Source organism: Populus trichocarpa, chromosome 19 (genome assembly GCF_000002775.5).
Source record: "Populus trichocarpa isolate Nisqually-1 chromosome 19, P.trichocarpa_v4.1, whole genome shotgun sequence".
Classification (NCBI taxonomy): Eukaryota; Viridiplantae; Streptophyta; class Magnoliopsida; order Malpighiales; family Salicaceae; genus Populus; species Populus trichocarpa.
Genome location: NC_037303.2, coordinates 8336887 through 8408364, shown reverse-complemented (window position 1 = coordinate 8408364; position 71478 = coordinate 8336887). Strand labels below are relative to the sequence as shown.

Genomic DNA, 71478 nt, shown 5'->3' with positions numbered 1-71478 from the left:
TATCCGTCGGTAAATCGTCCCAATAAAAAGCCTGAATGCCTTTATTTCACAAGAGACAGAGCCGTTTCTTCTTGTTCTTCTACTTCTTCTTCTTCTTCTTCTTCACTATATGTAAAAAACATCATTAAGGTATGTCTTCTTCTTCTTCTTTACTTTATGTAAAAAACATCATTTCTTATCTATTTCTTTCTCTTCTTTTCTCTCCTCATCTCCTTCTCTTTTCCTCCATGCTTGGGTATGTCTTCTTCTTCTTTCTTCTTTTATCCTCTTAGTTTTTTTTTTTAATTAATATGCTTAATGAAATTTTTTTTCTCTCCTTAGCTTCACTTGCAACTACATTAAGGTAAGATTTTTCTTTTTTCTTCTTTTTTCATGATTTTTTTCACTATATTTGTTTTTTATTTTATTTTTAATTGTTTTTGTACTTAATAATTGTATAAATGTTGTTGTGAGATTTTTTTTTTCATATGAGATCAATTTAATTATTTTATAAATTTTATTTTTTTCATATGTTAATTTATGTTAATTTAATTATTTTATAATTTTATAAAATGAATTTTTTTTAAATGTTTTTCAATAATTACCGACGGAATTACCGACGGAAATTCCATCGGTAATACCGTCGGTAAAGCCGTCGGTGATTCCGTCGGTAAATTTGTTGGTAAATTGTGAACACTGTTCATCATGTTAATTACAAAGGGAATCACCGACGGAAAATTCCGTCGGTATTTTCCAGAGAGTAAATCACCGACAGATTGAAAAGTCGTCGGTATTATTTGGCGGTTTTCTGAAAAAATTCAATTAATTTAAAATTTTCATTTAAATATTACAGACGGAATCACCGACGGATTAAAAAATCGTCGGTAATTTTTTGGCGGTTTCTGAAAAAAAATTACGAAATTGAAAATTTAAATTAAATATTACCGATGGAATTACCGACGGAATAATTAAAAAATATTAATATTTAATTATCCGTCGGTAAATCTGTCGGTAAATCGTCCCAATAAAAAGCCTGGAACTTGCAGTGAATGTTTGAATATATTATTGTGTATAAAAATTTATAGAGCTATTCGAAAACAAAATAATATTGTAATTTTTTTTTAAAAAAAAATTAAGTTTGAAATATATATTTTTTGAAATTTTCTATTAAAATAAAATATTTCTTCATCTAAAGTTATTTTGAGAAAAACGTTGCGGATTCTCTACTATTAAATTGAAATTTTTTAATAGCAACTTTAAGAGAGTGATTTTGAGAAAAATTGTGAAGGTATATCTACTCCGTTAAAAAAGCATTTCTCATTGTTTATTGTTGATACTAGAGGTAATTATTTTTGGTTTGGTTTAAATTTTATAAAAAAAACAAAATCAGTCTTTTTTGAAAAAAAAACCGAAATCAGTTCAAACCAACTGGTTTCGGTTTGGTTAGGTTATTTTGGGGAAAAAACCGGTCCAAACCGGTTTCTTGTTTTTTTCCGGTTTGGCTCGGTTTTCCCGGTTCGAGTTTGGTTCGGTTTTTTTTATTTCAGGCTTATAAAACCAAACCGGTCGGTTTTTTCAAAATTCTAATCAGTTTTTTTTCGCAGTTCAGTTTTTTAAGTTATTTTTTTCCTGTTTTTCGGTTTTTTTGTCACCCCTAGTTGTTACACTTATTTTGTGTCATTTATTTTACTACAAAAGTAATTACAAAACTATTGAGATAGTAATGATATATTTTAACCAACTTTCAAACAATTTGCGCAAAATAATTATCTATTCTGGAAATTTATTGTGAAATTTGCTAAAGTTTAACCAGGTGACAATGTTTTCCCATCGAATTTTCTTTTTTAAAAAATGTTTTGGGTAGGAGCGAGCAATTAATTATACCGTTAACTAGATAAGTGATCTGTACTATGTTGTAGGCCAATCCAATTATTTTTCAATATAAAAAAAGATGCTAACACAATGCAAGTATTCATAAAAAAACAAAAACAAATCTAAGACTTGAGTTATTAACTCGATTGGGTTTAATAAGCTCAACTAATTTAATAACACGAATAAAAAAACTACGAAAATGGTAAATAAAGTGAAAAAAAAACTGACAACAAAAAAGTTTAAAAACACCCGACCCAAGTCCATCCGTGTTAGTACGTCAAATATACAACTTGGTTGTGACACTAGAGTAACCCTGTCAAAAACACATTGAATAAAGTCATGAATTTCAATTATCAAATAATTCAATGTTAAGTGGTGAAACTAAAAAAAAAAAGTCTGAGTTAAACCAAGTTAACCCACTAACCTCGCTATCATGGATATAAAATTGAGATAACCTTATAGAAAGGAAAAAACAAAAAACATAAAGACCAATTTCCAATCAATCCAATGACGAATGATAAAAGTAAAATAAAAAACTAGTTTTAAACAAATCAAATGTTGAAGAATCTTGATTGATAACAAAGAAAAAACTAAATGAGAATGTGATAACCCCATAAAAAGTGAAATGAAAAAAAAAACTCAAAGCTCAATTTCTAGCAACTAAAATATTGAAGGATAAAATTAAGAAAAAAACAAAAAAAAACCCAACTCGAGTCCACATGGGTCAGCATGCAAAATCCATAACCTGATTATGATACCGGGGTAACCCCGTCAAAAGCAAATTGAATAAGACTGTGAAACTTAATTATCAAATAACCTAATGTTAAAAAGCGAGACAACCTATATCATTTTTAAAATTAGTGAAAATTCCAATAGAAAACAAAGAAAAAAACGAAGCTTAATCTCCAATTTAATAAATGTTAAAGGATAAAACTAAAAAAATATGAGTTTAAGAAAAAAACAAATTTGGGTGAAACTCTTAGACTTGAGTTAATCTTTAAATTCACAACTCATAAAATCTTAAGCCTTGGCTAAATCAAAAGGCTCAATTCCTAACTAATTTAATGTTAAAAGATAAAACCAGAAAAATAATATCATTTGAAAACAATTATCAAGAATGGAGATCAAATTTGATAGGAAAGAAAATCAGAAGAAGAAATCGCAAAAATATTCAATTCTAAAATTTATGTCAAGTAAAACAAATAAAATCAAAAGAATGGAACCAAATATAATATATAAAAATAGTTAAAGGAGGATGAAATTGTAAAAAAAAACTAATTTTAGAAATTATTTCATATAAATAAATAATAATAATAAAAATAAAGATCAAATTTAAAATAAAAAAATTAAAAGACTTTTGAAATTTTAAAATATAAGCCGTTAAAATTAAAGATAGAGAAAAGAAAGTAAAAAAAAAAAATATAAAGCCACCGTGCCAAACTCTCCACTATGGAGTGGTTACTAAGACGATTTAAGAGAAATTAAATGTGCTTCTCATTGTTCTCCTCTTATTTGCTCCGTTGTCTTTCATCATCATTGTAGAAAATTCAGTTTTTACAACTTTAATTATTTTAAATAAACTAAATTATATTTTATCAATTTAAAAGAATTGTTTTTTTTTAATATCATGAGAATTCAATGTAAAATTAGCTGAAACAAATCATGAGGTTTAATTCTACATAAATTCAATTCAATCTAAATATCAAATTGTAAAAAAAAAGAGTAAAGTATCTGAAAAAAAAAACTATTGATCCATAATATTTTATGTGTTTAGGTACAATAAAACCTCAAAACATTTTAATTGCTTTTTAATAATTTAATTTAATTTATCCATGTTGTTGAGAACGGGCTGAGGACCTATCTAGACTTTATGGGGCAACCCCAAACAAAGGGATGGGCACGTGGAAAAACTTACACCTCTCATTTTTATTATTTTTTTAATAAAATAAAATAATCTCATTTTCTGTTATAGTTTTGAAACCAGTCCGGTCTGGTGGATCGATCAAGAACCTAGAACTGAAATCAGGTCGAGTTAATAAAAAAAGAAAAAATAAAACTTGAGGTGTTCGACAACCCGGCAAGACCCGGTCAAAATCCGGTTGCAACCCGTTAACTTTTGTTTTTTTTACTAAAACAATATTGTTTTGATTTTTTTTTAAAAAAAAATAATCCGGACAACCTAATGATCCGGTTGAAATCCAAACCTTGAACCGAACCGGGTTTAAAAACTATGCATTCTACAGTTGACCCCGCGCTTCTCTCTTCACGTCTCTGGTAAGAATTTCCTCCAAGTAAATTGGAGGATACGGAAGTACAATGGAACCTTATGTAATTTATTTGTTTAAAGATTCAGTGATATGAGTGGTGGGTGATAGAACAAGTGAAAGCAATGCTTGGAATCAGATTTTATTTACCACTAACAATACGACAAAACATTTTATGTACCATAGCAATCTGTTAAAGAAGAAGGAATAAAAGATATATGCTCTGCTTTTTCAAAAGAGTATACACTCGACATCTCACACAAATTCTGTGTTTTTAGTGCTTACTGATCTAAGCAACCAACCAATTCAGTGGAGAAAAATCTCCCTCTTGTACAACAGCAGCAATGTTGCTGCTAGTAGCTAAGCTGAAACCTGTGCCATGGATTCTGATGCAAGAACATCTCTGGTAATAAAGGTAGAGCCAGTAGTGCTAAGACTTTCTTCTGGATCATCTGACCAAGATGAGAGAGAAGAAACCTCCTCTTCTGAGGTGAAATTCCATTCTTTAGAACAGGACGAAGGACTGAATTCATCGTCTGCCACCCCTTCCGCATCTGAAAGGCCCGCCAATTCTTTGTTATCAATTCCTGACACAAAAGGAGGAATTTTCGGCAATCTTTCTCAGAAGTTCTTCTGTGGTGGTTTCAGGATTGAAATCCCAAACTGGATTCCCTGTAAGCATCCACATACAAAAAGCAGCCCCCCTGAGATAAGGAAGAAGATACTTGCTTTTTTTGTTGTTCTCCGCTTTCTTTGCCAAGCCAAAATCTCTAATCTTTGCCACAAATTCAACACTCCTAATGCCAGCAACACGAGCAAGATGTACTCAGAATTCAATTCACAATGAACATAACCCTGCCTATGAATATGATCAATGCCTTCAAGAATACACCGTGTAAGACTAGCTACTGTTCCTCCAGACGATACTCTAACAACAAATTGTAAATCATCATACCATTCTTGTTGATGGTAGTTTATTTACCAAAACACATGATAATAAAAGGGCAGCCATTCCTAAAGCATCTCCCAAATTAACTGTGCTTCTCATTGTTCTCCGTCTCCCTTCCTCATCAATGCATCACCATAGTCTATTTCTCCATCCTGCAACAAATTTCCATGAATACATGTTGTCAAAAACTCCCAAAACAAACAGAATAAGCTTCTGAATTATTTATCAGAGTGGAAAATATGGATTGAAATGACAGTAAAGAATGGGTTTACATTAAGCAAAGCTCTTCGTAGGCTTGTTGAAGCTCATCAATACTTATGTAACCACTACCATCTTTATCAGAGAATGAGAAAGCAGATGCTAAATTCTCCTCTCTCCAATTTATTCAAGTGAAATTCACCACAATCAATTGCTCCACTGTGGTCAATATCAGCCTGCCAAAAACACCCACAAAGCATGCAATTGTTCAATTTCAAATCAACTGAATGGTTGGAAAAAAAAAAAAAAAACTATAGAGGACTTGAGCAAGCTCTCTTACAGCATCCATCGTATCCTTTATCTCAGACTCCATTAGTTCAGAGCTACTCATTTTAAGTCGTCTTTTAATTCATCAAAATTATTGTTTCACTGTTGTCTGTGTCTATCATTTTGAACAAGCCTTTCCAACCACCCATCTCTTCTTCAGAAAGCCTCTCTGCTATGACCTAAAACTCATTACGAGAAACAGAATGCATCAATTCACTTGAGGTCAGCATTACAGCATATAAACTTAGCTACAGACATAGATACACCCACATGTGTGAGCAAGTTGGTCCACGTGCATCTGTACTCTATTAGCATGAACAGTCTCATCTATATCAAAATTAATAAAGATAACTGAGTTATCAAACAAATGAAAAATTAAAATCTCATCCAATATGATATGCAACTAGGATTTAAAACTCAAGCAAATAGAGTACTGTACTATATACCCAGTATCCATCTCTTTATATTTTATCTTCATGTTCATTTTGAGTCCATTACAAGTGAGATAATTAGTTTGATAAGTAATCTAGTGATCATTTGGAGAATGATTTCGATACCATGTTAAACCAAGATACAAGGATCGTACAAGAAGCATGCCTCCCAACCAAGAACAAAAACCATTAGAAAGAAAAACAAATTAGGGTGGAAAAAGTTGTTATTAAAAGAAGCAAGAACACAAACCAAGAACAAGCCATGCTTTTGGTATTTTCCTATAAAGGCAGCTTGTAAAATGCCCACGTCATGTTATTACAGGAAGCACAAAACTTACGAAAGGACTTTTAACATTAAGAATCTTATTTAGTCATCACATAAACAAGCAAAGAATATCGAAAAGCAAAGAATCTTATTAAGAATCTGATAAATAATTTATGGACATTTTGTTATTAAGGACTGATGACAGGCAAAGAAGTTACTAAAGGGAGCACCAGATAAAGCAGTTGGCATGCAAATAGCTGAATTAAGAGTTTATCGGCCCTGTTTTTTTAGAGGTAACACTATCAGATCATTCAACAATCAAACTAGTTCATATATATTCCATAATTTTTCCAAAGGAACCAATAATATAATCAAAGAAAACGACTACATATCTGCAAGAATCTTACATGCAAATCCATCTTCTTAAGCTTGTTCGTTTCAGAGAACTGCTTCAGGTGCGATAAAATAGCAGAATCAAGAGGTTTATCTAGGGAAATCCTGTCATCCACGATCCATGGGTGGCCTGCACAAAAGATCACATAGGCACTGTACTGGAACTTAATTAAGCCTAAGAATCTGAAATACCAACAAGGGGCTAAGATGTCCATGTATAGATGAGGTGAGAGAGATATATTAATAATCAGATTTGAGAAAACTTTAGATGAGATACTGAAAAAACATCGAGGCAATATAGCTACAGAAAGAAAAAAGAAAAAAAAAATCAACTTTGTGCAAACATGTTAAAGGATTGCAGAGATTAATTTCTAAGCAATTATCTCATCCTAGAGTAATATGGAATGGAGTCGTGGAAAAAGAAACAAAATATAATTACACTATAGGCTATAATAAACATCACGGTGACTACTGAATCTGAACATTTAGCATATCATCGCTGCGTTGAGGAGATTCTTGAGGAGGTTCGGAAATATCCACTCATTTGATCATGCTCACAAATGAACACATAAAGGGTTAGGAGTTCTTTTATTTTATTCTTTTTTAAAGATTTGCAATGAACTTGAGAAGGTGGGAATTCGTACGTGTTTTTTCTTTCTTGGGTTTACTTTTGGAAAGAAAGATCTGAATTTACTTAACGACAGGCCAAAGCCCACGGGCTGAACAAGCTTTAAGCCTTGGATAGAAGCTCGTATATCCTGAAGCCCGGCAATTTGTTACTGCCATAAAACCTAAAAGTCCATGAAGAAAATCCTAGACCTAAAATAGCAACCGGTGGCGAGCTTGCTGTTCGCCGCATAACAGGTTATTAGATTAACTTTGAAAGGTATAAATTAATTAGTTAGATTTTAGATTTAATTTTTTTTTTAAGATTATCAGTTTGAATCTTAGAAGTCCTAGAATTATTAGAAACTTATATGTTTTTTAATTTCAGAGTTTATAAAATTAGTCGAGTTGTAGATAAATTTATATTAATAAATGAAAAAACAATTCATTAGATCTTTGCAATGGAATCACCAACAATCTTTATATACTCCTTGTAAAATACCCCTGCCACCAACACATTGTTGCCGCACATTTCCACAATAAATCTAATGTGGTAATAGCCTTCCTCTCTTGTTATTTTCTCATATTTGGAACTCTTTGATTCAATCTGAACTAAGTGATGCTTTGAATGCAAGAAAATCAAGGTTCTCTCCACTTTACCTTTTCTTCTCTTCAATCCCTTTTCAAAACCCTAATTTTTAATATTTTTTTTCCCTTCAAAATAACCCACCAAAACACTCAATCTCCTTTTTTAATTAGTTATGTATCCTTTGTTCACTTTAATTTAGCCTCTCTTTGATGAATTTAGCAAGAAACAAGAAGAAAAATCAAACAATTCTCATCTGCTAGCTCTTTGGAAGCAAACCACCGGCCATAAGAGGGAAAAAAGGGTATTTATAGTTTAAAATTTCTATTATTTACACATTCACCCCATTTATCTCATATATTCCATTTTTTCCCACAACTTTTCCTTCTGAAATAATTTATACCATATCACTTTTTTCTTTATCCAATTTCACCCCTCTCATATTATCTAAATTTTTCTAATTTAATCTAACCCATTAATTTTATTTTTGGATTAAGCAATTAATTAATTTTTAGTTTCACCTTGGAAAAATTTTAACCGAGATTTTACAATGAAACTCTTCATAAAGATCAATGTCATGTCCATGTTAGCAATTATATTTACAAAACTCACCCAAATTTCTCATCATTGGTATCTTGAATGATGTCCTGAGTTTCTTGCTTGCATCATTGTTCTATATAGCTTTTCATGTTTACCTTCATGACTATCCTGCCTTTTTTCATTTCTTCAATATTATTTACTTCATTTCTAGAGACATGATTTGAAAGTTGGTTTGCGCTCATATTTTAGGCTTTTAGACTTAGTTAAAGGTGATTTATCCTTCCTTAATAAGTTGAAGGATTTTCTCTTAAAAGCTACATATATATTCATCAATGTTATGTCCAACAATATAAGCATGGTATTCATAAGTTTTATTTGGTTTGTACCATTTTAGGAATGGTGGCTGCAATGGGATCAACGGAGTAGGGGTAATTTGACCATTACTCAACAAGCTTCGATACATTTCACTTAATAATATTGACAATAGTTGACGATTGTTCTTTGTTTTTTTTTTTAAATAAAAAACTTCATAGGCAATTGTTATTTTGGTTATTTGGTGGGCTAGTTTGGGTATTGGATTGGTTTCAAGAAAAGATAAGGTAAAGTTCATGTTCGATATATATAGTAGGACTAGATTTTTGGAAATCATAATTTCTTTGATAAACTTTCTTCTTCCTTTTGTGACCACCTTCTTCAATATTATTCATTTCCATCTCATTCTTCTTTCCAGTGATAATTCTGCCAGCTTTCATGGCTTGTTCAATCTTTTAACTACACTCATAATATTAGTGAAGTGTTGAGTAGTGGTACCCATAAGATACTCAAAGTAAAGAGTTTTGAAAGTGTTAAATAGTAAATTAATCATCCCTTTCTGTAATAATGGAGGGTTTACTTGAGAAGCTTTGTTACACCATCTTTGGAGGCAGGCTCGTCCAGTGGACCCGATAGAAATCAAGTATACGGACTCTCTAACACTATGGCCGAGAACTTGTAGATGGTCATTAGTGTTTTGACTATTGGATGCTCGCAATCGATTCCAAGCATTTAAACTCCCGAGTTTAAGGCGATGTTAAACCAACGAGTATAGGATTGGACAACTAATCTCAATGAAAAATATGAACGATTCACTATGGATTATAAACAACTCCGACGAGTGGTGATGGAGATGAGATCACACATGGGTGATCCATGTGCTCCTCCTTATTGGCCCTATGGTCCCGGTGACTACCAGCTTCCTTTTCCTCCTCCAACATCGTCTCTGTTTTAGATTTATTGTATTTGAATGTAAAAATGTTTAAATTTGTAATAAATATTTAATTTTTATATTATTTTAATTTCATTTTATATATTTGATTTTAATTATTTTTCTACTTATGTTCAATATATATTTTTTAAAAAAATATTTTAAATTATTATTAGCAGGGTTACTGACAGAACACTTTCGTCAATATATTTCAGAGAACTAGAAAAAAAATCACTGCTACTGTTAACTTTCCAACAAAATTATAGATGATATTTCATCGATGATTTGTTATATTTACCGACGGAAAATTAAAAATACCGACCGAATTGCATACAATATTCCATAGGTTATATGGTAAGCATCCCAAGGGAAATATTAACAGAATGATGCAGGTAAATTTTTTTTTGCTCGCTTTATTCGTCTGGAAATTTATCAATATATTTATTACCAACAAATCAAAAATGACCAACCAAAGTTTTACTAACATATTGTTTTTATATGTAATTCCGTTGATAAAATACTTATCAATGGATCATGAATATAAATATCAACTGAATTTTTCATAAATAAAACTATAAAATCGGTAGTGTAATATTTTGCTAAGTAAGCATTATGAAGAAAAGTTTTGTCGGTAATAATATACAAAACTTAATCCATCAGTTGATGTAATTCTGTTGCAATCAGCGACGATTTATTTATGTTGGGAATTCTACAAGTGATTATTGGCGGAATTACTTTCTTCACGGATTCTAATGGTAATTACGAATTGGAAATATATATATATATATATATATATATATATTGATTGTTTTATCATATTAATTCGACTAATTATAGATGTTTTTAACTCTAATCATGATACCCTATAGTACTGTAACTTGCACGAGCCTCCATCACTCTAAACGCCCCGAAAGTCAAAGAACACACACACACACACGCATTTGTCTGTTTTAACTCAATATTTCAACTTGTGGATTTAGTTTTCCATCGCTGGGCGCAGTAAATCAATTTACTAATAATATGATGTTAATGATATGTGCCAATTACGTTCATGTATATATGGATTCAGGGTCCGTTTGGTCTTTACCAAAATATATATCTAATATTTTGATGATAAAAATAAAATAAAAATTATCCTGTCCCTTTTTCATACACAAGTACGTATCTATTTAGGTTGGAATCTGAGCTTAAATTTGGCATGGTTGGTAGGTTAGTTGTTCATTCAAGGTCAAAAAAGCACCTACCAAGAATTTATCACATGATCAAGTATACTCTCTTGTCGGATAATGTTATCTAGCTAGCTTGAAAACGTTGTGATTTCTCTCAAGCTGCATTTTAGTTAAATAACAATTTAGCCAAGTTTCATTTTTAATCTATCCTTGTATATATATATATATATATATATATCTTTGTACAATTCAATTTGAAATTTCTTCGCTTACATATACGTGGAAAGATTTTCAACGGGAAACAGCAGCCCTCCATTCCCGTTCCATGCACCCTAGCTAGCTAGTTCTTCTAGAAACTAACAAATAGGAAGGAGACTGTTAGGTTTGCAAGTTGAATTTCTTTAATCTTGCATCAATAGCTTCGATCAAAAGTAAATGATCTTACCTAATTAGCAACAAATTGTCTTGACTTCTTATCAAAAGGCAAATATATATAACTAGTTAACTCCACATTAGTTGCTTAACAAATGGACTATTTAAGATAACTTTTTTTTGTATAGTTTTGCAAAGTCCGAATCAGAGAGAGAATTAACGTAAAACAAAGTAGATAAAGGGTCCAGGCGTTATGTCTTTGGCTTTGCGTCCGCCCACGTTGTCTAGGTCGTTGACATGGGTTTCCACCTTCTCAAAGGTCAAGCCTCCTAATGGCAGAAGTGTAGTGGGTCTTCTGCAACCATCAATTTCGTGTTCCACGCTCTCTACAACTAATTCATTTTATATCCATCCACCCTTTGAAATCCTTGGATCCCTCACTCTCGATCATCAACTCTTATGGAAAATTAAGAGCCTAATATTTAACCTATAATTGTTATCATGAAACATTATAATCGGTGCTGCTGTTGATCAAGTGCAAACGAAATATGAGCAATAAGCTGCCATACAATATTTCTTTTCAAGATCACGAATCCATAACTGAAGAAGTTGATAACAACTCAATAAGATACAATATTGAAATCCAAAATAGTATGACCAATATTATGCAAGGGAAAAAAAAAGAGAGAGTATACAATGATCCCTTGTGTCGGGGTATTCTTTCTTCATACATTGGTAACATATGTGTGTGTATCTGTTGACGAGTTGTGAGAGTCTACAGTGGAAGAAACTCATAATTTACAGTCAAATACGTCTTCTTAATTCCTTTGAGCTTTTTCTTTTTAGTTTGGCCATGGCTGCGAAGATGCTTGGCTGCAAAAAAACATTACATTCATGAATCAATAAAAACTAAGACCTTAAAACCACAACATTGACACAAGCAAGTTTAAGATTTTAATTAAGTACGTATATATATATACCACTTAAGTTATTAATTAATTGTGAAAAGGATGTTTACTTACTCAATTATATCTATCCAATAATTGTCATTTGCCCCATCATCCATAAGATTCCTCCACGCTTCAAATGTGGTTGAAGTGGCATTAGAAGGGTTAGAAATAATATCATTTGGGTTGATTGTGTTTGCTGATGAACATTCAGGTGAGGCTGAAACCAACTGGGGCAGTGTGTTCGAAGTTGGAAAAGCATATGAAGAGACTAATTGGTCACTATTGTGGGTACGTGATTTTGAGTCCTTTATTGGATTGTGATCACTGAATGGTTGCTGAGGAGCATCAATATTTGGAAAGTTGGACTGAGCCTGAGCGTTGATACCTTGCGAAGAAAGACCATCCTCGCCGCATTTTAGTAGTCCCTCTAACTGAGAGTTCATTCTGAGGTATTCATATAGCTGATGGTCTCGTGATGCAAAGAGGTTATTAAGCGCTTCCATGTTTGGAGGTGGACTATTGCCTAGGACTTGCAGTATGTTATGCAGCAACTGGAGTTTGGTGGCATCTACCTGTGCTTTGATTGCGTTATCCCAGGGAATATTCATCAGATTGCTGAAATTTGCAGCAGCAGCAAGCAACTGTGGTAGGTTTGCAATTATGTTAAGGTCAGTTCTTGGCCTGTGGGTGACAGGATCAATCCCCATTTGGAGAAGCTTTTTCTTTAGATGAGTATTCCAAAAGTTCTTGATTTCGTTATCAGTTCTCCCTGGAAGATGCTGTGCTATTGCTGACCACCTGCAAACACAGCACATGTCAAGCTTTTAGGTTCGACGCAGTCCAGGTTGCATTAATGAAGGGAAAACGGTGTTTACTTGGCAAGATAGTATTATAGCTAGTGTATTTAAGACATAACGTAAGCAGAATGGAGCAAGAGAAATTTACTTATTTCCAAGGACTTGATGGAAGTCTATGATCATTTGCTGTTCCTCCTCAGAAAAATTTCCTCTTTTGATATCAGGCCTCAGATAATTAGTCCACCTTAGCCTACAACTCTTTCCACACCTGTTCAACCCAGCAAGCATTGGAAGCGCTCTCCAACTCCCATGGCCATGTTTCTGAACGTAATCAATGAGCTTTTGATCTTCTTCTGGCGTCCAAGGCCCTTTCTTTAGGGCACTTTCATCTTGGAATGGTGATTCCGCCATCATTCCTGAAATAAAATAAAATAAAACAAGAGAAACCGCATTAATTAGCTTACTAAAAAGTTGTTTTAAGTAGTTCGAGTGTTTGTTTTCTTCAGTATTCGTAATGCATTTCATTGATTAAAGATGTACATAGAAGCAAAGAAGAAAGTGAAGCAAGGCAAACCTAGCTGCAGGTGGGGAGAAGCTATACGTTTATGAAATATTGCTGGAAAAAATAGAGAGAATGCCCCCTATATATATATAGAGTGTGGATCACGTCTGGAAACAGACCAGCTTAGGGTAACATAGACAAACGTGCCTTTATAATAACTGGAAATTCCACATGCGTCCTTTACTTTCACGAATTAATTTATGGAAGCGATCGAGTTTTTGTCTATATGCATATAAAGGCACACACACTAGGGCTTCCGGTTCAATTTATAACAAGGAAAAGTCAAGTATGCCTTGTGACTTGAGGAATAATGTTTTCTATATATCTAGCACATAAAAGAAAATTGAGAAAAATTTAAATCTTATTACAGAGAAAATAATAATAAATAAATAAACTATCAAGAAAGTTAAAGCATACGGGACAACAAGCCAAATTAAGAACTACATGAGGGATCATACTCTCTCCTTAATTCTAAGACATAATTACCTTTCTTGTTAGAAAGGACAAAGAATCAATTGATCAAGAGTTCGTTTCTAACTAGAAAAATCCTTAAGGTTTCGATCCCTTTTACAAAGATTAAATAGCAAAAAACTTCATGCAATGTTTGAACATGAAGTTTCCAATGCGTCCCCATATAGGAAATTTCATATGCTTGACCATAAACACTGCCTATATATTCTTTTTTTTTTCCATTTTTTTTAATAAGTCGATATATTAAAAGGGCTAACCAGAAGGTAGTCAAAAATAAGATACACAAAAAAAAAATCATAAAAAAAATCATAAAAACAAAAAACAAATACAGAAGAAAAAAAAACAGATACATAATCGAAAAAAAACATCAAGATTTTGTGTAAGTATTATATATTTGTTTCTTTTCCATGTTTTTTCTTTTATATATATATATATATTCATATTCTTTTCTTTTCTTTTCTTTTCTTTTCCATGTTCTTTCTTTCTTTTGTCGTTTGCTTGTAAAAAATAGCTGCTCTCTCTACAGGTAATTTACAGTAATAGCAATGACCTATATTTTATGAAAATTAACTATATTAAATGCATAGCTTTTTTAGGGGTATTTTGGTGAACATGCTAAAATAAAGACGTAGGCTTGCTTGCTTGCTTGCTTTTTTCAAGGTTTTGTGCAATTCACGCTGAGCAGGGACAAGTCAGCAATTAAGTTATACCAATACAGAGGTTAGGTTTCCCACGTAGTACCCATCAAGGAGGTCAAATAGCTAATTTTCTTGAATCACTGGGACAAGAAACCTCATTCCCTTTCTAATTTCGTTTTGATTTCAAAGTTCATTCTAAGCACAAGTGTACACGCATAAGTATATAATATTCAGTGTTTGCGTGGGACCAAATAAGCCCTAACATTTTAACGACTTAATTTCCATATGAGATATATATTATGGTGATATTGATATTATTAATTTGGATTTTATTATTAGTAGCTCTCCAATTGGTTCACAACTCATAAGCTGGCAATAAGTCTTGATGGTTATAAATAATACCACTAACCATATACCTTACCTTGCAAAAATGATATAATTTAGCTATTGGATTTTTCATATATAATCAATTTGATGTGGATTAGCCTGCGAATACTAATAATTTATTACATGTTTTAAATGGGCCCATCACAAGACCCAAAGCGAAGGGGCATCGAAAGAAGTATTGAGTGAACTGGTTGTGCAAGTTTCTGTTAAATTAATTGAGATCAAATAGAGAAAAGGAGGCTAAAATTCTGAATAATCTGTATATTATGAATGCATAGTCTTAACCTAAATACAAATAAAGTATATATAGGTCAAACTGAAAGTACTATTATACCCTTAATAAATAAGACTACATAAATATTATTTAACATCTCCCCTCAAACTCACGATGCGGCAGCTACAAGCATCGAGAGTTTGCCAACCAGAAAACGAAAACGAGAGATGGAATGCGCCTTGGTAAAGAAATCTGCAATCTGCAAGGAAGAAGGAACAAAAGGCAAAGCAATGGTGCCATGTTTGAGATGATGACGAGTAAGATGACAATCGATCTCAATGTGCTTAGTGCGCTCATGAAAAACCGAGTTATGAGCAATCTGAATAGAACTCTAGTTGTCACAATACATAGGAGTAGGATGAGAAAAGGAAATTCCCATATCAGCAAGTAACCAACGTAACCAAACAATCTCTTTGGTAGTAGATGTTATGGCACGATATTCTGCTTCGGTGGATGATTGAGAAACAATAGATTGTTTCTTGCTCTTCCAAGAAATAAGAGAATCACCTAAAAAGATACAGAACCCGGTAACAGACTTGCGATCTGTGGGATCACTACCATGATCAGCATCAGAGTATGCACGCAACTCCAAAGAAGAGGTGGATGAAAGTAAAAGACTCTGAAAAATTGTACCCCGAAGATATCGCAAAATACGAAGAACAGCTGCCCAGTGAACAGTAGTAGGAGAAGCAACAAACTGACTAACAACATGAACAGCATATGCAATATCTGGACGAGTGATGGTGAGATATACCAAACTCCCAACAATAGTGCGGTATAAAGTAGGATCTATCAAAGGTAAACCATCAGAAGAAGAGTACCTTGCGTTAACCTCAATAGGAGTATCTACAGTCTTGTTATCAGTAAGTCTAGCTCGCTCAAGAATATCTGCAACATATTTCGACTGAGAAAGAAGGTAACCTCTAGGTGAGTATGCTACCTCAATACCCAGGAAATATCGAAGATAACCCAAATCCTTCATTTCAAATCGTCTAGCCAACTCTGTCTTCAAAACTGAAATACCATCAATATCATCACCAGTAATAATCATGTCATCAACATATAAAGACAGAATGATACGACCTGCATCAGTGCACTTAATAAAAAGAGCAGAATCATGACTGCTAGAAACAAAGCCAAGAGACGAGATCACAATAGAGAATTTCTCAAACCAAGCACGAAGTGCTTGTTTGAGACCATATAATGCTTTCTTAAGCTTACAAACATATCCAGAGTCATGTGAAATACCAGGAGGGGGTGCCATATAAACTTCTTCTTGAAGATCTCCATTCAAGAATGCATTTTTAACATGAAGTTGAGAAATATGCCACTGACGAATCGAAGCTACGGTAATAAGAGTACGAATAGTAGTCATTTTTGCAACCGGGGCAAATGTCTCCTCATAGTCCATACCATACTGTTGAGAGTATCCTTTTGCAACCAGCCTAGCTTTGTATCGCTCAATAGACCCATCAGAATTAGTCTTGATCTTATACACCCAACGACAACCAACAACACTCTTACCAGGAGGTAGAGGAACCAGATCCCAAGTATCTGTCTTATGCAAAGCAGAAAGTTCCTCATCCATAGCTTGCTGCCAAAGCGGATCAAGAATTGCCTCTTTATAGGAAGAGGGCTCAAAGAGACAATGAATAGAAGCTAAAAAGGAAGTAAATGATGAAGAATAACAAGAATAAGCGAAATCTGGTAGTTTTGTGGACTTACGAATGTGGATGGACTGACGTGGAGGTGGATCCACAATCTCAGATGAAGCTTGAGGGGCTGTAGATGAGAATGGAGCTTCAGGTGTGCCAGAGAGTAAAGTACCAGTACCTGCAGATTTATGAGTACAAATTGATCGAACATAGGGAGAGGTATCATTACCAGAATCCTCAGAAAAAGGATCTATATGAATAAGATCAGATTTTGTCAGGCTATGAGTAGTGGATGGAATAGAAAAGAAAGGTATATGCTCAAGGAAGACAACATGACGAGACACATAAAGTTTCTGAGTTATTGGATCAAAACAACGATACCCCTTTTTACCTTCACCATAACCCAGAAAGACACAAATAGCGGATCGAGGGGATAGCTTACTGCGTTCTACATGAGGACGAAGAACGAAACAAGTACAACCAAAGACTCTAAATGAGGAATAATCAGGGACATACCCATATAACTTTTCAAAAGGAGATAGACCCGAACTATGAGAAGATGGAATTGTATTAATCAAACTTACAGCAGTAAGAACAGCTTCTCCCCAAAACTCACTAGGAACAAAAGCAGACAACAAGAGAGAACGAGCAGTTTTGACAATGTGCCTATGTTTTCTTTCAGCTACACCATTTTGTTCAGGAGTATCTGTACATGAAGTTTGGTGGATGGTTCCATCTAAGGCAAGCATTTGACAAAATTTATTAGAGGTGTATTCCCCACCCAAATCACACCTAAAGCATTTGATCACAGCAGAATGTTGAGTTTTGATAAGAGCTCGAAAAGCTGCATATATCTCAAAGAATTCAGAATGATGTTTCATTAAATAAACCCAACAATAACGAGTATGATCATCAATAAAAGAGACATAATATCGAGACCCTCCTTTTGTGGAAACAGGAGAAGGTCCCCATACATCAGAATGAATCAAATCAAATGGTGAAGATGAAACAGAAATACTTCGATTAAAAGGTAAAGCAGAAAATTTTGCCAGTTTACATCCACTACAATCAGAAATATCACAAGTTTTCAAATTTCTTAAAGCTCCTGTGGATGCCAAAAATCTCAAACGAGATGATGAAACATGACCTAGACGGGAATGCCATAAATAAAAGCTAGAAGATGAAAGACTCAAACGAAAGGAAGACAAATCAGCAGTAGTAGTAGCAGCGGCAGCAGCAGCAACTGGCACTTTTAACTCATCCAAAATATATAGTCCATTCTCCCTACGGCCTGTCCCAATCAGCTTCTGAGACTGCAGATCCTGTACACAATAAAAAGAACCAGAAAACATGACTAAATAATCACCAGAATCACATATTTGACCAACAGACGCAAGATTTAATTTGAGTTTTGGAATAAGATAAACATTAGGGAGAGACAAGTGAGGTGTGACAACAGAACCAACACCTGCTAAGGGCATAGAAGTGCCATCAGCAGTCATAACAGGAATGGAGGACAAAGGGGACACTGAGGTAAAAGATGAGGAATCTGGAGACATATGATGGGAAGCACCAGAATCCAAGACCCATTTAGGGTGTGACATACCTGAGGAACTATGAGACAACTGACCTATGGAAGAAGCGGACATTGCTTGTGGCTGCAAGGAGAGAAACTTCTGAAATTGCTCAGCCAAAGAATTAGGATCGGTAATAGAGCCTGGGAAAGCTACTGCTGCAGTATTGTGGTGTGGTGGTTTATAACCCTGAGGTGGTCGATGAGCATTAGATTGTGATTGACTGCCAGACTTCCAAGCTTGATTCTGCTGTCTCAACTTAGGACACTGAGCCTTCCAATGACCTTTCTGCTTACAGAAACTGCACTCATCAAAGCCAACCCTTGTGTAGGGCTTGTTCTGATAATTAGAGAATGGCTTAGAAGGTACTGCTAGTACAGAAGGATTTGAAGCAGAAAGAATTCCCTTTTCAGAATAAGACTGAAGACGTATTTCTTCAGCCAATAACTCACTGACAACAGAGTCAACAGAAAGCAGTGGAGTACGATGCAGAATTGAACCTCTAAGTCCTTCGAAGTCACTGCGAAGTGCTGTTAAAAACTGTACCAATCGTTGCTGCTCTCTACGCTCAATATAGGCACCACATGCCTTTAATTCTGCTGATTCTGTAAGAGCCAATTGATCCCAAAGATCTGTCATAGCAGAATAAAACTCTTGAATACTCATATTCTTCTGATGAAGAGCTCGTATGTCATTCTCTAATTGATACTGTTTTGCAAAATTTGATTGCATGAATAACCTTTGCAGATGATCCCAAACCTCTTTTGTTGTCTCATACTTCGCCAACTGCATACCTATCGAATGCTCAACAGAATTGTTGATCCAAGTAATGATCTTTGCATTATTTGCTTCCCATGTATCTATCAAAACAGCATCCCCCTCCTCAACATTCTTAGGTATTATATAAGTTCCACTAACATACCCCCACATCTTCTTACCCTTAAGAAAATTTCGCATTACATAGCTCCAATACGAATAGTTCTTCCCATCCAACCTCACACTCACAGACTGAAGCGAATCATCTCTTTCAGTAGCCATAATTAACAATCACAGAGAACCAGAATGCAAAAGCAGCGGAAAACAAAATACCAAATTGCAGAAACTGAACAGAGATTGCAGAAACTAAACAAATATCTTCTCAAAATTGTACGATTACTCCAAAACACAAAACCAATTTGCAGAAACTGAACACAAATACCAAATTGTAAAAGCTGAAGGGTAGACGAAATACCAAAATAATTGCAGAAACTGACGAAATACCAAATTTTGCAGAAGCGGAAGACAAAATCTCACTCCAAAAAAGTTGGATCCGCGAACTTGTGCTTGGAATTAAGCCTCGTTTCATAAAACCAGCTCTGATACCATGTTAAATTAATTGAGATCAAATAGAGAAAAGGAGGCTAGAATTCTGAATAATCTGTATATTATGAATGCATAGTCTTAACCTAAATACAAATAAAGTATATATAGGTCAAACTGAAAGTACTATTCTACCCTTAATAAATAAGACTACATAAATATTATTTAACAGTTTCGACCAAGACTGAACTTGGGATCCTTTGAAGCATCAAGAGGAGGCCTTAGCACATTTAATTTATGTGCAAGAGTGGCTCGATCAACCCTTATTTGGGCCATGATGTTTCGACAACAAGGCTGCCAATTTTGTATCAGTTTCGGCGAGCCTTGTTATGTGATGTTTCCATGTGTTTTGTGGAGTCCTAACTAGTATTGGATTTCCTATTATATATGAGAACATTGATTATTTCTTTTAAATATTAGGATTTATTATTTTTATTTTATTGTCTTGTCAAGTCAAGAGAAAACACAATAGAGAAAATAAAGGAATCCAATCTAACTTAGAAAACACATGGCCGGTACAGTCTCCTTGTTGTGAAAGGATAATAATTCAACAACTTAATTGTGTTTTCTAAAAAAAGGATAAATACAAGTTTGTGATCAGAATCTTATTCTAACTTGGAAACGAAAGGGGTGGCAACTTCTCCTTTAGTTACTAGAATTTGTGGGCAACATTATAGGCTATAAATAAGTCTTGTATCAGACCTATAATGTTTTCTTTTCTTCTTCTCTTCTCATGGCAGATAAAGATTTAGGACTTATGGGCTTTATTTTTATTTTGTTAGCTACGGTTCAAGGCTTGTTTGAGCTTAATTAATACTTTGTTTTTAGCTGAGATCCAAGGTTTATTTGAGGTTAATTAATACTTTATTTTTATTTAGGATTCAAGACTTGTTTGGATCAGGGTATGGGCTTACTAGTAAAGATTTTGGATTAATTTTTGTATGTGGGTCAATTCAATCCACAAGGGTTGATCCATTAAGGTTAATTTTTCATAATTATTTAAGCACATGTAAGCTTAAATTTCAGCACTCATAGATGAATAATTCTTTTGAACTTTTCATTTTTGACGTGTGAGAGAGTTTTTTTCATTCTTTAGTTCTTCAACGAACTGAATTTGACTTATTGAAAATTAACTGGCTTCGTGACGTCATTCAACTTCATTCCAATAGTGTTGGTGCCTTGGGACAGGTTTCTATTGTATCACACTCCTATCAAATCTCTTTTGGTTTTCTGAGAACAGATCTCAATCTTGATTATGGATTGTATGACCATATGATCACGAAGTTTACATCAAAATTATTTAGTAATTTGATTATATTATAATAATAGTGTTATCATAATCAATAGAATTATACTTATTTAAAAACATATTAATAAATTTAGTATTTATAAAGATATTTTATTTAAATTTTGGTTTATAGCATTTTTCTTATATAAAAAAAAAACTTAGTACCATTCTTATATTTCTTTTTTTCTATGCTGAAATTTAATTTAGAAAATTTATATCCAGGAACTAATATAAAAAAGAAATAATTTTTTAAAAAAACTATATAATATATTTTATTTTCTCAATGCATATTGAATCTAATTATTCTTCATTTATTAAAAAAATGCTATGGTATCATTTGATTTTGTAATTTTATCAAGAAAGTAGGCTTAACGAAGAAATAAACGAAAAAATGAAATAATACATAAATGAACTCCTATAATATTATAAACTTTTAGAGCACTTGAAAGATCTTAATATCGGTTGATCTAGAATAAGGGATGGGTTTTTTATTGCTTGATTTTTTCTTGAAAGATCTTAATATCAATTCGGTTCACAAGGAAGAATAGAATGCGAGAAAGTAAAACTTCTTTGAAATTCTTGATTATGGTGTGGTGTTAATATTTTTATATATGGAAAGAAGTAAAAACGCAACCAGCTGGTGATAATTACAAGCCATGGATTTTGAAAACACGAAGAATTATGCAAAAATAAGGAGGAGAGAATTAAACCAAAGAGATTAACCTTAATTTACAGCAGAATAATAAGTTTCTTCTACTTAATGGTATACTTTGTTCCTCAATACATGTACACTAGTCAGCTGCCTTCTCTTAGTCCATCTCTTTTACAGTATATTTTGAATTGTGGTTGTGGTAGTGATTTAAAGTATTTTTTATTTAAAAATATATTAAAATAAAATTATTTTATTTTTTAAAAGTTAGTTTTACTTTCAGAAATGCTTGGGGTATTAATTTTTCTTTTCTAGCAGAAAAGTAGAGCACGGATGAAGCAATTTGCTAACTAATCCTATGTAGGTGTCGTCATTGCATACATAACAGTTCTAGTTCATCTCCCCCTTACCAAACAAGCCTTTTAATATTTCAGACCTGTTATTTTGTCCCTTTCTGGGCACCATCTTTCAGACCTGTTTTCTTCTTACAAGATAAAACATTTTTGTTTTTAAAAACAAATGATAAATGCTCATGAAATCAACCGACATTCAGTGTTGCTGCCAATGTAAACTCCTTTCTTTAAGCTAATGAAAGAATTTACTTGAATTAACTCTAGTGAATTTAAACCCATATATAATCAAGAAATGTCCACATCAAGCATCACGCTAGCTATAGTGTCCATTGTTAGCCATTTTGGAGCTCCATATAAATAAAAAATACAAAAAAAATATTGAAAGAAAAATAAAAAAATATATCAGTGCTAGAAAAAAAATACTTTGAAAGTTTTAATTTTTAGTTATATGTATAAATAAAAAAGGGTTTATATTGAGTAATTAATAAACCGTGAAGTTTAAATTGAATAGAAAGCTAACACAAACTAAAAGAAAATATTAGATTACATGATAAAAAGAGAAGTGAATAACATAAAAAATTGTGAAAAAAGGTATGTAAAAAACAATTAAAGAATATTTGAAAGATAAATTGTAGATAAATATTATAATGAACAAAGCTCTCATTAAATACATATTCTAAAGCCTTAGCCTTGAGCAACTTGTCTTTAACTAAAAGGAATTAAAATCAAAATAAAAGTCAATTCCTACATTAGCAATCCTACTTCTCATTAAATCACCTTAAGACTTCTGAAAAATACTAAATGATATCATAGCATATTAGATTTATTATTATTTGATGGATGCACCTTTGTTTATGAGACTAAAAGGCAATCTTGAGGATATGTTCTTCATCAATAATATCATTATTATAACCCAAATGACCTTTCATAAAACTAAACAAATATTCATTTCTAATAGAAAAATCGACCAGCATATTACCTACAGATGTTGGCTACATGTAACATCTCACATCGAGAGAAGAGTGTCCAAAGCCAGGACATATTAAATCAGTTGGTACCTAACCTTGTAGGACGCGTTTTGGGGTATGTGGGATGCCGGGAACAAAACCGTGAGGCGTGGAAGTCGGGTTGGGTTGAGCCATAGCGGACAATATTCTGCAAGGGGAAGTGGGTCGAGCCTTATATATGGTATCAGAGCCGAGGACGGCTCGTTCTTAAGGTGGGGGGATTGTAACATCTCACATCGAGAGAAGAGTGTTCAGAGCCAAGGTATATTAAGGCAATTGGTACCTAACCTTGTAAGACACGTTTTGGGGGGATTACATATGGTATCAAAGTCGAGGAAGGCTCGTTCTTAAGGCGGAGGGATTGTAACATCCCACATCAAGAGAAGAGTGTCCAAAGTCATGGTATATTAAAGCAGTTAGTACCTAACCTTGTAAGACGCGTTTTGGGGCATGTGGGCTGCCAGGAACAAAACTGTGAGGCGTGGAAACCGGGTTGGGCTAAGCCATAGTGGACAATATTCTACAAGGAGGAGTGGGTCGGGCCTTACACTACATATCCTTAGACAAGAAGTTAGTGTTTAGTTTACCAAAATCAATGCATAACATGAACTTACCATCATCTTTAATCACCGAAACAATGATTGAAAGTCATTCTACATACCTAGTCATTCTTATAAATCCCTCTTGAGGTAATCTTTTGATCTCTTCTTTGACTTGATCAACCATATTTGAAGTCATTCTTCTTACATGTTGTTTAAGAGGTTTAAAACCTGGTTTTATATAAACAATGAGTGTTCTTCCAATTCTAAAATTGTCAGACCTAAAAGTAAGGAATCTTTGAATTTGGACACTATAAAATTAAGGTATTCCTTATATACATGTTCTAGTAGAGTGTTATAAATATTGATTGATGGTGCTCTACCATTTTTAAGTTTATCTTCTCTAAATGATCATAGAATTCAGCATTTCTATCATCAATTTTTTTATAGATAATATAAAAAACATTAAATAGATGGAAGTGGTGGCATTAAATGACCTTCTTTCATGGAGAAACTCATCTAAATATTTTTCAAAAAGAAAAATCATTCACCTTTATAGTGGCCTATAAGCATGTTTGAACGCTTGATTGCTCTGTCCTTATTTTTTTAGTTGAAATTCTCTAAAGTAAGAGCTTTAAGCCTTATAGAGTGATGCACGAAATTGTTCATTCTATAAAGAGTTTTGGAAAAAAAATAAATTTTATTGACTATCCAAGTTATCCCTTCTAACAAACTAGATAGTTTTAGTATCTTTATAATACTACGTACATGCATGTTTCTTAAAAGAAGTCGCAACAAAATATTTATCATGTCTCCTTGCAATCTTTATGCTGCCATTTAGATTAAAAAAGATTAATAATTGATTGGTTTAGATTTTTTTAAAAAAATATTGATTAAGATCCTTTTTCTAAATCAAGCGGGATGATTATGATTATCATATTCATCTCTACTAGATTCTACCAAGAAAATATTGATTAAACCGTTTATGATGTTCAAAACAAATAAAAAATAATAATCTATAGTATATAAGAATTGAATCCTTTACAAAAACTAAATAAGAATATCTAATAATACACGTAGATGAATAAAAAATCGTCTAGAATTTTATTTTTTTTCACATCATCTTCTTATTAGTCGAACAAACTATAAATTTATTAATATATTAGTCGAGCAAGATTCTTATTAATCGAGTTCGACGACAGATTTCATTTATTAATTGTTAACATCCATAAAATCAAGGGTAACAACATTAGCCAAAGTTTAACTGGCTGCTAGCGACAAATAAATTCTCAAATTTAAATTCCGATATCTTCTTTCAAAAGATTAATAATCATCATAATCATAATACATATTTCAAACCATTATCATTAAACTATAATAATTAATAATAAAAAATCATGAGAGGTATAACTCAACTGATGAAACTTAAGATTTGCTCTCTAGAGATTATCAATTCTAGTCTCACAAACCTTAAAGTCACTAGACTAGAGATTTATATGATTGTTAACTTCAAGATCCGTGAGATTAGTCGAAATACATGCAAGCTAGCAGGACATCCACGTTAATTAAAAAAAAATTAATTAAAGGAAAAGAGTATATTTATTGGGAAGCGTCCATGGGTATTAAATAAGATGGTGCTTGAATTGGAATCGACAGTCAAGTGCAGACCAAACTCTAATTTATTTTATTTTTTTTCTTTTGGTTTTTAATTTGCATGGAGATAGAGAAAAAGACGTAAACAGAATCTCTTGTAGGTCATCATCATATCATCTCATTGATTTCCATTTGCATGAAGATATCCTAAGTGATTGACTGCAATTATCCTGCGCCCTTAGCTAATAAATAAATGGAATAAAAAAAGGAACACAGAAAAGGAACGACCATATATAGTGATTGTAGTTCTACCTTACAATTAATTGGCATTATACTACTGATCTGAAATTGAGTCATATATATATATATATATATATTATTGCTTTTTAAAGTGATTGACTCAGTTAATAAAATTCAACCTGAAGCTATTAAAATCGAGTTTGTCCATTAGCGTTTTGTAAATCTAATACATCGATCTATGTACGATTAGTTTTATTTATGAAAATAAATTTTGATATAATATAAATATAAATAAAGGTGCGAAACACAATATTTTATGTTGGATATGCAGTTGGACTATATGTACACTAGTTTGTTATTGTGTTTTTGCTGCGGGTTGAATTAAAAAATTTTGAAATGTAAAAATATTAATACATAGACTGTAAATTTATTTTTGTATTATTATTAAACTTGGTATAATGGTTTAATCTTGAAAATTTCTAACCTGAATATTTGCTTAGCCTGGATTTTAAATAAAATCGCGTGGAAATTGCCCTGACGTGACCTTGTTGGTTGGGCAGATCCAAAGAAAAAATCCCAAAGAAAAACAAAATAGATCGGATTAACCCTAGTAAAACTATCAAACTTGAGACTTGAGTTATGTAATTTATTAGATCGAATTAATTTTTTATTTTATTACATGATAAAAAATACAAAAACCGATTTACCATCAACTCAATACTAAATTATAAAATTAAATAAAAACTACATATTAAAGGATGGAATTGAAAAAAATATAGACGATAAAAAAAGAGAGTCAAAAAACCTAAAGAAAATAAAAGCCTCATATTAAAAGATGAAATTGAAAATATGAAAGATAAAACAAAATGTCAAAATGCTTTTATTAATTGATAAAAAAAATACAAGAATCGATTAACCATAAATACAATATTAAAATATAAAATTACATAAAAACTTCATATTAAAGGATATAATTAAAAAAAAATTAAAAAAAAACCTAAAAAAAATTCATATTACAAAATGAAATTGAAAAGATAAAATAATTTTTTAAAAGCTCAAATGATAAAAAAAATATAAAAATACTTAAAAGATTTAATAATAAAATCTAGGCGTGTGGGCTGAGACAGGCCCAAGCAACATGATATTATCCCTTCATTTTTTTTTTTTTTAAGGAAAATAAATAACAAGTTGTCTATAGTTTAAAAGAAAATAAAGTGCCCCTAGATTTTGAACTCACGACACAAAGTTATTAACTATTTATATTAAGAGTTAAACTTAACAATGCCTTGTAGTTATTTTCTATATATATATAACTGATTATACTTTTAATAGTTGAAAACAATAAACTCAATTAATTATCTACATTCCCTTCATACGTTATTGGTGAAGTAAACCTAATTAGTTGCAAACTAGTTTAAAACAGGATTTGTCGGTTCGTGCTATGCCTTGGACTATAATATTTTTCTTATTGGTAAAAGAAAAGTTACTCGAGAGATGCAACCATATTTTAAAAAAGTTTTAAAAAATGAGACGCGAGGCATAAACCCAATCAATAAAAAAGATGGGGAATCTACAAAAAAAAAAAAAAAAAAAATTAAGATAATTCAGCTCATTTTAAAAATTAACAAAAATCATATAAAAAACAGATAAAATTAAGATAATTCAGCTCATTTTTGACGTGTGAGAGAGCTTTTTGCATTCTTTAGTTCTTGAACGAACTGAATTTGACTTATCGGAGATTAACTGGCTTCGTAACGTCATTCAACTTCATTCCAATAGTGTTGGTGCCTTAGGGCAGGTTTCTATAGTGTCACGCTCCTATCAAATCTCTTTTGGCTTTCTGAGATCAGATCTCAATCTTGATTATGGGTTATAGACCACGTGATCACGAGGTTTACATCAAAATTGTTTAGTAATTTGATTATATTATAATAATAGTGTTATCATAATCAATATAATTATACTTATTTAAAAACATATTAATAAATTTAGTATTTATAAAGATATTTTATTTAAATTTTGGTTTTTATAGCATTTTACTTATATAAAAAAAAAAAAAAACTTAGTATCCATTCTTATATTTCTTTTTTTCTATGCTGAAATTTAATTTAGAAAATTTATATCCAGAAACTAGCATAAAAAAAGAAATAATTTAAAAAAAAACAATATAATATATTTTATTTTCTCAATGCATATTGAATTTAATTATTCTTAATTTCTTAAAGAAATGCTATGGTATCATTTGATTTTGTAATTTTATTAAGAAAGTAGGCTTAACGAAGAAATAAACAAAAAATTGAAATAATACATAAGTGAACTCCTATAATATTATAAACTTTTAAAGCACCTGAAAGATCTTAATATCGGTTGTTCTAGAATAAGGGATGGGTTTTTTGCTTGATTTTTTCTTGAAAGATCTTAATATCAATTAGGGTTCACAAGGAAGAATAGAATGCGAGAAAGTAAAACTTCTTCGAAATTCTTGATTATGGTGTGGTGTTAATATTTGTATATATGGAAAGAAGTAAAAACGCAACCAGCTGGTGATAATTACAAGCCATGGATTTTGAAAACACGAAGAATTATGCAAAAATAAGGAGGAGAGAATTAAACCAAAGAGATTAACCTTAATTTATAGCAGAATAATAAGTTTATTCTACTTAGACCCCGTTTGTTTGCTGGAAAGTAGTTTTTTTTTGGAAAATAAATTCCGAAAAAATAAATTACTTTCTGATATTTGGTAGTGTAATGAAAAATAAGTTGGAAAACAGTTTCCAGTGTTTGGTTATGTCATGGAAAATGAGCTGGAAAATAACTTATTAATATTTTATTTTTCTCAAGTTTATTAAAATAATAAGGAACAAATCTTACAAATTAAATAGTTGATTGAGAATGAAATTGAAAAAAAATATAATTTCATAAATTATCTCAAATAAAATAAATAATAATAAAAATAATAGAGATCAAATCTAAAAAATTAAAAAAAAAGATAAAGAAATTAAAATAATAATAATCAACATTTCATAAATTATTTCAAATAAAATAAGTAACAATCAAAAGAATGAGGACCAAATTTGATAGATAAAAAATTTCAATAAAAAAATGATAAGAAAAAAGCAAATAGCAATTATAAAAATAAGGACCAAAGTTAATATAAAAATTAAATTTTAAGAGATGAAATTGAAAAATAAATATTCAAAACAAAATATATATAGCAATCAAAAGTTTAAGGATCAAATTTGATATAATCAGCAAATAATGACATTTTTAAATTTTTCACAACTTCCGAAAAGTGTTTTCCTCCCAAATTTTTCAGGAAAACACTTTCCTGAAAACCAAGCCAAATTTTCATTTGACTGGAAAGTGTTTTCCGTTGACCAACTTTCCTAACTACAAACAAACACAGGAAAGTTTGGAAATTGATTTTCCGGAAACCACTTTCCAGAAAATAAACACAACCAAAAAGGAAAACACTTTCCTGAAAACCAAACCAAATTTTTCTTTGACTGGAAAGTATTTTCCGTTGACCAGAAAGTGTTTTCCGTTGACCGGAAAGTATTTTCCATTGACCAACTTTTCTAATGGCAAACAAACACGGGAAAGTTTGGAAAGTGGTTTCCCGGAAACTACTTTTCAGGAAACAAACATGGCCTTAATGGTATACTTTGTTCCTCAATACATGTACACTAGTCAGCCGCCTCTTCTTAAACCAATTGTTTTACATAATATTTTGGATTGTAATAGTGGTGGCGGTTTAAAGTTTTTTTTATTTAAAAATATATTAAAATAAAATTATTTTATTTTTTAAAAATTAGTTTTACTTTCAGAAATGCTTGGGGTATTAATTTTTCTTTTCTAGCATAAAAGTAGAGTACGGATGAAGCAATTTGCTAACTAATCCTATGTAGGTGTCGTCATTGCATACATAACAGTTCTAGTTCATCTCCCCCTTACCAAACAAGCCTTTTAATATTTCAGACCTGTTCTTTTGTCCGTTTCTGGGCACCATCTTTCAGACCTGTTTTCTTCTTACAAGATAAAACATTTTTATTTTTAAAAACAAATGATAAATGCTCATGAAATCAACCGACATTCAGTGTTGCTGCCAATGTAAACTCCTTTCTTTAAGCTAATTAAAGAATTTACTTAAATTAACTCTAGTGAATGTGAATTTAAACCCAAATCTAAAACCCATATATAATCAAGAAATGTCCACATCAAGCATCACGCTAGCTATAGTGTCCATTGTTAGCCATTTTGGAGCTCCGTATAAATAAAAAATACAAAAAAAATATTAAAAGAAAAATAAAAAAAATATATCAGTGCTAGAAAAAAAATACTTTGAAAGTTTTAGTTGAAAGTTTTAATTTTTAGTTATATGTATAAATAAAAAAGGGTTTATATTGAGTAATTAATAAACCGTGAAATTTAAATTGAATAGAAAGCTAACACAAACTAAAAGAAAATATTAGATTACATGATAAAAAGAGAAGTGAATAACATAAAAAATTGTGAAAAAAGGTATGTAAAAAACAAGTAAAGAATATATGAAAGATAAATTGTAGATAAATATTATAATGAACAAAGCTCTCATTAAATACATATTCTAAAGCCTTAGCCTTGAGCAACTTGTCTTAACTAAAAGGAATTAAAATCAAAATAAAAGTCAATTCCTACATTAGCAATCCTACTTCTCATTAAATCACCTTAAGACTTCTAAAAAATACTAAATGATATCATAGCATATTAGATTTATTATTCTTTGATGAATGCACATGTGTTCTTGAGACTAAAAGGCAATCTTGAGGATATATTCTTCATCAATAATATCATTATTATAACCCAAATGACCTTTCATAAAACTAAACAAATATTCATTTCTAATAGAAAAATCAACCAGCATATTACCTACAGATGTTGGCTACATGTAACATCTCACATCGAGAGAAGAGTGTCCAAAGCCAGGACATGTTAAATCAGTTGGTACCTAACCTTGTAGGACGTGTTTCGGGGTATGTGGGCTGCCGGGAACAAAACCGTGAGGCGTGGAAGTCGGGTTGGGTTGAGCCATAGCAGACAATATTCTGCAAGGGGGAGTGGGTCGAGCCTTATATATGGTATCAAAGCCGAGGACGGCTCGTTCTTAAGGTGAGGGGATTGTAACATCTCACATCAAGAGAAGAGTGTTCAGAGCCAAGGTATATTAAGGCAATTGGTACCTAACCTTGTAAGACACGTTTTGGGAGGATTACATATGGTATCAAAGTCGAGGAAGGCTCGTTCTTAAGGCGGAGGGATTGTAACATCCCACATCGAGAGAAGAGTGTCCAAAACCAGAGTATATTAAAGCAGTTGATACCTAACCTTGTAAGACGCGTTTTGGGGCATGTGGGCTGCCAGGAACAAAACCGTGAGGTGTGGAAACTGAATTGGGCTGAGCCATAGTGGACAATATTCTACAAGGAGGAGTGGGTCGGACCTTACACTACATATCCTTAGACAAGAAGTTAGTGTTTAGTTTACCAAAATCAATGCATAACATGAACTTACCATCATCTTTAATCACCGAAACAATGATTGAAAGTCATTCTACATACCTAGTCATTCTTATAAATTCTTCTTGAGGTAGTCTTTTGATCTCTTATTTGACTTGATCGATCATATTTGAAGCCATTCTTCTTACATGTTGTTTAAGAGGTTTAAAACCTGGTATTATATAAACAATGAGTGTTCTTCTAATTCTAAAATTGTCAAACCTAAAAGTAAGGAATCTTTGAATTTGGACACTATAAAATTAAGGTATTCCTTATATACATGTTCTAGTAGAGTGTTATGAATATTTATTGATGGTGCTCTACCATTTTTAAGTTTATCTTCTCTAAATGATCATAGAATTCAGCATTTCTATCGTCAATTTTTTTATAGATAATATAAAAAACATTAAATAGATGGAAGTGGTGGCATTAAATGACCTTCTTTCATGGAGAAACTCATCTAAACATTTTTCAAAAAAAAAAAATCATTCATCTTTATAGTGGCCCATAAGCATGTTTGAACACTTGATTGCTCTGTCCTTAGTCTTTTAGTTGAAATTCTCTAAAGTAAGAGCTTTAAGCCTTATAGAGTGATGTACGAAATTGTTCATTCTATAAAGAGTTTTGGAAAAAAAAAATATTTATTGACTATCCAAGTTATCCCTTCTAACAAACTAGATAATTTTAGTATATATCTTTATAATACTACAATGCATGTTTCTTAAAAGAAGTCACAACAAAATATTTATCATGTCTCCTTACAATCTTTATGTTGCCATCTAGACTAAAAAAAGATTAATAATTGATTGGTTTAGATTTTAAAAAAAATATTGATTAAAATTCTTTTTCTAAATCAAGCGGGATGATTATAATTATCATATTCATCTCTACTAGATTCTACCTGGATTGGCTATAAGACATATGTGTGTGTCTTATAGCCAATCCAGCGGTTATATGTTGCACTAACTTTATTCATAAAATAGATTTATTTTATTTATAATTTTATAAAGGCATCTTTCATTTAAGTACGATTAATAAGTCCAGGGCAAAAATAAAGTTCTTAGGATAAAAACATTTTACAAATACAATTATAAAGTGATTATAATTGTAAGGATTCTTATTACATTAAAGCATTGTTTTTAAATACTTCTGGTCAATGTTCTACAAATGTATGTGAAAGATTAAGAAAGAATTGACCACCCTAGATAAATTAAAAAAAATGTTCCATGTATTCTTAAATTGTTTTGATTATAAAATCCTTGTATAATTAGTAATCTATAAAGTTCAAATTGAGTGATACATCATAGATGTTTTTATTAAATATTGAATTATAAAGCTAAAATTAGAGTAGAGCAATAAACAACAACCAAAAAAAAAACTAACATGGAGTAATTAATTACGAAGTTTGTATTTAGCAGAGATCTAACACAAATACTAAAATTTAATATAAGAATGCATGCTAAGAAATACAATAAATAAATAAAATCTTTTTAAGAAAAGCATTTAAAGAAAGCCGTATATAAAGTTATAACGAAAGCAGTAAATAAAACTTCTAAATAAGGATAATTAAGCATAAAGTTAAAATTATAAAGTTACTAAAAATAAATTGCAAGAATTGAAAATAATTCTTAAAATATAAAACTTGTATTTAATTGTTGATACGAGATAATTAAGCAAATTAATTAAAATGAACAAGACTCTATTTAAATAGTACTTATTATCAAACCTAGAGCTATTTTTCTTTACAACAAAAAAAAAAAGGAATTAAAATGGATCCAAAAGTCATTTCCTAATTAAGAAATCCTTATTTTGAACCGTTTATGATGTTAAAAACAAATAAAAAATAATAATCTATAGTATATAAGAATTGAATCCTTTACAAAAACTAAATAAGAATATCTAATAATACTCGTAGATGAATAAAAAGTCATCTAGAATATTTTTTTTATCACATAATCTTCTTATTAGTCGAACAAACTATAAATTTATTAATATATTAGTCGAGCAAGATTCTTATTAATCAAGTTCGACGACAGATTTCATTTATTAATTGTTAACATCCATAAAATCAAGGGTAACAACATTAGGCAAAGTTTAACTGGCTGCTAGCTACAAATAAATTCTCAAATTTAAATTATGATATCTTCTTTCAAAAGATTAATAATTATTATTATCATAATCATAATCATAATACATAGTTCAAACCATTATCATTAAACTATAATAATTAATAATAAAAAATCATGAGAGGTATAACTCAACTGATCAAACTTAAGATTTGTTATCTAGAGATTATCAATTCTAGTCTCACAAACCTTAAAGTCACTAGACTAGATATTTATATGATTGTTAATTTCAGGATCCATGAGATTAGTCGAAATACATGCACGCTAGCAGGACATCCACGTTAATAAAAAAAAATATTAATTAAAGGAAAAGAGTATATTTATTGGGAAGCGTCCATGGGTATTAAATAAGATGGTGCTTGAATTGGAATCGACAGTCAAGTGCAGACCAAACTCTAATTTATTTTATTTTTTTTCTTTTGGTTTTTAATTTGCATGGAGATAGAGAAAAAGACGTAAACAGAATCTCTTGTAGGTCATCATCATATCGTATCATTGATTTCCATTTGCATGAAGATATCCTAAGTGATTGACTGCAATTATCCTGCGCCCTTAGCTAATAAATAAATGGAATAAAAAAAAGGAACACAGAAAAGGAACGACCATATATAGTGATTGTAGTTCTACCTTACAATTAATTGGCATTATACTACTGATCTGAAATTGAGTCATATATATATATATATATATATATATATATATATATTAAAGTGATTGACTCAGTTAATAAAATTCAACCTGAAGCTATTAAAATCGAGTTTGTCCATTAGCGTTTTGTAAATCTAATACATCGATCTATGTACGATTAGTTTTATTTATGAAAATAAATTTTGATATAATATAAATATAAATAAAGGTGTGAAACACAATATTTTATGTTGGATATGCAGTCGGATTATATGTACACTAGTTTGTTATTGTGTTTTTGCTGCGGGTTGAATTAAAATTTTTTGAAATGTAAAAAATTTAATACATAGACTGTAAATTTATTTTTGTATTATTATTAAACTTGGTATAATGGTTCAATCTTGAAAACTTCTAACCTGACTATTTGCTTAGCCTGGATTTTAAATAAAATCGCGTGGAAATTGCCCTGACGTGACCTTGTTGGTTGGGCAGATCCAAAGAAAAAATCCCAAAGAAAAACAAAATAGATCGGATTAACCCTAGTAAAACTATCAAACTTGAGACTTGAGTTATGTAATTTATTAGATCGAATTAATTTTTTATTTTATTACATGATAAAAATACAAAAACCGATTTACCATCAACTCAATACTAAATTATAAAATTAAATAAAAACTACATATTAAAGGATGGAATTGAAAAAAATATAGACGATAAAAAAAGAGAGTCAAAAAACCTAAAGAAAATAAAAGCCTCATATTAAAAGATGAAATTGAAAATATGAAAGATAAAACAAAATGTCAAAATGCTTTTATTAATTGATAAAAAAAATACAAGAATCGATTAACCATAAATACAATATTAAAATATAAAATTACATAAAAACTTCATATTAAAGGATATAATTAAAAAAAAATTAAAAAAAAACCTAAAAAAAATTCATATTACAAAATGAAATTGAAAAGATAAAATAATTTTTTAAAAGCTCAAATGATAAAAAAAATATAAAAATACTTAAAAGATTTAATAATAAAATCTAGGCGTGTGGGCTGAGACAGACCCAAGCAACATGATATTATCCCTTCATTTTTTTTTTTTTTAAGGAAAATAAATAACAAGTTGTCTATAGTTTAAAAGAAAATAAAGTGCCCCTAGATTTTGAACTCACGACACAAAGTTATTAACTATTTATATTAAGAGTTAAACTTAACAATGCCTTGTAGTTATTTTCTATATATATATAACTGATTATACTTTTAATAGTTGAAAACAATAAACTCAATTAATTATCTACATTCCCTTCATACGTTATTGGTGAAGTAAACCTAATTAGTTGCAAACTAGTTTAAAACAGGATTTGTCGGTTCGTGCTATGCCTTGGACTATAATATTTTTCTTATTGGTAAAAGAAAAGTTACTCGAGAGATGCAACCATATTTTAAAAAAGTTTTAAAAAATGAGACGCGAGGCATAAACCCAATCAATAAAAAAGATGGGGAATCTACAAAAAAAAAAAAAAAAATTAAGATAATTCAGCTCATTTTAAAAATTAACAAAAATCATATAAAAAACAGATAAAAAAAATCTAATTGCTAATGATATAAATATTAAATAATAAAATTTAAAACATACAAGTGTAAAAAAAAGAAAAAAAAATAAACAAAGTAAACATAGGTAAACCTTCTAAATTTGGGCTAAGGTTTCAAATTTACAACACATTATTAAATCCTAAACTCGGGTTGGATCAAGAAACTTAATTATCAACCAATTTAATATTGATTAGCTAAAATATATCCAATAAAAAACAACAAATAAAAAGACCCAAAAAAGCCTCGCTCATTTTTAAAATTAGTAAAAAAATCCTACAAAAAAACAAATAAATAAAAATAACAGAACCTAGTCTTTAATTAAATAAGTGTTGAGGGATAAAACTAAAAAAAACATAACTTATAGAAAGGGAAAAAAGAACAAAGTAAACCCAGGAGAACCTCTCAATGTTGGGTTAATCTCTAAGACCCAAAACCTATGAAATCATAGACCCCGCTCAATATCAAATCTCAATTCTCAATCAATCTAATGTCAAATGATGGAATGGAAAAAAAAATATCAATTTAAAAAAATTTCCAAACAAAAAAATGGCGATCAAATTTGATATAAAAAAATTTGAGGATGAAATTAAAAAAAAAACTAAAATTTATCTCAAATAAAATAAATAGTAATAAAAAATAAGGACTAAATTCAAAAGATTAAAAAATTAAAGGGGGACGAAATTGATTTTTATTATTTTATGAATTATTTTTAAAAACATTATTCATCAATTTAAATAATTATCCAAAAAAACCCAATAAAAAATGACAAATAAAAAGACTCGAGATAATTAAGGTCATTTTCAAGAGCAACAAAAATTTGTATGAAAAGCAAATTAATAGAAAGAATAAAACTCAATCTCCAATTGAATAAATGCTAAATGATGAAAACAAAAAACAATCAGCTTAAACAAAGGAAAACAAAAACCAAGCGAACTTGGAGTGAACCTTCTAAACCTGGTCTAATCACCAAACTCATAACCCATAAAATTATAGATCCGGGTTCAATAAAAAAACTTAATTCTCAACTAATTTAATTCTGAATGATGAAATTGAAAAAAAAATATTAATTAAAAAAACACTTGCCAAGATAAAAATAAAATCAAAAGAATAGAGATCAAATTTGATAGAAAAAAAAACCCAAGGATGATAAAATTATAGATATAAAAATAAATAAAATAGTAATCAAAAGGGCAGGGGCTAATTGTTAAGGAAAAAATTGAAGGGGTTAGTCTAAAATTTTTAAGGAGTTGGCTTAGAATTCGAGGTGGATAGAGAGAAGGAAAAAAATAAATGGTTGTCGATGCTAAATTGAAGGTGTGTTTGGCAAACGCACCACCTCATCGTGGAGGAGGCGCCAACACCTTTCAAACATCACAAGAAAATACAGCATTTGGTGACTAGACAACTTCACACATGTCGCTTGAAGGGCATGGGAGACGCTCTTGCGTGTGCTTGGCACACACCAACAAATGTTTTTTTCTTAAACATTTATTAAAATACAAAAATGCCCATGAGTTAACTTGATGTTAACCAAAAAAAACCATGATGAAAAGACCTAAACACCCCTAGAGGATAGTTTTGTTAATTTTGAACTCAGGAGTAGCTAAGTAACTTCATTTGAATATAAGAAAAAGACATAAATACCCTTGGGTTAAAGCCATCATTTTTTTTGTTCAAAAGATATTTAAGTAATTTAATTGTTCTAAAAAATTAAAATGACTAATCTACCCTCAAACAATTTAAAAATGACATTGAATCATGATAAAAAGATCATTCTACCTCTAAATCCTAGCTCCATGGTTTTTTTAGTCATGGAAAAATTTTACAGACAACTATTCCATTGAATATTATTTAATGGTATGCACTACATTGCGAGTTAGACAAAAGCTTTTTTAACATAAAGAAATATCGAGGCATTGCTAATGTTTTTTCTAGTATAAAATAATTTTAAATCATTTAGGGATTGATCTAATGTGACCAAGTCGACTTACCATGTTCAAAAGCAACCCAGACAATCGATAAAACATATTTTGACTCAAAATAAATATTGAATATGATATTTTTTATAAATATTGAAAGGACAATATATTGTATTGATTTGGATAAATCCGGGCTAACCTGTCAATCAACATGTTAGGTCATGAGATTATAATAACCTCATGGAAAGAAAATAAAAATTATGAAACCTAATTTCCAAAATACCCAATATTGAATAATAAAATTAAAAAAATTAAAAAAATGACTAGAAAAAATGACTCAAGTCAACCTACCAAACCCGCAACCCGGATCATGAGACCGAGATAACCCATCATAAACTGAAATAAATTATGAAGTTCAATTTATAATCAACCTAGTGTTAAAAGATGAAATTAAAAAAAAATGATAAAAAAGAGCATAAAAAACCGACTTGATTCAACCAAGTTAATCCGTCAAACTCGTATCCCAGAGTTATGAGATGAAGACAACCTCATAGAAAGTAAAATGAAATAAATCAAGAAGTTTAATTAATTATCAATCAATTAAATGATGAACTTGAGAAAAAAAATCAATTAGAAAAAAAAAACTTGAGTTAATCAAGTTAAACCGTCAAACTTGTGGTTTAGGTAATGAGATTGAGATAACCTCATAAAAAATAAATTAAAAAAAATCATTAAATTTAATTCTCAATAGTTTAATGTCAAGTGATGGAATTAAAACTGAAAAAAAAAACATAGATTAATAAAAAAAATACCAAAGGAGAAAAAAATACTATTATAATAATTATTGTTTTGCGAGGAGAAGCATAATAAAACCCCTCCTCTTTTAATTTTTTTATTTTTAATATCACTTTTGGGATATAATAAATAGAAATTAGTACAATAAAATTTACCACTAACATTTGATTATTTCTGCGGAATCAACCCAATTGCTCGACCATTAATGTTCATTGTGTTGTCCAAGTGCTTTCCTTCGAGAGACTCTATTAACTACTCGATAATTAAAAAAGAAAAAAAGAAAAATTGATTTGAAGCATCATTCAATTTCTATCTGGCTTCAAATTTTTAATAATATTTAAAGTTATTTATTTGAGATTATAGTTGCGATTATTTTTTAAAGTATTTTTTATTCATATAAAAAAATAAAAAAATAAAATTTATTTTTAAAATATTTTTAAAATATAAAAATAAATCGGGATAAGAAGAGAACTCCAATTCTCTGCGGCAGTCAAAAAGTTGTATACAGCACATGATTGATTACATACATCATGTGCAGAACTAGTCAAAGTGGGGTGGTGGAGCTTCCCGGAGTTTTCCTCCAAACCTTACATCATTATCTACTCTCACAAGTCACAGACCATTTTCATTTTATGCTAATTGCTACCTACTCCTACTCCTACTCTTCATGAGAAAGAAACCAGACCACAGTTGCATATTAAAATCAATAAATATTCCTTGAATATCTTTTTATTTTTTGTGTGTACTTTTTCATATTATTCAACTTGAACCGGGAGGTTATCTTGTTCGGGTAAATATTATAAAATAAATAAATAAAATAAAAAGAGTTGTGCTTTCACGGGTGCATCATCCCACAAAACATTATTCAGACTATTGTTTTTATCTTGATTTCTGTGGATTTAAATGGGCTTTGTTCGGCTTTTTTTTTATTTCAGGGCCCAATAACTGGAGTAATTGAGTATTTCAGGGCCCAATAGATGTGCAATGGTCTCAAATTTCAACCGGCGAAAACTATATGTGAATACATACATGTACACTTTATATACAATTAGTCAAGTCGATCAGGGTTATTATAATTATTATATAATTCAATTTTTTCATTTTAAAAATTTCTGCAATTAAACATATTATATCTATTTCCACAAAATACCTCGATAATTCCTGCTTGTTTATACTTAGAGCCCAATAAACATGTTTTGAGTTGGTATGAAAATGAAATCTTAATAGCTAGAGACAAGGGATTCGTATAAAAAAAACATAAATAAATATACGTATTTGATAATCTGGTGTAAAATGTTTTTAATTTTTTTTATTTTTTACATTAAAATTATATTAAAAAAAAACACACATAAAAAAGCAGCAGTTTAATGCCTTTTCAAATAATAAATAATTTAAAAAACACTAACCATATCACCGAATATGAATCTCAACTATATTTAAAGATAAATAATACCTTCATTATGTCCATTTATTTAACCTGGCACTCTCTCTATGCGTGGGATTATATATTTGGAGTTTCTGCCTATTTTGCAAGTAAGACATGATAATTGTGGTAAGATATTAGTGAAAGAAACCATGAAAAACAGTCTTTTCGTGTAAGTGTAAATATATGCAGGTGAAAAGTGAAAAGTAGTGCTTATACAAAGTGAAAAGTGCACGGACAGATCACATGCAAGCATGTAAACAGAGATAATGAACTTCGAGTTTTTTTCCTTTCTTGAAAAAAAAAAAAATTCAATCAGGATTATGTCAAAATAATAAAAGCTAGCTGAAAACTATGAAGAACAAAACAAGAGTTTTGCTTTTAAAAAAAAAATACAACCAAGACATATATTTAGGATTATTATAGATAAAGCTAAAATGTGGTGTTTTTATTGTTTACAAAAACATTGTTCACCCTCTCATATTTTATTATGAATTGCAATAATATAATTTTTTAAAATTTTTATTTTGATCGTCAATTTTGTTTTTACACAATTAACTTTTTTCAGGCCAAATTAGAGCTTAATTGCATGTTTATATATATATATATATATATAAGAGGGTTGAATTAAAAGAAAGGGGAATGAAGTGAAGAAAGCGGATAACACTAGTGACAGATTTAAAATTTTGGTCAACAATTTATTTGAGTATCCCATCTTTTTTAACTATTAGGTGATTAGTCCCTTGAATTTTACAAAATACAATTTTGATATCAAACTTTATTTTACTTGTTTTTCTAGTTTTTTTTTTGTTGGAGGAGAGAGAGGATGTCGGGTTCTAGTAGAGAGAGATAGTGTCCGATAGTGAGGAATTTGGCCACTAAAATGGTCACTTTTGTATCAAATGGTTCCATATGATAATGGGAGTTAAGATTATATGTTTTTTTTTTACCTTCAAACACCTAAAAAATCATATCTGAACTCGAGAAGTTTTTTTGTTTTGTTTTGGGTGAATTTCAGGTTTTAGGATGGGTTTAAATGTTTTCTGTGACCATGGATTGGTTTAACAAGGTTTCTAAGGTGTTTCCTAGGTGTTTTGAGGGGAGGGGGAATAGATTTTTGGGTAAAAAACAAAAGATCATGTTTTTGTGGCCACCACAGTGGCTAAATTTTAAGGATGAACAAACTATGCATCATTTTTTTTCTTGTAGCCAATCAATTGGTTACATGTGGCATTGACTTTGTTCATGTAAATATATTTAATTTATTAATAAAGGTTTATTTATCTTTAATATTCATCAAATATTTTATTAATAAATTAATATTTGATTAATGAATTTAGAGTAAAGATAAAGTTCTTGGACAAAAATGCTTTGCAAAAGAAATTATAAAGTTATTATAATTATGAGATTTCTATTACATCAAAGCATTGTTCCTAAATGTTCTAGTTAATGCTTCATTAAAATTGAACATTAATTAGAGTTGTTGAAACTGGTATATATTATGTTCTTTTCTTTATGAAAGAAAATAGTTGTTCTCATAAGTTAAGGTATGAGGGTTACCTAAAACTAATATGTAGATGTTTGTCAGATGACATGTATATTAAACTGACCCACGTGAGAATCTCATATAGAGTGATCTCTTGTGTCTATGGAAAGTCTCACATAAAGGTTGTGTCAGTGATATTTAAACTTGAGATCACTAAGTTATCTTATATAGGGAGTGTTATATTTTGATCATACTACACATTGTTCTAATTAAGGATAAAAATAGACAGATGTAACATCCAACCTTACCGCAGATATTGAGTATGACATGAACTATATAGATATATTTAAGTAATCAAGAAATAATTCATTACCTAGGTGAATTAGGAAAAATGTTCAATCTATTCTCAAATAGTATTAATTGTAAATCCTTGCAAAAGATGGAATGAGATCTGAAAAAAAATTTAAATTTTATTCAAATAATCAATAATTATAGTGTTGAGAACAAATATGGTTTGACATAATAGATACACTTTATGTTATAATATTTAAATCAAAATATTGTTGATGAATAAATAATTACATTGAGAAATTAATATAATTATCATAATATTTGAAAGATCATGATAAATTTCTATACATTATATATAATCTTTAAATATAAATCAACTAATCATTAAATTAATTATAAATTAATTTATTTGATTTATTCCACCATCTCTGTCTGTAAAAAGAACAGAGATGGCGTTAGAGTCTCCATCGGTCACCTTCTGCAAAAGTTGCTGAATAAAATCGCTGGTAATAACTTTCCCTGCTGAATATTTTGGATCAGTCACTTGCTTCACAACTTTTACGTTGATAGGGCAACTTCCCTTCCCGGCAACCACTTTGTAGCTCTCAATAATATCCCACCATGATGAGACTTGAGCTTGAAAGCTGGGCCCCGCATTGTAATGTAAGGATTCAACAAAGGCTCTAATGGCATTTTTTTGGGCACGCCCGAATTGACCGTACCAAATAAGAGTGAGGTTTAGGTTTCCTGTCAGAAGAGGGGCCCCATGGTAGGTTATGGGAGTGTTATCGGTGCTTAGACACGCAGGGAAGAAGAGGAGGAGCAAGCAGAGAGAAAGATCAAGAGGGCGACTTGGGAGAGACGACGCTATTGCCAGATTTTCTGCCTATCTACTCCCTCGGTCACCATTTATCACACGTTAAAACTTTTGGTGGCTTTGCATGCATGTAAAGGCTGTTAGTGCTCTAAAAATAGGTTACCACCAGACAGCTCTTCTTACGTAAATTGTTGAAGACTAAATTTCACGGAGATTATTGCCTCAGTCCTTGGAATTTTTGCAGACAATTTGGTTGAGGCAGAGGAAAGGCTTTTTATTCATTTAAGTTTTGGATGGATAGGGATAGGAGAGACAACTCATTCCTGTCGTCCGGAGAACTGTGAGAAATTTATCACAGCCTCGTAACCCGCCGGACCAACCATTCTTACCCTTCATTCTTACAGAAAAAGAAAAATCTAGGAAACAAACTCATCTACTGCAATACATGATGGAGATGCAAAATGACTTGTTACATCCATTCATTGAGTTAGCAAGGTAATCAAAATCATAAGGTGTTATAATATTTGCAACACTGATTACAAACAGTCAGCCACCAGGCATAGACGTCCCAGCACATATCCTGCAATGGAAAAATTAGTAAATCATACATGGAACATGTATATTGACCAATGACTTTTCGCAGCAAAACAATGAAAGAAGTAAAAATAGATCAAGTCCTTAATGAAGAAGCCAAAAATTGCAACAGCCAACAAGAGGGAGTGGATAATAAAAATAGAAACCCCAAGGCGCAGGGAAGGGGAGAACATTGCATGTAAATCAATTTATTTCCTCGTTTTCTTTCAATCCCAGTTTATCATGCAACAAAGTGAACACAGATTACACACATTCATAACCAGTGCATTCAGTTGTGAGGTTTCTCTTGGCTTGCATTGATATAAGAAAATTGGTTTCTTTACATTTGGGCAATTTTGGTGACTCCTCTTCATTTTTCCTTAGCCTCGCAGCTACGGTCTTGAGACTGCTTGTCATGTAACTCACTGCAGCTACAAGAAGCTCTCTGCACGCAAATTAAACATTTTGCTCGACATTAAGAAATCTGGATATTTTCCTGGCCATATCAAACAGGACATGTGCATGCTGCAAGAATCTGATTCTTACAAATAGAAAATAAGGCAATCAACATGACATGAAGATATAAGTGCATCATGGAATCTGGCATCATTACATGCTTACAATGCACGTGGCCAAAGAAATAAATATGGAATGTTGTTCGATATTGTCAGATTCCAAACAAATTTTCAGCCTCATGCCCCCATGATAGAACCCAGAAATTTCTTAAGTTATGAGCATTACAATTCATATCATCGTTCTAGAAACACAGAATTTGTAAAAAGAAAGTAACAAATGCAATGCAATTTATAGTTCAATACCTCTAGTTTCTGTTTTACAAGAGTTCTGTATGCTCATCAGTATACATAAACAAAAACCACTCTTCACTAGTAAATTTATTTCATTGAACTGTTGTTTTGTCTTAAAAGAGGTATTCACAATTTTTCCTTTTCCGGTTATACTTAAAGAAGTCAAATAGCAAATTTTATTTCCTGTCACTATGGTGCCTTCTTTTATTTATATGGTGATCATTAAATTAACAGTGAAAAAGCAAAACAGCAATCCATGGATGAAAAAACAATATACAAGATATTCATGCAAAAAGAAAAAGAAATACAAGGACATAAGAAATTAGAATCATGTACCCAGTCAGAGTGAAACAAACAATATTACTCCATCTTCGAAAATTTATGAGCAGGTGAAACAACCTCAACTACCAAGGTGAGTTAAAGAATATGAACCAATCATGTTCTGCAAAGTAAGGGTGCCCAAGATGGAAGATTTGTAGACAGTCCTACCTTTTAAATAATTTATGATTCCCTCAAAACAGCACACACCACCAAAAAAGAGGCAATTTTCTTACAGAAAAACACAAATGCAAATTATGAAATAAAAGGATATCTATCATAAATGATAAAAACTAATTTATACTTACAATGGTGAGCAAGGAGAACAACCACCATTTACATAGTAAACAAACAAGAATGAATCATAATGCTGGCCGTTGATTAGATAAAAGCCTTGCAACCTTCGTATACACTTGAATGACATTTTTTTGTACAAATGAATAGCAGGAATGTTGTAAGAGATCACATGCAGGTAAACTGCATGACATGTCGGAAAACTTGAAGCATATTTAATGACCTGACGAATAAGAGACCTTGCTGCAAATTAAACAACCAAGTAATCAATTATAAAGCAAGACAAATTTCAGCAGGCATTTCAAAGTAAAGTCCTTTGTGGTGCAGATCCCACCTATTCCAAGATTTCTGTAAGTTTCTACTACTCCAAGTGTCATGATGTAAACTAGTGTTTGATCTGGTTTCAAGGGGTCGTATATGAGCAAATCTCCTATCTACAAAGCAGGTGTAGGTTCACATGAATTAGTAGAAAGAGAGACATAATTTATGGAATGAAATAATGATTTCAAAATTACACATATTCGATAATGAAAAATGAACAAAGCTTGAATGAAGAATCCAGCTGCATCCTACATCTGATGAATGTGATGGGTTGCAATTACCTTGTTAGAAAACATTTATAGCCCAATCTCACTCAGATGCAACATTAAAATAACCTGGACATTTAAATAAGGAAATTTGTTTGCCCATATTTGTCACAGGAGTTGTGTAGAGATGTGAGCTTCGGTTATCCAGTCATAATCGGCTCAATGGTTCTTGGGAATATCTTTTATTTGTTGCTGCATCACACAGGGGTATGCCTAATATGCCAGTGTGAGGCACAGATACAAGTAATGCCCCTTGGAAAAGTAGAAAACTCACCTCAGTTTCTTTTGCCAGTACAATCCGTGCAGTAACAAATCCAATAAGTTCATCACTGTGACCATTAGGTCGACTGCGGTCGACTGCAGCCCAGGAAACAATATCACGTGCATGAACAACACTTTGGAAAAACTCTTCCTCGTACCTGAAAGGAGGAAATCATTTCAATATAGAAGCAAGAAAAGCATGTTACAAATTATAACAAAGAGAAAAATCAGAAGAAAAAGAAAAGGAGCATTAGATGAAGCAATCAACCTGATAGGGAATATATCAGCATGTAATCGCTCTAATACCTCCAAATCAGAAGGTTGTATAGGTCTGTAGCATATGGTTGGACGATGAGAAATTTTTTGGTTCACCATTGATGGCTTTTCTGTTAATCCCCTACAAAGATATGGTAAATTTGTAGAACTTGCAGCTGGACTTCTTCCATTTATACCACATTAGTCATGCCTCTGTATATCAGGTGCTTGAACACAGAAAATTACACTGTCCTCAGTTTGTTACAGTAGAAAAAACAAAGAAAGCACTACAACGCAAGAGTACAGTAAAGAAACAAAAGTCAGGAGATGACAAAGCATAAAAGAATAGATATTGTTTTCTTTTGTTTTGTTATCTTTTTACCCTATCAAAGGCACATAAACCCCAGATCCATTAGAATCATGCTAGCCCATGAAAAGCTGGATCATGAGTAGGTTGCCAAAACACAAGCTTGTTCATCCTCAAAAACATGGGGGGATGAACCATGAGCGTGTGCCTTCCACGCATCTTAAGCTCAATCACTTTGCCACTTGATGAACCCGCAGGGTTAAAGCAAAAATAAAAAGAACATGGACCCCCCACTGATCATGTTTTGCATCCCATGTGTAGCCAACTTCGTATAACTTTCATAATTAACATCTTGCCTTGAGATAATAAATTCTTCGAACTTATGCTGTGTCCATAGGCAGTAAGGATTACAGAGTCTTAATACAAAAATGCTTTCCTCGAGAATAGAGATTCTTCAAATTTGTTGCTGCGTTCCCATGTGCTAGTCATCGTGGTACAAATCATGTAATTCATAAGAAGATTCAGAGACAAAAGGATTACAATTGATTGCTAAGACATCACTCACCCCCCCCCCCCCCCAGGAGAGGGGGATATGCTACGTACAGATAATTAAGCGAATAGAAATAGAAGAGATTGCACCATTTCACCACAAACCCACATCTTGAAAATAACAACAGAATATTATTCTATTCAATTCTTAAGCAACAAAACCAGGGTTGAGAGAGAGACAAAGAGAGGAAGTCATGTTATTTCCCAATCCCAAAGAAAGACAGTCTCAAGAAATCAACCATGCATAACCATTAACAAATTCAAACGAATATTAATAAACAAAGCGAAGTTGAAGTGAGAAGTTCGATAACAAAAGGTTGTCAAATTTGGAAGAAAAAACAAAGACCCAGATGAGATCTAATGTTGAAAAACAGAATAAAAGGACTACCTAGCTGATTTTGCAGGGCTGCTTCGGAGGCTGATAATATTATCTTGAAAGCATAAAGAACGTGTACAGAGATGAGAAGGAAGGAAGTTGAGGGTCTGAGAAAGGAATCAGAGACTTTGTTTTCTTTTGCCTTGCTTTTGATGGGGAAAAAAAAATGGTTCTTGATTTGATTTCTGCTGATCTTTTTCTTTCTATTTTACCTTTTTCTCACTATCACCAAAATGTCACTTTTTTTTCGTGATTTTTTTATATATTAAAAAAAAATAAAGTTGTGTACCAAGAAAAAAAAAAACTGTATAAATATGGTGTCTAACTTTTTTATTATTTTTATGTCTCAATTTTAATTTTATCTATTTAAGTTATTATTTTTTTCTATTTTAATGCTTATAAGTAATTCAATTCAATAAAGCCAAATATTCATTTTTCATTATTTTATTCTCTATAACCCATTTTTTTATAAAAAAAAAATAGATACAAATAGAAAAGAAATTATATATAAAGATATTTTTATTAATTTTTATAGGTCAAGGGTTTTATATTTTCTCTTATTTTTGTGTCCGTTATTTTTTTAAAATGAATCATTAATTACTATTTAAACACTAAAATTTCTCTTGAATTATTATTAGAATTATAAATCTTGTATCAAATAAATAAATATTAATAGAGCAATGCATAAATTAGCTTGAATTTTATTTTATTTTATTTTTTACAAAACACAAATTCAATTACCAAATTCAATATGTTAATAGTGTCATTATGCTTCAACATTCAAGTAAAGACTCTACAATTCAAAGTAGTTGACAAACTTAAAAATGAGTTGCAAGTGAAAAGGGTTATCAAAACCACTAACCTCACATGGAAGAAATAATCAATGCATAATTAATGCACAAAGTTGACAATGGAAAATTGGATAGAAATCAAACTTAATTATTAAATTTAATATTTTATTACTTTTTTTTTCTATTTGAGTGTATACTTGTGATTCAACTTATTAGATATTGATGTGTTAGTTATCATGTGACATGTAAAAAGTAGGTCTTCAATGAAAATATTGTAAAAAATACTTAAATTTAAATTAAATAATCAGAAAAGGAAAGGAAATGAAAAATTGAAAAGGAAAAAGGATTGCATAAATTGAAGTTAAAGTGTGTGGATATTAGGAAATCACATCTGAAAAATAAAATTAAATTAACATTATTGTCAATCTACATGTAATAACAAAATCCATTATTATCAACCACCTGAACCATTGTTGCTAATATTGGGTTTTTTTACTTCAATGGTTCATGATAATTCAAAAAAGTGAGAAGCATTAATTTAATTTAATTTAATTTTTAAAATATAGGTGCTTGAAGCCAGTTTCAATTTCTACTTTCCTTTCCTTTTCCTTTTTTTTTATGTTTCATTTTCTTTTTTTCTTTTTTGATAATTTTTGAAAAAATTTATTTTAAGGCTCATTTGTTATTGTGTATCACGAAATAACATATGTATCAATAATGCCTAAGAAATTGAATTAATAGTAAACACTCAAATATATAAAAAAAAAAAAAGTTGGTATCTCAAACAAGTAAAATTGATTACAAGATACTCAAATGGAAAAAATAATAAAATATTAGGCAACAAATATATATTTTTATCTTTCATAATTTTTTTTATTATGACCCATTTTTCCTACATATTAGGAGATAATGATGAAGAACATTTCAATCATAGTTTTTAAACCTGATCAAGTGATCAACCCAGTACAACGATCGGGTCACGAGTCAGATGGGTTGACCCAGATCAACAAAAAAAATAAATTGTTTAGATTGGTTCTGGAAAGCAAGCATTCCTCTTAAATTAGAGTCAAAACCACATAGCAACACAAACACTTTGATTAATAGACTGTTTAATATATATTTTTTCAAATAATTTAAAGCTAAAAATATTTAATAAACCACAGTCCTTAAGCAAATTGTTCCTGAACATCTCTAAAATCATACATATCAATAGGTTATTGGATCCAACAATCCCTTGCGTTGAAAAGCTACAGAAGTTATCTTGAATCACAACAAAATTTATTAAACCTCTTGCCTGCTCCCTTCACTCTTTCCTCCTTTTCCCCCCTTTTAATCCACTCCTGCAATCAACAGAAATTGTTCATGTTCAATGTTTTCCCAAAAAAAAATTTGTTTCAAAGAAGGAATCCTAATTATCGATTTCTCTGTTTTTACTAGAAAAAAAAAGTTTGCCCAAAACTGATGAAGGAACCCCAGATCTCTTTGTTTCCACTTCAAGTGACACAAAAGAAGTTGTGTCAAAGATTGAAGAAGCGTGCAAGAATTAATTAATACTAGAGATAGAGAACTAACTAGAAAAGCTAGAAACCACAAAAGCTTAAAAGCCACAATAGAGATCCATTTGTAATTTAATAACCAAAAGAGACATGGGAACAAAACTTGGTATGACTTGCCTTGAAGTTTTTTTCGTGTGGATTAAATTCCTCTGCTCTTCTTCTTAACTTATATGGCTTTGAAGATTGAAGAGATTAGGTTTTTTGTCTTCATTGTTTTAGCCTTTTACTGTCAAAACGTTTGACAGTAAAAGGATAAAACGGTGACGTTTTATATATATATATATATATATATATATATATATATATATATATATATATATATATATATATATATTATAGTCGGGTCTCATCTAGGTTTACCAAGGTTGATCGAGTTTGGTCGGGCCAAATCCCTGGCCGATTTTTTCATCAACCCGGCCCGGTTCCAGACTCGGGTCCCGAATCGACCCGTCGGGCCAGTCGGGTTTTAAAACATTGATTTCAATACTTAACAAATTAAATAAACCACATAAATTAAATAAAAAAAATAAAAGGTTGGTAACCCAAATAGATAAAATTAAAGGTAATATACTCAAATATAAAGATAATTAAAGGTTGAATATAAAATTATATAGCTTTCTCAAAAGAGAAAATAGCATATTGAAAAGGAAAATAAATATTTTCCCATGTCATGTTAATTTCATCAATGAAATAATACTTTAATTTCTTATTATTAAATTGATAATTATTCCTTTTTTTTTAATTGTAGCTGTTAAGGTATCTTTAATTCAACTTTTTCACATCATGATCAAGCCTGTTTGGGATTGTGGTAGTGGTTGCGGTTTAAAGTGTTTTTCGTTTAGAAATGCATCAAAATAATATTTTTGAAATCAACACATCAAACGATCTGAAAACATAAAAAAAAATTATTTTTAACAAAATCAAAATCAAAATTTTTTGGAACGCGATTTTGCACCGTGTTCCTAAACAGGCTCTAAATCATTTCTAACAAAATCAAAGTTAAGGTGTTGTATGGTATCACAATACTTTTTGTTTGCTATTTCTTTTTCTATAAAAAAAAACATATTTGGTCATACATTTGCATTTAGTTTTTTCTATGAAAGATTATGAAAATTAAAATGAATTTCTAAAAATAACAAAAAAATAATTTTTTGTTTTATAATTTTTTATTTATATAACATCATGTTACTAACATTACTATCATGTCCTCATTATCACTTAGACATCACCAACATCACCTCATTATTATCTTCACAACCTCATTATTGTTATAGTCACAACAACCACCATTTTAATTATCACTTCTTCATCACCACCCTCTCTTTTAACATTGTCCATATCACTAACTCCAACAACACTATAACCACTATCTCTATAACCTTCGCAAACATATAATAATTATTTTTTTCTCCCAATAAATTATTACGACCACCTCTATCATATTATTATTGTAATAAGTTTGGTATTATTATAATCTTTATCATCATTTTTATTATAATTTTATATAGATTGAGTTCTATATAAATTATAAATTATAGTCCTATAAAAATTATCTATAGCAAATAAGCATTTTATAATTTGAATTCTAATTCAATTAATACTTTTTATTCGCACCTCTTGTTCTAGCAGTTGTGTGTGTTAAAACATTAATTATACTACAAAATTCATTACTGTTAACTGTTTAAGAATAGGACTTGATTGTCAATCAATTACATAAATCTTCATCTTCTTGATTGATGGTCAATCTTAGAAATCTACACTAGTTTACTCAAAAACACAAAGCAAGAAAATACTACTCCTAATCAAATGACAAATGATTGTTTATTTTAGGTATAAACAATGCCCTTTATTTTATTTAGAATAAATAAAGGAATATCAACTTGCCTTCTTATTAAATCGACTAATAGATCATTCATCGATGTGTGAAAAATCAAGCATTGTTCTTTTAAAATATTGATCATGTGTTAGCTTCTTGATGTTTTAGCTAGCTAAACAATTTCAAAACTAAACACTGTTTGGCTCTGGGATGATACTTAAGATTATAAGAATTGTCATGCTAAGTCTTTGTTTATCAATCAATATCAAGCTCTTTAGTTTCTTCTAAGAAATCCATAATTTATTTCTAAAAAAAATCAAGAATTCTTAGAAACCCTAAGTTTTCTTTTTAAAAATGGCATCTTTTAGCAGCTCTTTGTCAATAAAAACCTTCTATAATTACTTGTTTCTAGAACATCATTAATTGTGTCTCTAATATTAATTAGGCAATTATAAGTAACGCATAGAGGTATAATTAGGAAATGCCTAGGGCCCTACCTAGAAGAAATTGTCCCTAAAGGGACTTGTCTCTTCCTTCTGAACATTGAAAGAGAAAGGCTTTCACTTCAAGATGACCATGTCAACCTCAATATTTGGAAGAATTCAATTAGAATATGGCTCAACATTGTCTTTTTTTTATTACATCAACTAACTCAACTAAATACAACAACATTTTAGTGATGAGTGGAAATGCTAAAAGATTTTTGACATCATTCAATTGTTTATGATCAATACCAAGCTAGATAAAAAGATGTCAATTGTTCTCTCTCTTACTTTTCTTAATAATTTTCAGTAACATCTTTATCTTTAGGTATGAGATATAAATTGTAACTCGTTTTGATGTGGTCATGTTTGAAAGCCTTTATTCAGGTGTTAATAGATTATGTGCTCTTTACGAGTCCTTCCTAGTTAATTTAAAGACTTGTTAGTAAGCACCCATAAGTATGACACTCTTCTAAAATCAAAGGATAGAAAGAAACTTCCTAACCTAATGCGAGCATGGTACTTTTTTCATATACTAGGTATCTCGATACCTAATATATTTCAGGTCCAAGAAGCCTGTTAAGGCCTACTTGAAGATAATTATGATGATTAAAAAAATATTGTTCGTCGTGTCATTGAATTCCTCACAATATCCTTTTCCTCAGGCGATGACACATATAGATTGTTTCTTGGAAGATTTTCACTGATAATATTTTCTTTTGTCTCTCCTCCTTTGAAATTCATGTTGGCCACTTTAAATTTTAAGGTAGTCGAAACTATTTGGTATTGTGGTAACTTCTATTTTTTGCGTAACCGCAGATAAGAAATCATTTGGCTAGCCAAATAACTTCTTTGTTTTTTTGCATTGAGACCCATAAATAATTGTGTTTCAAACATTGATTTTGTAGAAACTAAAATAACATGTTTTTCGTGTGTGCTTGACATTATGATTGCTTTTGCAATTATGATTTAAAAAAATACGTTTACAAAAATATGTTTTTGATTAAAACTGTTGTAAGATTGATTATTGCATGCAAAATAAATGAAAAATCGATCTCCATGAATGAAGAACAAGTTATTTTAGTTTATACAAAACTAAAGTTTGAAACACACTTATACATGGGGCCTACTACAAAACGTAGAAGTTATTTGATTAACCAAATAATTTTTTATTTATGGTTGGACAAAAAGTAGAAGCTACCATAATACCAAATGATCTCGAAGAGTGTTTTATCCATGGACACCTGTTTTTTCATTTATTTTGTATGCAGAAATCCATTTCACAAAAGTTTTAACTAAACAAATATTTTTTTAAATCGCAATTAAATTATTATTTTTTAAACTGCAATCGTAAAACATATCATAAAGAGTCTGTTTGTTTCCATGGTTGCTTCTGCGTTTGAAGCAAACCACAGAAAATATATGTTTGGTAAAAGATGAAATGTTGTTTACTGTTTGTGGGCCCTAGTTAATTTTGCGTTGAAAACGTAGGTAAATTAAAAGCAACTCCAAGCTGCTTCATGGGAAGTGCAGAGTGAAATTCACTATGCATTTCTCGTGAACAGTCTCCACTGTTCATGGTCGGACCAGGTCCGGTCCGAACCTAAATGTATTGGACCGGGTCCGACCCAGTAAAAAAAATCTAATTTTTTAATTGTGTTTTATTCAAAAAATTAGTGTTTAACATTATTCAATGACACTACATAAATTAAAAGGAGATGACATGATGGTATAGCATTTGTAGAATTTGATCGTAATCTCAATTTTGTTCCTGATGATATTTTACTTGATTTTGTTGCACGTTCAAAAAACCATGAAAATTGTAGTCCTTGTCGGATGAATTTCGTACGTGATAGAATTGTAGATAGTTTAATGGAACAATAAAAAATATTTTATATAAAGTATTATTTATTTCAAGATGTAACAGCAGTAGTTCAATCTACAATATTTAAATTAAAAATCATCAATATTAATATATATTTTTTTTAGTTATTTTATAACCTCAATTTGAAAAGCATTATTAACCAAACACAGTAAACTACTTTTTGTTTAACCTCAATTTTAACTACAGTTTTAACCAAACATATATAAATATCAAACCAACCTGAACTAAAAATATTTTTTATAAAACAACTATTTTCAAATCACAATCATAGAAGCTACCACAATACCAAACAAAATCAAACATACACTCAATGACTAATTTAGGTGTGGCTTGATGTTGTATTAGCGGTAGAGGTTGCAAATATGGTTCAATTGGGCTATAGTTTAACCAAATGGTCGAAGATATGGTTGTTGCTGGTCATTTAGGAAGGTTGTTGTCACGATCAGAGAGGGAGGGCAAATTAGCAGTCGTTGTTTATATGGTGGTGCTTTGCTTCAATGAACTATTATTAGCTAGTTGATGCCTATAATTGAAAATATATTGAAATGTTTTATTATTATTATTATTATTATTATTATTTTTAATGTGAATACATAAAAATATTTAAATATATTAATTTAATATTTTTAAAATAAAAAATAATTAAAAAAATATTTTTAAAAGCATAAGCTATCACCGTAGTAACAGAAGAGCACTTAGATGTTAGATACTTGAGGCAAAGCATATGTTGTAGAATTGGCCACGTCACCATGAAGAAAGCAAATTGCTAATTAAAGTCTGACTTTATTGAATGCACTTCAAGCTGGTGATTGTGCTGGCGACAGGCGGTGGGTTTGCACTTCGCAGGATTCCATAAGAACATAGTTTTTTTTTCTTCTTGTTTTTGTTTTTCTTCTTTTATTCTTTTTTTATTTTATGGTGAGAGGGAGATCTTGCTTCTTCTTCTTCTTCTTCTTCTTCTTCTTCTTCTTCTTCTTTTTTGGAAAGAGAATGTTTTATAAAAACAAATTATAGCCCCTCAAATGAAAAGAGAAAGAAAGAAATGTACATACAAGCCATCAACCACTTAAAAAAAAAAAAATCTCTCTAATAACAATTTCTTCATTGCTTCACTTATCTCGGCAGATTTCGAAACTCAATGATAGGAAAAAAAAAAAAAAAAAAACAACCACTACCTTCTAAAATATATAAAATTATTTTTTATAAGTTTTTTAAAATTATTTTAATATATTAATATTAATAATAATTTTAAAAATTATTATTTTCATACATTTTAAAATAAAAAAACAACCACTAACTTCTAAATATTACACTTGTAAATAGTTAATTTTACCCGGCGAATAAGTCAGTGTCATTTTATTAGTGTAGGTTTCCTAGGTTTCTTGTCATTAACAGTGTAGTACCTAGGTCTATTAAGTTAGGTGCTGTTTGGTATTGTGGCTGCGGGTGAGGTTCATCCACAACCACAGCTATTATTGTTTGATAAAGCAGGAAAAGCATTTTTTGATTGGTGGGACCCACTACCAATTGTGGCACAACCACCGGTTTGCAAGAAGCAACTCCTTGCTGCTTCTTGTGCTGAGTAAACTGTTTATAAGTTTACTTCCATGAACACTGTTTACGTTTCAAAGCTATGCATTGAACCGGGTCCGACTCAACAAAATAATAAAAAATTATTTTTAATTGTGTTTTATTCAAAAAACTAGTGTTAATAATTATTCAATGACACTACATAACTTGGACGAAGATCACTTGATGACATAACATTTGCAGAATTTGATTGCAATCCCAATTTTGTTCCTGATTATATTTTACCTGATGTTGTTGCGCTCTTAAGAAATTTGTGAAAACTATAGTCCTTGTCGGATGTATTTCATACTTGATGGAATTGTAGATAGTTTAATGGAACAATAAAAAATATTTTATATAAAGTATTATTTATTTCATGATGTAATAACAATAGATGATGTAATAGCAATAGTTAAATCTACAATATTTAAATTAAAAACCATCAATATTAATATATATATTTTTAAAATTATTATATAACCTCAATTTCAAAAACATTCTTAACCAAACAAATTAAATTACTTTTTGGCTATCCTCAATTTCAACCACAGTTTTAACCAAACATATATTTTTCCAAACTAACCTCAACTAAAAATACTTTTTATAAAACAACTTTTTTCAAACCATAACCACAACAATAACCACAATACCAAACACACATATCTATCTGTGTCCACAAAAGTAGAAGAATAAAGCTTGGATTTGTGTTGTACTGAATGGGTATAGCTGTGGTTTTCATTGTAGTGAAGGGTAGTAATTTTTTTTAAAATGTTTTTTATTTTAAAATATATTAAAATAATAATTTTTTATTTTTCAAAAATTATTTTTAATATCAACACATCAACATATCTAAAATCTTAAAAACCATATTAATTTAAAACAAAAAAAATTTTAATTTTTTTAAAAACACTTCCAAAACACAATATCAAAAAAAAAAAAAACTTTTATAATAGTATTTTTTTATTTAAAATTATTGTCGTAAATTAGAGTATCTTCCTTCTAATTTATTTTTGCTTATTTTTTATAATTTAAATTCCATTCGGAATTCAAATCAATACTCTAAAAAAATATATTCCAAACATAAAAATTAACTTATCCTTAGAAGAGAATTCAATTCCAAGATTCCAAACAGTCAATTAAAGAAAAGCACGGTTCTAGGGTATTCCTACCATGCTTGTAAAAAAAATAAAAAGAGATTTCTCCTGGCTGCGAAAAGTGGACAACAATCAGAGCATTGGCGAGGATGAAACACTTCTATGTTCTGATGCTAATTCAAAGAGGACTTTTGCATCTACAGAAATTCAAGTTTGCATTTCTAATCGCAGCAAAGGAATAACAACTTCCGGGGGTGGTGCAAAGTCACATTATTATGCATAACTGAAATTACTGCAAACAATAACCTGAAGCCATTCACCTCTACATGGAAATCTAGGATCCAAAGAGCAACTTACTTGAACCCACCAGAGAAAAAAGCAGAAACCAACTACATCAGATGCTTTAATGCTGCATACCATGTCAGCAGAGGTTGTGTGAGACCATGTTTTCCAGAGAAATTGTAGTTTCAACACTACTCGAAGAAGCAACAGTGGGAAATGATAGATCACAGAGAATCAAGGATGGGGACAACAGTATAAACAGCTTCCCCTTGCCAGTTAGCAGAAATTTCAAACGTGGTAATTTTAAACGTGGCAAATGGAACACAATCTTTGTTGCAGAAGGATGCACTCAAAGGTGTCGCAGACAACCAAGTTTCTGAACACTGCAATTTCAACATGATCGAGGCTGAAAAACATGTAGAATGACGAGTAGATAACGTGCAGAGAAGCAGAGATGGAGAAAACCGTGCACTATGATGCAGTTAAGTGGCGAAAGGATGCCATTTTGGCCGAAAACCACACCTCAAAAACAAAACATATAAATCTTTTAGAAACAACCACATCAAACATAATAATTATAACATGAATAGTCAATATTAAACTTAGGAACAAAAAGGTTGCAGTTTAAGTTTTAAAAGTATGGAAGAGACCTACATATTTCAGTAAGTTGTAGACAGCAAGCCGACATAAAACAGTGTCCAAGCACCTGTTTCGCAGTTGAAACACTTCGATGAAGCCACCCGAAACCAAGTTTCTAACAAACCTCATTGTCATGAGACGAACATAACTTAACATGACCTTCTATGCTCAAATGGTCCTATTAGAACTAAAGTATAACAGATTATTTTCTTCAATAGCCTGCTGGTTCTCAGTTTGGCTTCCAGCCTCAGTCGCTGCAGGGAGAAACAAGCAAATAAGTCTGTCCTCATCTTATTAAACTTTGAAGAAAATAAATAATCAACTGTTCTGTAAATTACATGTACATTTTTTCTTTTGAGAAGGTTGTGCAATGGTTCTAATACTCAGCTGTTCAGACCAACAAGCACTCAGATGCAACAGATGAAATTTGTACTTCAGAATTTTGTTATGCTCTGATAATTGTTTTCTTTTGTTTTTCCAAGTAGTCAAAGTGTCAGCTCACAGTATCATTGACCCAACAACACTGTACCATAAGACTAGCTGGATAGTATATAGCAGAATAACAACTAAATTATTTTCCCCAAATATGCATAAGCATAACATACCCAATAGCATAAGGTGAATCACGGCGGCCATGACGATATGGAGGGGACCTGCTATAGCTGCGACCTCGGCGAGGTGAAAGGCTCCGGCGTCTTGGAGATCTTCTCTCACGGGGGCTATAACTCCTGCCAAAGACAAAGTAAAAATAGCAACAGTAAATAATCTAGCGTGTCAACTGTGAGCATATTCTCCTAATCAGCAAACACAAGATAGCCCAGGATAAGAAATTGCATTGAATCTCATTACTGGTCAATGGTGTTGCCCAGCTCCTATTGCACAGCATATTCATTTTGATTCCTTTATTATAGCTAAAGCAGCTAACAGAGACTCAAAAGTCATCTGTTATAAATATATTGATTCTATCACCTCTCATCTGGAAAAATTATCCTGCAATTTCAAGGCTTTCAGTAGCAGTTGCAGTTATCCTTCCAATTCCATTCCTTTTTGAAAATAGTAGTTGCCCTGCCCAGAACCAGTTTTGGTCCTATATATATGGTAGGGGAAAAGAAGCACGCCATGGAATATGATAATAAAGTATATGGAAGGCCATACAATCATCAAAAGGAAACGTAAAAGTCAATTAATAGAGAGAGAGTGCTTTGATTTCATAATGCTTCGACATTGTTCTTCCTCATGCAAAATCATAAGGTTATTCTGTATGAAAAAAAAAAAAAAAACCACAAGATCATGTTTCTAATTCAAGCCTATTACTTGACTTGTAAGCATTGTGTTTGTGACTATGCAAATGTAAACAAAGAAGGAAAATAAGAGAGCAAACCAGAAAATTTCTAACAAGTGTTCTATCCAGAAAATAAATATAACCCCAAAGAGGGGTAAACACATTAGACGCACCTGCGCCCATACCCATAACTTGGACTTCCACGGCGGCGAGGACTGGGGCTTCGACGACGACTACTTCCCAAGCCTCGTGAGCCAATGCGCAGGCGACACTCTCGTGCAAAATGACCAGGTTCACCACACTCATAACATTTTGAGTCCTCACCTCCACCACGTCCATGTCCATCGCCACTACGGCCTCCACCACCCTTAGAATTATGGGAAAGCTCCACACGCCAGCCATTCTTTCCTGTAAAATGAGTCAGAATCTTAACAGAACTCTCTAAAATATAATACAGCTTGCAACCCTATAGTTCTAAAACAATTTAATTTCCATGTTCGGTAATACAGTTCACTAAACATGAACAGAAAATAATAGAAGTTATAGCAGCCAACACTGAACATAAGAAGAGCCAACTTATAGCATAAGAAATATAAATCATAAATAAAAAGCAGGAATCATTTTAAACAAGAGATGGCAAACATCATAATAAATTAAAATTTTCATAAAAGAAAAAGGGTCTGCATTCGTAACAAATGACAGGAAACAAAAATATACAAACCATCCAATGCGCGAATTGCATCTATAGCATCCCTGCGATCATCAAACTCAACAAATGCATATCCTGGTGGCCTTCGAGCAACCCAGACACTGCATGAATTTTTATTTAGAAATTAGAATTGGAAAAATCTTGTTATCAATGAAAAATGCAACAACAAACATGCACAAAGACATATCCCAACGTCCACCCCTGCCACCAGTCCCTAAGCCTTTGTTCTACAGAGTTTTCATATCAGCACCTTTTAGTTCAAAAAATAAAACAACCCTTGTCCTTCTCAAGCAATGACAAAAAATGATTACTGACTTAAAACCAAATGGCAATTTGCAAAGATTATCTTCAGCAAAGAATACTTATGCCTGGTCTAGTTTATAAAAATTGAAAAAATCAGCATGCACCTACTGAAAAAAAGAAAAGGAGATTGAATTACACAAAAATGCTATAGAACTTACTGATTAGTATATTGTAAATGCATGTTAGCAACTTATGGTCTTATGCTGGATCTGAAGTATCAGCAGAGTTTTACATGTTCAAATCTCCTAAAATGACATCCTACCATGAATTTATCAAACCTGTCATGTATCCATGTCATGCCATATCAAGTATGGATACTTCACTCTTCCCTGTTACATGTGAAATACTTCCCCTAGGCATACAATTCAGTTCCATACACTCACATACTCTTGCGATACACAGATGACACCTCATGACTTCTATTCAGATAATATACAATCCAAATGACACCTCATAACTACTATTCAGATCGCTATATACAATCCAAACACAAGTTAAATGCAGGACTTAAAATCTTAAAAGTTCTCAAACAATGAAAATCAATAGATATGGTTAGTATAAATAAAAATAATATTGATGTCCCTGTCATTTGTTGATGACCATGCATTTAATACAAGTGTCAAGAATACCTTAAATAAACTATAAATTAAACCAACTGAAAACTTAGGATGACTCCATTAATCGATGTAAAATGCTTTTAAGAAATTGGCTGACTGGACCTGCGTGTTTGGTGTGGAAATGTTCTCATCTAAAGAACCCAGTTTGTTGACATTTTTACAACTGGCTCTTACAGGGGTAGTATGTAAGATAAAAATTAAGAATCAAGGAAGAATGAACAATCATTTAAAGAAAGAAATTGTCACAGAGAAAAACTATGAAGAGAAGAGAAAAAGGAAGCCAAGAAGGAACACAAAAAGAGAGATGCAGAGAGAATAGAGGATTTCATGAACACTTCAAACACCCTGTTGCATGGTTTCCTGTTAGGTTAAATAGCACAAGCTAGTAATAGCATCCAACCCACCTAATGACATTAGCTAGTGTTGTGGGTTGTAAGTGCCTGCCTCAACTAAGAGGAATTTGGTCAATTAAAGTTGAATGTAAGTTGAGTAGAAGCCAATAAAGCCATCTAGTTACTGTTCTTTTTATCTTCTCGAGTCCAAATAAAATAAGCACTTTTCAAATATATATTTTATGTACCTAATGACATTAGCTAGTGTTCAAATATATATTTTATGTACCTAATGACATTAGCTAGTGTTCAAATATATATTTTATGTACCTAATGACATTAGCTAGTGTTGAGGGTTCTAAGTGCCTTCCTCAACTGAGAGGACTTTGGTCAATTAAAGTTAAATGTACATTCAGTAGAAGCCTGTAGAGAAGTTTTGCTACCGTTCTTTCTATCTTTTCAAGTCCAAATAAGCACTTTTCTAATAATTCATGTACAGATAGAGTTTCCACTGTCAGTTTGTAAACTACTAAATTAGGATGGCTAATATTAATCCTATAGACCTCCCCTTGACCAAAGTCAGAGCGGTGCAGCCTTTAGGTTGCAAAGTTTTTTAAACTAAAATTCTATTATTCACAACTGGGCTAATTCAATTCAAAGCAATTCTAAACTACTTTTAACAGTAATTGAAATGGCAAATAACAAATAACAAATGGAACTGAGGCTGCAAACTTTAATTCATTAAGTACAAAGCAACATGGAAATAACAGTATGAACTTACATCCATGGCACTAGGTTTATGTACATGGATTGGAACCTTGCGTTAATTGCTTTGAACAGTTTGATTGCACACAGACATGAACCAAATAAGACAATAAAGCAACTCTACAGCCTACTAGTTGCTTATATGCCCCAGAGCTATAGTCTATAAGATTCAACCTCCGAGATTACAGCCTTAAGTTTCAGGATACCTGAACCTTGAAAGAATTGCATTGGGTGCAGTTGCAATTTGCAGTTGTGTTGATTGTTCTACTGTTATCCTCCTTTGCTGTAACTTTTATAGACCCATACTTGAAAACTAACTTCAATAACTGCACGTAGTGGTTACTTCTTCCATGAACTAGTTGTTTGCCCATTAATGCATGACATCCCACTATCCACTAATCCATCAATTTAGAGTTAATGCCCACTACATGGAAAATAATCCTAACTAACAAAAAGAAATACAGGCATTTTGGAATAGGTAGTAGGATATTTAAATTTCTAGAAAGATTTCTTTGAAAATTCTAGAAACTTACGAGTCAACAGCTAGCAACCCACTTAACATACTAGCCAAAACTTTAAAGTCCATTCATCTCTTAAAAATTCTATTTTTTCTCCAAATAGTAAGATTAATGAAAACTCTAAGGGCAACTTTCATCATCCTAACGTACCCAACTCTCAGAATTTAACAATTGAAACTCTCCATGATAAGTTAGATAAAGCTTAAAAAAGGGTAGTAATGTAAAAATAGAAATAAAAATGACCTAAGCGAGAGTCCAAGCACCTAAAGATTTAAACACCTTGCCATCAGGCATTTCAGGCACCAAAGTAGCCCCTTGCTCAGCTTAGGGGCCCAAGAGAGTGCCTTGGCAACTTTTGATAATACTAGTAGCTGCATATCCATATGCAGATTCGTGACGCACAAATATACTCCTGAATTTTAAAATAATTGCAAAAGTCAACTAGCAGGTTTGGATACTGAGAAAAATTAAATGCTAACAATAATAACAATGACTAACACGGAAGAAACAACAAAGATCCAGCACTCCTAAAACACTCAAATCAGCCAAACAATGCAAGGTGCCAAAGAAATTACCTACGAAGAACACCATACATCCGGAATTCATCTTCGAGATCCCTCTCGGAGACGCGCGGATCCAAATTCCCAACATAAACGCGAGACATTATTTTGAGCAAAACAAGCACCAATCTAAAGAACAACAAGCGCATTTGTGGTTAAATAGCAAATTGTAGCTCAAAAAGAAATTCCAAGTTGTTTATCTATGATCATTTGAGCAACAAACCGAAAAATCACTTGTTTTATGCCAACAGGAAAACGTTGAAGTCCAAAGCAGCGTGGATTTTAATACATAAATGGGTTCTTCTTTGGAAGATCTCTTTTATGGATTTATAAGCCACGTGGCGGCTAACAGCACTATCATTTTGTAATTATACGATTTTATGCTGTGTTCCATGCTGAAATCATGGCAGTCCAAATCTTCGTAACTCATAATTCCCTAAATTGAGTGGGGGAGGAGGGACCAAATCATGTTATGAGTTATTGTTATATCAAACTTGCAATTCCCACAGAAAGAAACAAACCAACACATATAATTCTCTTTAAACTAGATTATAACCATAATTCTTCATAGAATCATGATTCATATGAAAAGAGAAGGAAAAAAAAACTATTAATACAGCAAAATAGTCACGCAAAGCTACGTTCCAGTGAGATTTAAGAAAGACCCAAATGAAATCTAATGTTGAAAAACATAATAAAAGGGATTACCTGCTTGATTCTGCAGGCAGTTTTGGATTCTGATTATTACTATGTTGAAAGCAAGAACGTGGAAGAGCCTAGATAGAGGAGAAATTCGTAAGATTCTTTTAGCAAGCTCAGTAAGTAGACTTATATTTGTAATGGGCTTTAGGCCAGCATGTCTGTACTGGGCTCTTTTGCCGTAGGCCTGTTTAGACCTGATTATTTACTGGTTTTGCACATTTGCATATGGCGTGACTGAGTAATATTTTGTTTTTGTTTTTTAAAGTGGTTTTAAAAATTTTAAAATGTTTTTAATTTTTTGATATTTTTAAATTATTTTGATGCATTAATATAAAAATAATTTTAAAAAATAAAAAATATTATTTTAATATATTTCTAAATAAAAATACTTTAAAAAACTATTAGAGGGACTGTGAAATTTGAAAAATTTGAAGTATAAATGCCGACTGACCAAAAACCCGTCATCTCAATCTGCGTTAGACAACAATTTGAAAATACTGCGTGAGACTAGAAGATTTTGCATTTCCTTGTGTGGATCTTGAATTGAGTTACAGCATGTTTTTTAAATTATTTTTATTTTACAAAACATCGAATATATTTTTTCATGTTTTTTTAATGAGTTTAATATATTAATATTAAAATAAAAAACAAAAAAAAAAGTATTTTAATATATATTTATAATCAAAAAAATATTTTTAAAAATATTACTACAATATAATTCCAAACAAATATCCCAGTAATCATACAGTTGGAGGTACTCCGACCTCCACCCCCTGATGAGATAAAAGTTGTTATCTTTCCAACACAACACCATTGCATTGAATGTTAGAGCTAAGTCACGAAATAATAATAATAATAATAATAATAAAATCACAACTTTTGATGGGTATTTTTCTATATAACACAGTTTAGAAAATGTTGATAAATTAGAACTGATAATTGTGTTTAGTTATTTTTTAAAATATTTTTCACAGTAAATTACATTAAAATAATATTTTTTATTTTTTAAATAATTATTTTTGATATCAGCATATCAAAAGCACATCAAAATGATCTAAAATCATCAAAAAAAATTAAATTAAAGAAAAAAATAAAAAAAATTCAAATTCTTTTTAAAAACTATGCCGGTCTATTTTAACAATTTCTTTAAAATATCAATTTTTTTTTTTTAAGAAATCACAATTTTCACTCGCAGACATTTAATGAAGAATGTTATTTTTCAAAAAGAGATTTAGCAGTGCTAATTTACCATTTATTTTTAGACGTGCTAATTTTATATATATAAAAAATAATCACTCTCGGTTACCATCTACCAATACAAAAGCTGAGACAGCGTCACTTTTTCCAAAGGAAAAGCAGAAATACTATGATGAAGAGGCCGCAAATGCTCTTTTTTTTTTTTTCTTTTCTTTTTTTTATTGTTGCTCTTGATAATTACAATCATGTACACTTAACTTGCTCTTCGCCTCTCAAACAACAGCTCCGATCATGAATCGATGCTTAAGCACAGCTTCTGCGATTGGTCTCTTCCGGAAGTCTGGATTTAGCATTGCCTGCACACCGGAAAGACACAGAATTATTGCAGACCAAATGTTAGGCATTATAGCTTTCTTTTCTTTAAAAAAAAAACCATCTTAAATTATAATTAACCATAGACGACTAAAGTAGTTTATTTTAAACTCTGATTCAACCTCAAGTAATTGCCATCCAGCCCGGTCACCAATATCCAGAAACTTCACAGCTTCTTCCAAACGATCATCTGCCAAACAATATCTGTTTACCAGAAAGGGCAAAGACAGAGGAGGAAAAACCAAGTGTGTAAGCATTTGGACACCTCAAGATCCATGACAAGCTTGAGCTTAGTTCCTAATCTGTTGGAAACTGTCTATTTCTTGGCCAAATAATTGCCATTGTCCTTTGGTTTGATATGCCAAAAACATAATCAAACTGTTAAATATAATAATACTGTTTCAATATTGAATCTCACACGAGAAATTAATTCAATCGATACTTAAATTTGTTCTTTTATTAAAATTTAAACAATCAATTAAACATTACATAAAAATATGCAATGCATAGTTAAATAATACACTGTAGAAAACTAGTGTTTAAAAAGCGTTTAAACAAACAACCAGCTGCAGGAATCTAAGTATTCAAGTATGTGTGAAAAACACACAAGTTAACTTCCTGAATTTTGGATATAATGTAGAGTTTCGTTTTTACTTTGCATTTTATCTTCGTCGTGTTCTACGGGTAGCAGAGTCTTTGAGGTTCTGCTCAGAGCCAAACTGAGAATTATTTGTTGTTCCCTTTGGCATACAAACTACTTTTTCACTTGGATTTCATCCTATATTTGAAAAATCATAGTGTGCAAGATAGATCCCCACTAAGAAAGAAACTGCTAAAATGTGTCTGTAGCTCTTGTAGAATCTACAAATGTTCTAGTATCACCTGCATCATGATCTACGCATGGACTCAACTAGATAAGAAGCAGCCCAGTTTTGATGCATAAGACCATAACATAACTCCTGAAATCAAGCTCAGCCAAACGAAGGGTGCTTATAAATGTATCTGATTCTTACCTTTTAAACTCCTATAATCTCAAATTCATCTTATGCATGCACTGGCTAATGGACTTTAAGCAAGTCAAAATAAGGTACAAAAATCATCTTACTCTCTCATAGCTTCAAGATCGAGTCGGAAAGTGTTTTCTAAAAGCCTCTGCAAGTTCATGCATAAATTATTAGTGTCAGGAAAACACATTCTGAAGGTGTATAAAGGCATTATGTGCTCAGGATTTCAGGTGCTCTGGACTTGCTTATATCACGTAGATGAAGAGAAACGCCTGCCTACAAATGATATAATAATTAATCAGAGGTAGTCATATTTCTGCTTACTTGCAAAGAAAGAGCATCCACAATGCCTGCTTCACAAAATGGAACGAAAGCCAAGTATGCAAGAAGAAGACCAGCTTCATATCTATGTAGGACCAGAAAAGAAATTGGTCAAAGGAGCTAAAGAGCTGAAAAAACTAATGATAGGACCATCAAGTTCTGAAACAGTACATGTCATCTGCAATTCCAAAGGCTCGTTTCTCCATAGGTGTGGAGGCTCCAGCAGCAATTGCTCTTCTCCAAAGTCCTTCTGATAATGTCCCACGGCCATCTTCTAAATTTGAAATCCTGATAAGTCATGTTTGGAAGTGAAAATGCGCTAATGTGTTCAAACCTGTGAAACTATACTGCAATATCAAGAAGCCTCTTACAGTCACAAGTAAGAAATCTCCTTATAAGCATTAAGATACATGGATGGCACATACAAGAATCTACAATGGTATTAAGTCCCTTCTCTCTTAAGTGTACATCATTTGGTCTGCCTTCAATTCACCAAGAAAATCCCTAAATGTTTTTTAACGAATTTCTATTCCTGGAAGTAAGAAAACCTTTAACACCTCCATAACTCGATTTGCCATCTGGGGAAACATCTGGGAGACAGTTTGGGAAAACCAGATCCTCGTCAGTTTGCCATCTGGGTAAACATCTGGGAGACAGTTGGGGAAAACCAGATCCTCATTGGATTGGGGATATTGTATGATGGAGATTGATGGTTAACTCCATCCCTTTCTGCAAGAGTCTGCAGATAGATTGTCTGAAGGCCAGTTTGCATCTATGTGAATAATAATATTAATAATAAGAAATCTGAGTGCGACGGAACAACTGGTTGATTATCAGTTGACTGTTAAATTCCTTCACGAAGCGCTAGATTTAAATGATTGGCTTGTTACATTCTCACTAATCACAAAATATTAACAAAGTATTATAGTGGTGAAAAAAGGGTGAGAAATTGAGCGCATCCATGTTACTAAAATAAAAGGAACCAATGTGCTACATGCTATCATACAGGTCAACACGTATACGTGTTACAGCTTACACAAGATTTACAAAAAGAACATAGCAACTGCGATTAATTCCTTCTCTCACTCTCTCTCTGTTTTATTTTTTTGACATGTTTGAATTCATTCAGTTGTGGTTCACTAAACCACGTTTGTTTCAAAGAGCTTGCCCACAATGTTGTTGCATGTAGAGGAATCACTTATATGATCTGTTTCTAAATGTCAAGGACGATGAGTTTTGTCTACAGATAACATTTCTAAGTTGAAAACAAAAGCCTTCTGAGAAGTAATTGCAAGAAAAGGAATTTTAATAGCACCTCAAATCAACAGAAAAGGCTAGATCTCGAAGTCGTGGAACTAAATAAGGAGCCTCTCTCTCTGCTATAGTGCTGCCATTATTCAAGTAAAACATTGTGTAAAATATCAGTAAGCAGACAAATATGACAGTAACAGTTAAAACGGGAAACATGAAAATCTATGATCGTACTTGAGAACAACAGAAGATGGTCCAAGACTCTGGTGCAATCTGTCATGGTAATGCATGTAGGCTAGACCAGTAATAGCCCCCTGAAGTAGCTTGATAACAAAATATCTTCTGCGCTTTATTTTTTGTTCTTGTTCAAAATGATTCCAGGAGTTTTCCTTGGTCGAAATGCTTTTTGAAATTTTTTCACTAGTAACTTTTGCATAGTCTGCTGCACTATATTTCCCACCATTACGAAAAGCAAGCCACTGTATACATTAATTTCATCAATTTTTTATCATATAAGAAAATTCCCAAAACAACTATGACTAGTTTTTCTTATTTGACCTGGTATAACAAACCTGTTCTCCAGTTTTTGTCTCAAATCCTCCAACAAGCATCAGGAGATTCTGACATGCACCTTTTGAACTGCTCTGTGAAAGATGTACATGAAAAGACCTTCCATGGTATATAAAAAAGAAAATAACATGTCACTAATATTTGAAAAGCCTTCAATATCCAACCTGAAGTACAGCATGGGCATTGAGCTCATTTGCAGCCATCATATCAGCTTCTATGCCACCAGCTCGCTGTCCAGGATATACCTTCATAACCAGCAATCTCGGTGTGAAAAGAAAAGAAGAAAAAAAAACCTTTGCAATGTGACGGGTCTACAACATCCATTCAAGTTCCACAAGGAGGAAAAGGAAGATCAAAGATAACTGGGAAGAGAGAAATGTCAAATTGAAGATGGCACAGTCGCTATAATTTTCAATTGCTCTCGATTTAGGGGGACATTTAGTAAATGTTGTTGTTAAATTCCTTAATAAATTAGAATTTGAAAAGAAAAGAAAATATAGATTTAGCCGCACTCTTCTCCTTTAATCATTAATTAACTCGTGAAATGGGAATAACATATTCAGCCCCTGGCAAAATATAATAATACACTGCAAGATCCTTACCACAACCGAGTGAATTACAATAAATATTAGAAGATGTGCATTGATTTAAGTCGGAAAGCATATATTACTCGGTATATGATTCACTTACTTGCTAGAATTTAAAGAAAAATCACCTTGAAAACAACAGGAGTGCCTCTAAGTGAACCCTGCGCTATTCTTCCTTCGTAAAGCCTGAAAAATAACTGCCATGAATATATATAATAGTTACTACAAATCAGAGCAACATGCAAACCCTTAGTTATATTGTGATTAAATAAAATAAAATAAAATAAAGGCGCACCTGATCTTCACACTGCCTTCTCCTACATCTTGAACCTTCAGCTGTCCACCTGAATATTCAAAATCCATTCCTCCTGCCGAATAGCTGAAAACAAATGCAATTCCATTTAGAACTAATCAATTGTATTAAGAAAAAAAAAAGAGTATAACTATACATATGTACACCTCGTAATGTTCATGAAGCCGTAGCTGCCAATGAGTCTCCCAACTTCGAATGACTCAGGGCTTGTAATCAGACTACTCGCTACACAGAGTCGTCGACTCGTCTTCGTTCGGAACGTCCTTCTTCTTATTGTGAAGCAGAGATGAGAGGAGAGCATGGGATTGCGAGAAAACAGCATCGACGAATAAGAATTAGAGAGGCAATCCGGTGAAACCAGAATCATCCTTCTCTCTCTCTCTCTCTCTTTTCTCTATCTTTCGCTAATGGAAACTAATGGCTCCAATGCAGTATTGGACCTGCTGGATAGATAGGCATATTTTTCTCCAATCATGTCGCTCCACGTCATCATAATAAAATAGCGTTTTTGAAAGATAAATCAAGAAGGATGTTTTTATTACATCAGTTTTCATGTTTTTCTTCTTCTTAAGTTTATATATCTTATTATCTTTTCCTATACAATTCTAACAATACATTTGAAATTTTGTTTTTATTCTATAATTTTTTCCTCATATATTTTTCCTATAATATTTTTTAATTTTTTTTAAAAAAAGATTAAGATTTATTATCATGCTTTTATTCTTGTTAATTTCTGTAATTCATATAAACTTTTTATTTTTATTTTTTCTTTGAAATGCTTTACAATAAATTTTATTATATAACTCTTTCCGCAAACATTTTGTTCCTAAAATATATTTTACATTTTTTTTAAAAATTCAATATTTATTATTGCATATTTATATTCTTGTTACTTTCTATAATTCTTGAATAATTTTATTTTTCTTTTAAAAAATATTTCAATTACGAGGAATTACATTTTTTTTTAACTTTTACAATCGTAATGTTATTTGAATATAATCAAGATTTATATTAATATTAATATAAGAAAAAGTAAATTACAATTATTTACAAGTGAGAGAAACTTGGACGTTCAAAATATTATCATGCAAGTCTTAAAAACAAAACTAAAACAATTAATTGAAGGGTTTTTTAAATATATAAAGAGAGTATTATGGTAGTACAATTAAATACGATTAGTTCTTCCTGTTCTTAATCACGACTATTTTCTTTTTCTTTTTATTGAATTTACAAGGGTCCATATTTAAATTTAAATTTACTTTATGAAAATCAAATCATATTATAGCCTTCTACACATAAACATGTTTAGAGCATGTTTGAGAGTGTGGTTGCGGTTGTTTTTCAAAATATTTTTTACTCAGAAATATATCAAAATAATATTTTTTTTATTTTTAAAAAATTATTTTTGATATCAATGCATCAAAATGATCTAAAAATATAAAAAAAAATATTAATTTAAAATAAATAAAATAATTTTTTTTTTCAAATACACTTTTTGAAACATAAAAACAAGATTAAGATAGCTGATTTTCACATGATTTTATGAATTTAAATTTAAACTGCTCAAGATTTTACGCTAATCTTAGAGTCAATTTTAATGCATTAACTACGTTCTTTTATTATAACTTAAAGAAAAACAACTCCAGCATCCACAAAAAGCTACGCCAGAATACCAGCATACCTCCTCAAGGAATGTCAAGCAGTTTGTTTATAACATTGTTGATCTCAGATAATCTGGTGGCTACTTGTTTTTCATTTCTTCATTTCAAGAAGAAGAAACTATAATTACAAATTTAATCTTGATTAAAAACAGATAATAACTCGCTAATTATAATCTAAATTTGACCTCAGAAATAAAATATGAGTGATGTCAAAAACTAAAAATAAAATAAAAGGTAAAATGAGTAAATAAAGTTGCAAAGAAAAAAAAAAATATTGTGATAAGAAAAGGAAAGCAATATATGACATAAAGATGGAAGTAAATTGCATAATAAATCTTGTATACGAGGTTGGTCATTGTTTCCGGCTACTAGATGGCTTAATTATAATATTACGGAGATAGAGCTAATCCTAACCCTATAAAAATAATATATGGTAGATAAGAAACATATAATTTTAAGGTTGCGTTTGTTTTCGTTAGCTTTTGTGTTAGCAGTGAAACAAACATAGTAACATGTTTCGTAATAAAGAAAATTGTGTTTTATGCTATGAGACCCATTAAAAAATTAAGTTTGAAATGCAGTTTTTACATGTTTTTTGACCGAGTTTCGAAAATATTCCTTAAACCCTGTTTGTTTTTGTGTTTCAAAATCACCTTTTTAATTACTATTTGTTTGGTGTTTCTAGATCATTTTAATATGCTGATATAAAAAATAATTTTTAAAAAATAAAAAAACATTATTTTGATGCATTTCCAAGTAAAAAGCAACCGCAACCACACTTCCAAACACAATTACCCCAAATATTTTATACATGTTTTTTGCTACACATAAACTTCAACCATAATTTTTACCAAACACGTATCTAAATCCAACTAACCACAGCTAACCGAACTTTTTTTAAACTTACTTTTTTAAAACCACAACCACAAAAGCTACCTTAAAAACAAACACACAATTCTAATATAATTTGCACTTTTTTATTTACATGCATCCTTTCTAGTACTTGTATGTATTCTTGTTATACTATAATATTCACTTGTTAACCTAATAAAGACTCATTTTCTATTCGAACTTGATCGTTTACCATCATTATAAATCATGATCTCATGATCAATAGTCGATTTCACCCTCTATCACTACCCACTTGAAAATAGATTGAGTTGGCCATAAATAAGATGGTTGAGTTATGTGATTGTCTTAAGACTACCTATACACTTGTAGAGTAGATGTTACCTCATGAGCAATCTCGTCCAAATTGGGCTAAGGTTGTTATGATACCTTATGATATATAAGATGAGTTTAGTGCTTGCAAAAATTCTTATTAGAGTGCTTGTTACTATAAAATATCACTAGAATTTCCCTACAAATGTATGAGTCTATTAAGTTCCAAATCTATTTTATTTTAGTTCGTTTTGATTATGATTAAATTGATTGGCCATAATATGTATGGTATTATTGAGTTTAGAATGAGCTACCACTAGACTACTAATGTAACACCTCGTAATCTTTGTAACAACCTGCAATTTTGTACAACATTTTGAGCCTTGATCTTAGTAAAAATAGTGTATTTTTTTATAATACATCTCATATAAAATTTATGTCCATTCAATTACATTCGATACATTTAAAATTCTAATGAAATTCTGGTAAAGTCTTCTCTGTTTGGGTTTCGAAACAGTTCTTCACTTTTTTTAGAATACATGTTTATCAAACCCAAGGGATTACAAATTTCTCTACACATCATCTCACACTCATTGTTCGGCCTCAGGCCTCTCAATCAACCGATCATTGTTCTTAACAATTATTTACATATAAACATTTATTAAACATAATAATC

General features: G+C 31.2%; 5 protein-coding genes, 1 long non-coding RNA gene and 2 pseudogenes across 14 annotated transcripts; all 8 read right to left on the bottom strand.

Annotated features, from left to right (window-relative positions):
- Positions 1 to 4308: 4308 nt before the first annotated feature.
- Positions 4309 to 7282, bottom strand: LOC112325187 (uncharacterized). 3 transcript variants are annotated; one of them, XR_002979250.2, is made up of 5 exons: positions 6693 to 7282; positions 5860 to 5916; positions 5603 to 5768; positions 5337 to 5498; positions 4309 to 5216 (listed from the first exon to the last, which is right to left on the bottom strand). It is a non-coding gene; the product is annotated as an uncharacterized LOC112325187 (long non-coding RNA). The 3 variants fall into 3 exon arrangements; XR_002979249.2 differs by lacking the exon at positions 5860 to 5916 and having other exon boundaries at positions 6693 to 6808; positions 7118 to 7281; XR_002979248.2 differs by lacking the exon at positions 5860 to 5916 and having other exon boundaries at positions 6693 to 7275.
- Positions 7283 to 11810: 4528 nt separating this feature from the next.
- LOC7469850 (transcription factor MYB53) lies at positions 11811 to 13629 on the bottom strand. Its single transcript, XM_024591274.2, has 4 exons — positions 13516 to 13629; positions 13090 to 13357; positions 12217 to 12942; positions 11811 to 12067 (listed from the first exon to the last, which is right to left on the bottom strand). The coding sequence occupies exons 2-4, from the start codon at positions 13353 to 13355 to the stop codon at positions 12037 to 12039; spliced, it is 1023 nt and encodes a 340-aa protein (XP_024447042.2). The 5' UTR covers positions 13356 to 13357; positions 13516 to 13629; the 3' UTR covers positions 11811 to 12036.
- A 1709-nt stretch (positions 13630 to 15338) lies between these two features.
- On the bottom strand, positions 15339 to 16576 carry LOC127904787 (uncharacterized mitochondrial protein AtMg00810-like; annotated as a pseudogene).
- A 1527-nt stretch (positions 16577 to 18103) lies between these two features.
- LOC127904750 (uncharacterized) lies at positions 18104 to 19784 on the bottom strand. Its single transcript, XM_052449385.1, has 2 exons — positions 18559 to 19784; positions 18104 to 18250 (listed from the first exon to the last, which is right to left on the bottom strand). Exons 1-2 carry the CDS (start codon positions 19538 to 19540, stop codon positions 18213 to 18215), a joined length of 1020 nt encoding a protein of 339 aa, XP_052305345.1. The 5' UTR covers positions 19541 to 19784; the 3' UTR covers positions 18104 to 18212.
- Positions 19785 to 41720: 21936 nt separating this feature from the next.
- LOC127904752 (protein EXORDIUM-like 6) lies at positions 41721 to 42449 on the bottom strand (annotated as a pseudogene).
- Positions 42450 to 42588: 139 nt separating this feature from the next.
- Positions 42589 to 46682, bottom strand: LOC7469849 (histone acetyltransferase MCC1). 3 transcript variants are annotated; one of them, XM_024591871.2, is made up of 7 exons: positions 46476 to 46682; positions 45245 to 45458; positions 44990 to 45134; positions 44463 to 44562; positions 44143 to 44371; positions 43055 to 43155; positions 42589 to 42717 (listed from the first exon to the last, which is right to left on the bottom strand). In XM_024591871.2, coding segments are annotated over exons 2-7 (684 nt in total). In that variant the 5' UTR covers positions 45352 to 45458; positions 46476 to 46682; the 3' UTR covers positions 42589 to 42715. The 3 variants fall into 3 exon arrangements, with proteins under 3 accessions (XP_024447639.1, XP_024447638.1, XP_002325388.1); XM_024591870.2 differs by lacking the exon at positions 42589 to 42717 and having other exon boundaries at positions 42904 to 43155; XM_002325352.4 differs by lacking the exon at positions 42589 to 42717 and having other exon boundaries at positions 42904 to 43155; positions 45245 to 45444; positions 46476 to 46681.
- Positions 46683 to 55632: 8950 nt separating this feature from the next.
- On the bottom strand, positions 55633 to 62534 carry LOC18108299 (serine/arginine-rich splicing factor RSZ21). Of its 4 annotated transcripts, none has more exons than XR_008058237.1 (7): positions 62372 to 62533; positions 61679 to 61792; positions 58581 to 58669; positions 58033 to 58267; positions 57183 to 57305; positions 56593 to 56831; positions 55633 to 56460 (listed from the first exon to the last, which is right to left on the bottom strand). XR_008058237.1 is itself a non-coding variant. In XM_024591869.2 (6 exons), exons 2-6 carry the CDS (start codon positions 61765 to 61767, stop codon positions 56825 to 56827), a joined length of 531 nt encoding a protein of 176 aa, XP_024447637.1. In that variant the 5' UTR covers positions 61768 to 61792; positions 62372 to 62534; the 3' UTR covers positions 56484 to 56824. The 4 variants fall into 4 exon arrangements, 2 of the variants coding, with proteins under 2 accessions (XP_024447637.1, XP_024447636.1); XR_008058236.1 differs by having other exon boundaries at positions 55633 to 56321; XM_024591869.2 differs by lacking the exon at positions 55633 to 56460 and having other exon boundaries at positions 56484 to 56831; positions 58045 to 58267; positions 62372 to 62534.
- A 1082-nt stretch (positions 62535 to 63616) lies between these two features.
- LOC7469847 (uncharacterized) lies at positions 63617 to 68414 on the bottom strand. Of its 2 annotated transcripts, XM_002325350.4 has the most exons (12): positions 68127 to 68414; positions 67963 to 68046; positions 67796 to 67853; positions 67245 to 67325; positions 67083 to 67154; positions 66745 to 66989; positions 66575 to 66646; positions 65431 to 65547; positions 65263 to 65344; positions 65040 to 65086; positions 64057 to 64138; positions 63617 to 63918 (listed from the first exon to the last, which is right to left on the bottom strand). In XM_002325350.4, exons 1-12 carry the CDS (start codon positions 68345 to 68347, stop codon positions 63835 to 63837), a joined length of 1245 nt encoding a protein of 414 aa, XP_002325386.2. In that variant the 5' UTR covers positions 68348 to 68414; the 3' UTR covers positions 63617 to 63834. The 2 variants fall into 2 exon arrangements, 1 of the variants encoding a protein (XP_002325386.2); XR_002979416.2 differs by lacking the exon at positions 65040 to 65086.
- Positions 68415 to 71478: the final 3064 nt, after the last annotated feature.

Excerpts from the sequence above, each read along its gene's own strand:
- LOC7469850 (XM_024591274.2), bottom strand. The coding sequence starts at position 13,355 with ATGATGGCGGAATCACCATTCCAAGATGAAAGTGCCCTAAAGAAAGGG. Across the intron at positions 12,943-13,089 it reads CATCAAGTCCTTGGAAATAA|GTGGTCAGCAATAGCACAGC; the intron begins GTAAATTTCTCT and ends CTGTGTTTGCAG. Across the intron at positions 12,068-12,216 it reads TATTGGATAGATATAATTGA|CCAAGCATCTTCGCAGCCAT; the intron begins GTAAGTAAACAT and ends GTTTTTTTGCAG.
- LOC127904750 (XM_052449385.1), bottom strand. The coding sequence starts at position 19,540 with ATGGCTACTGAAAGAGATGATTCGCTTCAGTCTGTGAGTGTGAGGTTG. Across the intron at positions 18,251-18,558 it reads AATGTCCGCTTCTTCCATAG|GATCTGCAGTCTCAGAAGCT; the intron begins GTCAGTTGTCTC and ends TATTGTGTACAG.
- LOC7469849 (XM_024591870.2), bottom strand. The coding sequence starts at position 45,351 with ATGGTGAACCAAAAAATTTCTCATCGTCCAACCATATGCTACAGACCT. Across the intron at positions 44,563-44,989 it reads TACTGGCAAAAGAAACTGAG|ATAGGAGATTTGCTCATATA; the intron begins GTGAGTTTTCTA and ends CCTGCTTTGTAG. Across the intron at positions 43,156-44,142 it reads TGTTCTCCTTGCTCACCATT|AGAGCTTCTTGTAGCTGCAG; the intron begins GTAAGTATAAAT and ends ATTTGCGTGCAG.
- LOC18108299 (XM_024591868.2), bottom strand. The coding sequence starts at position 61,767 with ATGTCTCGCGTTTATGTTGGGAATTTGGATCCGCGCGTCTCCGAGAGG. Across the intron at positions 58,670-61,678 it reads ATGTATGGTGTTCTTCGTAG|TGTCTGGGTTGCTCGAAGGC; the intron begins GTAATTTCTTTG and ends AAATTCATGCAG. Across the intron at positions 57,306-58,032 it reads AGTTATGGGTATGGGCGCAG|GAGTTATAGCCCCCGTGAGA; the intron begins GTGCGTCTAATG and ends TGTCTTTGGCAG.
- LOC7469847 (XM_002325350.4), bottom strand. The coding sequence starts at position 68,347 with ATGATTCTGGTTTCACCGGATTGCCTCTCTAATTCTTATTCGTCGATG. Across the intron at positions 67,326-67,795 it reads GCACTCCTGTTGTTTTCAAG|GTATATCCTGGACAGCGAGC; the intron begins GTGATTTTTCTT and ends CTGGTTATGAAG. Across the intron at positions 63,919-64,056 it reads CTGGATGGCAATTACTTGAG|GCAATGCTAAATCCAGACTT; the intron begins GTTGAATCAGAG and ends TCCGGTGTGCAG.